We start from the raw sequence: 72,089 nt of genomic DNA, 5'->3' as shown, positions 1-72,089 counted from the left end.
TGCAAGTAATAAAAAGTTCTCCTAGTGTAGCCGTGGACGTAGGCACATACATTGTGTGTTGAACCACATTAAACTTTGTGTCTTTTCTCTCTTCCCTTTATTTCTTTCTCTTCTTTTATTGCTCTATACTAACACCAAACTCCTTGTGTCATTTGTATTGATTGTTGCATCTTAGTATTTATCTTTTCATGTGTACATCACGCATCATCATGTAGAAGTAAGAAGAGTGTGTCTAAAGTTAGAAACTTCTTTAGTGCATAAAACTCTTTGTTTTAATCGATTACAAGGATGATCGTAATTGATTACACAAGTGTTTGTAGCCTGTAGAGAGATTCTACTTTTGGTTTAATCAATTACCAATTAACCGTAATCAATTACATAGTTCAGTTGAGACAATGACTGGTTTTTCATGAGTCTCTGCTTTAATCGATTACTTCATTCTTAAAAGTGTTTCCAGAAGTGATCAGGACCACTTTAATCGATTACATCAAGAATCTAATCGATTAAATTGTTCTTGAAAGTTTTTGAGATGTTGTGAAGAACACTTTAATCAATTGAAATGATAATATAATCAATTACTTATAACTGTTTTCTCTATAAATAACCACCTTGTGTTCTCACTTTAATGAAGAAAAAAAAGAGAAGAATAATTTTTTGGAATAAGTGTGCGACTCATAACTTCTAGAATTCGATTTTCTGAAGCTCTCATTGTAAAAAGTAAGTTGTGAGTTTTTCTTGAGTTCAAGAAGACACTCATTCACTCAGGCAAGGGTTTTTGCATGTGATTGATCAGGTTGTGTCTCTCCTTGATTCAGTTTTTCATATGTTTTACAAGTTGTTAGTATATGTGATATGTCATTATTTTCTCATATTTCTTAACCCTTTTTGTCGCCATTTTAATTACTGATTAGCCTTAATTATCAAATTCATTATGCAATTTTATCGTTTGGGCCAACTTGACTAATTTTGTGTTTTCAATTTAATTTCAGGAGAATTATAAGCAATTGGGCTTGAATCTGGAATTGGGCTTGGACTTGAAGAGAGCAGACAATTTTATTTTATCAAATCTTATCTTATCCAGATTTTATTTCATCTAGATTTTATTTTATCCAGATTTTATTTTATCCAATCTTATCTTATCTTGTCCAGATTTTATTTTATTTCATTTATGGGCTTGGACATAAAATAGATTTGTAAGCTTTGGGGCTGAGGACCTATATAACAACACCAAGGTTTTAGTTTAGTGAGTTTTTTGAAAAGGAGTATAATTCTAGGATTTAGAATTCCAGTTTTTACTGTTCATGCGCACTGTTCACGTAAAATAAAATTCGTTTTCTGCAATTTCGTTTCTGCAATTTTGTTTATGCTTCAATCTACAATTTCATTTTCTACTGATTAATGGAAGGTTAAGTCTCCAGCGTTGTTTTCTCTTGAGGATCAAGCACAGCTCTCTTTGAGGTTTTTTTATTACTATTGAATTCTGATAAGTTTTTCCTCTTCACCAATTGCTCTGTATTTGTTGCTATTAATCCATGCATGCTTAGTGCTTGATTAATTGTCTCTGCGCTTAATTTACGTTCATGCTTAATGATCAGTTTCGTTCATCATTAATTGGTGTATGTGTTGCTTAATCACATAATGACAACCTTATATGAAATTTTGCTTAGTAATTTAATTTAGGGTTGGATTAAGTGGTTGAAATGGTTAGGGATAAATCCTCGTAACCTAGGATAAGAGACTTGCTTGTGAATCAAGGGGAAACAACATGTTTTAATTCTGTTATTTTCTAATTAAAATTTGCTTCTTGTTTAAATTACAAAAACAAACAACCCCCCCCCAATTTGTTACTGTTTTATTACTATCTGTTATGAATGTTTGGTTGACCATTGCTCGTTGGGAGACGACCTAGGATCACCTCCTAGATACTGCATTTTTAATGTTTATTTGATTTGGGTACAGTCTCGATCAAATTTGGCGCCGTTGTCGGGGAGCAGTGGTCCAAAGGTTCATAATGATGTTTAGTTGTTTTTAGTCTAGCTCTGTTGTTTAGTGTGTGAGTGTGTGTTGTTTTGTTTTGTGTAGTGTTCTATTTCGCATTTCAGTCGCGTCCCCTGTTTAGTGCTTCCCTGTTTCGGTTGCTCACAAAATTGCGACTGATTTTGTGTAATGCTGTGTAATGCTGATTTTTTTGTGTGTAATGCTGTGTAATGCTGATTTTTTTGTGTGTAATGCTGTGAACAGTATTTAGCGACTGAACTAGAGACTGATTTTGCAATTTAATTGACGATTTTTGTTTTGATAGTTAGAGTTTTTATTTTTGGCTGATTTTTTGTGTGGTAGTTTCTTTTGATCCATATTTTGTGTGAAAAACACCCGGAGCACTTGGTGTGGCTGAATTTGAGAGAGACAAAAAATTTGGGAACTTATTTTTAGAAAAACTTAAAACGACCATAACTTCCATTGCTATTTTAAACTTGAAAAATCAGTTGTTTACTAAGTTTTTTTTTTATTTTTTTAGCATTATTGTCTTATTTTTCTAAACTTTCCTTAGGCAGTTTTCATAGTTAGACTCTGAATTTTTGTCTGAATATTTTTGTGCTATCTTTTCATGATCTTAGGGTGTTGCTCACAAAATTTCAGCTCACTTGGATATCGTTTGAGTATAGCTGTAGTTTTAACCCCTTGTTAGGTGCTTGTTGAGAAACACGTTATTTGCTGCATATAGTGCATGACTAGGGGCAATCCAGGTGATTTACAACCCTTTGATCCTGAAATAGATAGAACCTTTCATAGATTAGTTAGGCATAGTGTGCATCCTAGTCATTCTGTGCATTTTGAGCATCCTGATCTTTTTGAGCATTTTGTTGCTGGTGATTCTGAATATTCTGATTTTGAGCATTCGACTGTTAATTTTCATACTGAGAACATGGCTCAACCTCCACCTCATGAGAGGACTCATAGAGAGATGGTTGCACCTGATTTCACTTATGAAAGCTTGTTCATTCAATATCCTGATGACGGTGTTCCATATGTTCTCAAGAATGGACTAATACATTTGCTATCCAAGTTTCATGGTCTTGCAGGTGAAGATCCTCATAAGCATCTTAAGGAGTTCCATATTGTTTGTTCCACCATGAAGCTCCCTGATGTCCAGGAAGATCATATCTTTCTAAAGGCTTTTCCTCATTCTCTGGAAGGAGTGGCAAAAGATTGGTTGTATTACCTTGCTCCCAGATCCATTTCCAGCTGGGATGACCTAAAAAGGGTGTTCTTGGAGAAATTCTTTCCTGCATCTAGGACCATTGGCATCAGAAAAGACATTCTAGGCATCAGGCAACTTAGTGGAAAGAGCTTGTATGAGTACTGGGAAAGATTCAAGAAATTATGTGCAAGTTGTCCTCACCACCAGATTTCTGAGCAACTCCTTCTTCAATATTTCTATGAGAGACTTAGCAACATGGAGAGGAGTATGATTGTTGCTGCCAGTGGTGGAGCTCTTAGTGATATGACCCCTGTTGAGGCTAGGAATTTGATTGAGAAGATGGCTTCCAACTCCCAACAATTCAGTGCAAGAAATGATGTTATTGTCCTTAGAGGAGTCCATGAGGTGGCCACAGATTCATCTTCATCTGCTGAAAATAAAAAGCTTGAGGGAAAACATGATGCCTTGGTCAACCTAGTAACTCAGCTTGCCATGAATCAGAAATCTGCATCTGCACCTGTTGTAAGAGTCTGTGGTCTATGTTCTTTTGCAGATCACCATATAGATCTATGTCCTTCTTTGCAGCAATCTGGAGTCAATGAGCAACCTGATGCTTATGCTGCAAACATTTATAATAGACCCCCTCAGTAGCAAAACCAACAAAATAATTATGATCTTTCAAGCAATAGATACAATCCAGGTTGGAGGAATCATCCAAATCTGAGATGGGCAAGTCCTCTACAGCAGCAACAACAGCAGCAGCAACAAAGACAGCAAGCAACTGAGGTTGCTCCTCAACCTTCCTTAGAAGAGTTAGTGAGGCAAATGACCATCCAGAATATGCAATTTCAGCACAAAAGCCTCTATTCAGAGTCTGACAAATCAGATGGGGCAAGTGGCTACTCAGTTGAACCAAACTCAGTCCCAAAATTCTAACAAATTGCCTTCGCAAACTGTGCAGAATCCGAAAAATGTGAGTGCCATCACCCTGAGGTCTGGCAAGCAAACTAAAGTGCCTCCACTAGTAGCAGCACCTGCACCTGAACCTGTTAAGCTTCATTCTACACCTGAAAAAGAGGATGAGATAGTTGCACAAAAGAGAAAGCTTCCTAACAAAAATTTTCATGCAGGTGGACCTTCTTCCAGTAGTTCTGACTTACAACAGCCTCCTATCCCTCTTCCATTCCCACCTAGAGCAATTCCAAACAAAAAGATGGAAGAAGCGGAAATGGAGATCTTGGAGACCTTCAGGAAAGTAGAGGTGAACATACCTCTGCTAGATGCCATCAAGCAGATTCTAAGATATGCCAAGTTTCTAAAGGAGATGTGCATCCACAAAAGGAAGCTCAAGGCCAATGAAAGGATTAGCATGGGCAAAAATATGTCAGCATTAATAGGTAAATTTGTTCCTTACATTCCTGAGAAATGTAAGGACCCAGGTACTTTTTGTATACCTTGCATTATTGGGAACAGTAAATTTGAGAATGCCATGCTAGATCTAGGAGCATTAGTTAGTGTCATGCCTCTGTCCATTTTCAATTTTTTATCTCTTAGACCTTTGCAATCTACTGATGTGGTGATTCATTTGGAAAATAGAAGTGTTGCTTACCCCACAAGTTTCATAGAGGATGTGTTGGTTCGGGTTGGTGAACTTTGTGGCGTCCCTAAATAATGACTGGTTTAATAGTAATGATTTAAATAACAAAAACCATGGGAAATTTTTTTCTTTTTCTTTTTCGGTTCTTTCACTTTTTCACAGTAATTAAGTTCAGAAGGAAAATCATCACTATAGAGTCCTGAATGGCCAGCTCACAACTCTATTCGGAGTCATTTCTTTCCGATCACTCATAACCTCTAAAATATTTTGCTCTTTCAAAAAGAAAGTATACCAGCCATCATTTTAGGTCATCACGTGTAAAATAATAAAATAAAATGTGGTCGATGAACTCTCTTTCAAATAAAGATTGTTAACCCTTTCTTTTCAAATAACAAGATTAAACATAATTACATTCATCATCTAAAGCTGTCCAAAATATGGGAGTTTTGCAAAATACATAGTGACATCCAGAGCAAAGGTATCAACTGTGGTGACTTCAGCCACATGTATACAATCATCAAAATTCCTATACAATAGGTCTACCCATCCAAAAATCAAAAAGAGTAAACCTAATAGTCTGTACTAGATACACCCACCCCCAAAAAGTATGTAAACCTAGTCTAAGGAGCCGTCTGCTATGATGAAGAGTCTCCACTAGTCGCTATCCCTCCAGGGCCGCTCTCCTCCGTAGAGTCTGCCTCAGATGCCGACATGACGTCCTCTGGAGAATCCACATCAGGGAGTGGGTCCTCATCACCCTTTGGAAAGTCAAGAGCATCCACAGCAGGCTCAGGAGGTAGCTCCTCTGGGTCCTCCTCAGGGTCTTCTTCAGATGATGACACCTCTATCACTTGGACTGGCTCCACTAGTCGATATAGAGTAGGTGTAGGTAATATCCACTCCACAGCTCGCTGAAGCGTGCGTGCGGGTTCCTCTGGATGTACCAGTGAAGTAGCCGTGAATCGAATCGTTCCACAGAATCGACACCTCGCATTGCCTTCGAGGGTCTCCCAAACTCCTTCTAGGCACTCCATCTCCACTCGGCCATGGATTAATTGCGCTACCATCGCGATCTACAAGAAATAAAAGAAAGGGGTAGACTCTTTCACGAGAAATCTAACTACGGGTAACAACACAATGCGTCCCATAACCACTACATGTAGTTAAAAAGGTATGTCTCAAGGCTTTTCTTCTCTAGTAATCGATTACCAGAGGCCAAACTCGAGTTACATAGCTTCAGAACTTGGAAACCTTCACTATACACTGTGTAATTGATTACACATGACTGGTAATCGATTACCAGTGGCCTGTTACTCTATGTAATCGATTACACAACACTGGTAATCGATTACCAGAGGCCACCTCAACCTCCCATTTCCATTTCTAAGCCTGGTAATCGATTACACCCCTTGGTAATCGATTACCAGAGGCCATCTCAGCTTCCTGTATCCATTTCTAAGCCTTGTAATCGATTACACACCCTTGGTAATCGATTACCAGAAGCCATCTTAACTTCTTGTCTTCATTTTTAAGCCTTGTAATCGATTACACACCCTTGGTAATCGATTACAAGAGGCCACATTCCGGATATCACTCAAGATCCATAGCTAGCCAGCCACCACACAAGCCTCCTTGCTTTGTGGTCTTTGTTCTTTTATTGGTTGACTGCCAAGAGCTCGCCTGTTTAGATACGTCACAGGTTCTCATTGACTGACTATGCCCGGGTTGGGTCGGGATTGATCAAGCTTGGTTTTGGGCAATAGCACCCCACCTGACGTCCCCAAGGTCTCCAGACCCCCGCGACATATCTCCAGGTACCACTCTGTGGTCAACAAATAAAAGTAGGAAGACTGACTCTTCCACACTTTCTCACTTCAAGCTCGTAGGATTATGGGGTACCCATCACATGTGGTACTAGGTGGCGATCGGGCAATGGTGCAAATCAACTCTCCACATCCACAAATCACACATGAACCCACCATCCCCAGTTGCCCACCTTCAACTGAACTCACGTACTCCCACGTAGCCCTTATCCTCGTTCCTCTCAACACCGGGTCCCCATCAATCCCTCCAGGCTTCCACAACATCCAAGCAATTCAATATCCAAACATCATGAACTATCCAAAACCAAGAAAACAGGGCAGAGGCATAAAACTCTGCCCAAAACGCATTCCAATACCACAACTTTCCTTACTCAAATACCCCAGTAACATTCTCTTTGTTCCAATTCGTTCACCGTTGGATCGACTCGAACATTTTACTGGAGGTCCCTAGTACATAGTTCTACATTTTGACCATTGGGATCTGCTAGAAAATGTACAGAACCCAATATGTACTACCCTTTCCACAACCAACAATACACAACATTTTCTGCACAAGCACAATTTTCTGCTGCACAAAATTTGACAGCTTTTTGCTGCACAAATTGGGCAGATTTCGAAATCCCTCTTACCCTCATCCAAATTTTCCCAAATTGGATCCTACAAGTCCTAAATCATGTATAAATCACATCTAAACCAAAGACAAGCTTCAGACCAAAGCAATTCAAAATCTAGGTATCTAAAACCCCTCAATTTAGTGGATTTTCAAGGTTTGAGAAGTGAAAATGAGAATGGGGTAATTTTGGAGCAAACTCTCATCTCAAACAAGTCTATAACATTAATCTAAACTTGCTCAAACTGGTTTTATGACTAAAACTCAACCGAATCAAAATTTGACCCCTCAACACCCAATTTACCCTAGAAATGGCTCTTGCTTTCACTTTGGTCACTCATTTTCCCCATTTGCTCAGCCCAAGCTTTCCCACAAGTCCTAAATGACACTTTAAACTAGGATTAACTCACTTTAGCCTCCAATTACCACTAAATCCAGATTTAGCTTTTCAAACCCTCAAAGCCTCACACTTTTCCACTCATATCACTACCATTCTCACTTTTTAACCCTAGGTTAACTCTACCCTTCATCTCTATCAGTTTTCTATCAGAAATTTCAGCACACCAACATCACAAAACATCATCATAAAACCCTAAAACAGAATGGGTAAGCTTGACTCACATCAAACATGACAAGTTTAGCATGCTTTCAACAAATTTCTTCACAAATAACTACCATAAGGCATAAACCTAGTAAAACTACCCATCATATCTCCCAAACACCCAATACCCACGAAATCATGTGAGAAAGAAGTCTACCCAAACCTGAAATTTGAAGTCCCACAACGTAGAGGTGCGCTTCACAACTTCGAAAATGGCTTCCTTTTGCAATTTGGAGCAGAAATGGTGAGCAAAGTTTGTAGCTTTGATGGAGGCTTCAATGGAGAGGAAGAAGAAGGGAAAAGCAACGTGAGAGTGAGGGAGAAAAGCTTCTGAATTTTTTTGGCTGAGTGAGTGAAGAGAGAACGTGGCTTTTTGTTTTAAAAGGCTTCCTCTCTCTCTCTTTTTTTTTTTAAAAAAAAGTATGCCACATGTCTCCTTTTGAGTGGAGCAAAAAGGGGCCCAATTTTTCTTTTGATGTGACTCATACTCAGCCACAAGAAGAGAAAAATTTGACCTTTTGAAATGCTAAATTTCTGCCTCGGTTTGCGTGCCATTTCTCTGGTTCCAATCCCTCGCGTTTCTCTGCACCCGTTGGGGCCCGTTTTCGAAAGTAAGCAATATATATATCAAAACGCTCAGAATGAAATCCCGAGCGTGGTACAGAGGTTGGTTTTGTTAAACTTTAAGTTGCACGTAAAACGATAATTTTTAGACTAATTAATTGAGAATTAATCTATAACTATGCAGTTATGGATTTCTCTTCGTTAATTAGCCTAACCCGCGTATCTTTCCCCCAATATACCTACTTCTACCAAGAGTATATATATATACACTGAATAATACTTATATATATAATCATTCAAAATGCATCGTTTACAAAATTCCGGGTAGAAATTTCCAGGATGTCACAAACTTATTTTTTCTGCTGATTTTTATGTTCTTAATATGGAAGAGGGATTTTCCCATGGTTCAGTTCCAATCATTTTAGGCATACCATTTATGAAAACAGCCCAAACAAAGATAGATGTTTATGTTGGCACATTGTCTATGGAATTTGGTGATATTGTTGTTCATTTTAACATTCCTGATGCCATGAAACATCCATCTGAGGATCATTCTATTTTTCATGCTAAGATAATTGATCAGATTGTTGATGATTATATGTTTGATTTTGATTCTGTTCTTCATGGAAGGAAACATCCATTTTTATCTAATCTGCATACTTGTCATTCCTTATGCATTGAATCAAAATCTGAGTTTGAATTTGATCCTGTGTCTGATTTTTATGCTGAGAGTGAATTTGACTTTGAGTATTGTGTTGTACCTCTTGATGTTAATTTTTTAGAGTCAGAATGCACTAACCATGTTGCAGGAAGCACATATACTTCTGACTTGCTTTATGAGGTACAGGCTGAGGAACCTTTTTCTTCTCCTACCTTGGTTCCTCCCACTATTCAGCCACCACCCACACTAGAGTTGAAGCCCTTACCAGCAACCCTCAAGTATGCTTACTTGGAGGACAAGGAAAAATTTCCAGTGATCATCTCTGCCTCCCTTGCTGCTAAGCAAGAGGAGAAGTTGTTGCTAGTTCTCAAGAAGCACAAGAAAGCCATTGGATGGACTTTAGCAGACATTCCTGGTATTAGCCCATCTACCTGCATGCATAGGATACTTTTAGAGGATGGAGCTAAGCCAATGAGGCAGCCACAGCGACGACTCAACCCCGTTATTCTAGATGTGGTGAAAAAGGAAGTGACCAAGCTCTTACAAGCTGGAATCATCTACCCCATTTCTGACAGCCAGTGGGTAAGTCCAGTCCAAGTGGTCCCTAAGAAGACAAGCTTCACAATGATTAAGAATGAAAGGAATGAGCTTATTCCCACAAGAGTGCAGAACAACTGGCGAGTCTACATTGATTATAGGAGGCTGAACCAGGTGACCAAAAAGGATCATTTTCCCCTGCCATTCATCGATCAAATGCTTGAGCGCTTGGCAGGTAAGTCTCATTACTTTTTTCTTGATGGTTTTTCTGGTTATTTACAAATTCATATTGCTCCTGAGGATCAAGAAAAGACCACATTCACCTGCCCCTTCGGCACTTTTGCGTATAGGAGGATGCCCTATGGCCTATGCAACGCCCCTGGTACTTTCCAGCGGTGTATGCTTAGCATTTTTAGTGACTTTTTAGAGAGTTGCATACAGGTGTTTATGGATGATTTTACTATATATGGATCCTCCTTTGATACATGTTTGGATAGTCTGGATAGAGTTCTTAGTAGATGCATTGAAACTAACCTTGTGCTAAAATTTGAAAAATGTCACTTCATGGTAGAACAATGTATAGTTTTAGGGCATATCATTTTCAGTAAGGGCACAGAGGTAGACCTTGCAAAAATAGATGTTATTTCACAATAGCCTTACCCCTCTTGCGTGCGAGGGGTTCGTTCTTTTCTTGGTCAAGTAGGGTTTTATAGGTGCTTTATCAAGGATATTAGCAAAGTGGCCCTTCCACTGTCCAATCTGCTGCAAAAAGAGGTGGAGTTTGATTTTGATAACCAATGCAAAGAGGCCTTTGATTTCCTCAAGCGTGCGGTGACTACCACCGCTATCATTCAGGCTCCTGATTGGACAGCCCCATTTCAGCTAATGTGCGATGCATCCAATTACGCATTAGGGGCTGTCCTTGCTCAAAAGATTGATAAGCTGCCCTGGGTGATCTACTACGCTTCCAGAACTTTGGATGTTGCCCAAGAAAATTATACTACCACAGAGAAGGAGCTATTTGTGATAGTTTTTGCTCTTGAGAAATTTCGTTCATATTTACTTGGTACTCGTGTTATTGTTTATACTGACCATGCAGCTCTGAAGTACCTGTTGAAGAAGGCTGAATCAAAGCCTAGATTGATCAGGTGGATGCTTTGGCTTCAAGAGTTTGATTTGGAGATTCGTCATCGGAGTGGTGCACAAAACCTCGTGGTTGAACACCTGAGTAGGATTGAGCGTGCATTTGAGGACTCACCCTTTCGGGATGATTTTTCGGATGACCATTTGTACATTCTGTATAGTATTTCTGATTCCTTCCCCACTCCTTGGTTTGCTAATATTGTGAATTATTTGGTTGCTTCTGTTTTTCCTCCCTTAGCATCTAAAGCTCAAAATGATAAAATTAAGAGCGATGCTAAGCATTATATTTGGGATGACCCCTATTTGTGGAAGTTGTGCAGTGACCAGGTATTAGGGGATGCATTCCAAACCATGAGATTGACCCAGTCCTGCAATTTTGTCCTTCTTCCGCACCAAGTGGCCATCTTGGCATACAGAGGATAGCTCGCAAGGTGCTTGATTGCGGTTTCTATTGGCCCACCATATTCAAGGATGCGTGGAGAATCTGTAGCACTTGTGAGCCTTGTCAAAAAGCAGGCAGCTCACTTTCATGGAGACAACAAATGCCTTAACAACCCATGTTGTTATGTGAGGTGTTTGATGTCTGGGGTATAGATTTTATGGGGCTTTTCCCTGTCTCTTTTGGTTTTGTTTATATTCTCCTTGCTGTTGATTATGTTTCAAAATGGGTGGAAGCCAAACCCACCAGAACTAACGATGCTAAGGTTGTTGTGGATATTGTTAGATCTAATCTATTTTGCAGGTTTGGAGTCCCTAGAGCCATCATTAGTGATCAAGGCATCCATTTCTATAACAGATCCATGTATGCCTTGCTCAAAAAGTATGGGGTTATGCACAAAATTTCCACACCTTACCACCCCCAAACTAATGGGTAGGCTAAGATTTTAAACAGGGAGATAAAAAGGATCTTGGAGAAGATTGTGCAGCCGAACAGAAAGGATTGGAGCACCAGGCTGGTTGATGCTCTTTGGGCGCATAAGACTTCCTACAAAGCACCCATAGGAATGTCTCCTTATCGGGTTGTCTATGGTAAGGCATGTCATCTTCTTGTAGAGATAGAGCACAAAGCCTACTGGGTTGTAAAGACCTGCAACTTCTCTATTGATCAGGCTGAAGAGGAAATGAAGTTGCAACTAAGTGAGCTAGATTAGATCCGTTTAGAAGCCTATGAGAATTCCAAATTCTACAAGGAGAAGACCAAGAAGTTCCATGACAGCTTGATAGCTAAGAAGGACTTCATGATTAGACAGAAAATTTTATTGTATAACTTTAGGCTCAGACTCGTGAGTGGTAAATTCAGGTCAAAGTGGATTGGTCCTTTTGTGGTGACTAATTTTTTCCTTATGGTATAGTTGAGATCAAAAGTAAATCCATAGATAAGAGCTTCAAGGTCAATGGACACTGGCTGAAACCATTCCTCACAAATCCCTCCTTAGTGGATGTATTGGTGGAGGAGACCTCCTTACTTCACCTTACTTCTCTTCCGCCATGACTTAGGGAGTTTTCTTTTTCTGTCTCCTTCTTTGCTTTTATTGCACTTGTCCAATTCTATTGATTGTTTTGATTGCTCTTGATCTTGTGATTGTGCTACATTGAGGACAATGTGTTGTTTAAGTGTGGGGGGGGGGGGGGGGGAAAATGTTCTTTAATTTTGTTGATTTTGTTGGGTTTTCTAGTTTATTTTTTTTAGGTTTTCTAGGTTAATTTTGTTATTTCGGATTTATGTTTTGTGTACAACATTGCATGTTTCTCTTTGAATTATAGGTTATGTACAAGTAATGGGTAATTGTTTTTGAAATAGGAGTTTCTTGGCATTTTGTGAATTGAAATCCTTGTTTTTCTCTACATGTTAAGTTAGTTTTGAAAGTTCGAATTGAAAGTGATAGATTTACCCTTGGTGAGAATTTGAGTCATCATCATTGATTTTATTCGGTGTGTTTTGCCCCATTGATTGCTTGCACAATAGCCTTGGCTTGACTCTTGTTGATACTTCTTGCTTCACATGCATGTTGGGAGATGATTTAGGCATTTTGTTCTTATAAGCCTCTAGCCAAATGAGCCTACCTTGAATTAATTCCTTTGATAGCCCCTTTGAGCCTATGTTCCCCTTTCTTTGTTTTGAAGCTCATTACAAGCCTTAAGTGAAAAACCATGATCTCACCTACCCTTAAGAAATTTTGGAGCTTTGGAATTGTTTTGGGAATAAGTGTGGGGGGTATGTTTCATTGGATGATATGTTTTTGTTGGCCATGCTTGATGATGTATTTTGGCCATGCTTGATGTATATACATATATTGCCTAATTGTTACTTTATTTTTCAAATGCTTTCAAATGCTACTGTTCATCTTAAAAAAAACGAAAAAAAAATGAAAAAAAAAATGAAAAAAAGAAAAGAAAAAAAACGAAAAAAAAAAACAGAAAAAGAATGAAGTTGAATAAATGAGGTCTTGGCTTGAAGACTTGGATTGGTTTGAGGACTTGGTTGATTTTGTTTTGGGTTTACTTTTTATGCTTAATTTTTAATTTTGGTTTTGGGGTTTACTACTTTTTCTTACTTCCTACTTATTCCCCATTGCTCCTCTATTCCTTTGGGTTTTAGCTACTTATCCCATACTTTCCTCTACCTTATCCTTGGCCCCATTACAACCTTAAAAGACCGTTATGCATGTGCTTGTGGTGTGGTTGTCAATTTTAGAATCTTGCCAAGTCTATGTGGTGTTTGTTTTCATGGGTGCTCTGAGAGTAAGCAATAGCCTAGACACTTGAGAGATAGAGTGCATATCTTATGAGGCTTTATCACTTTTCATTCTTGAGCTAATTGACTATCTTGCCATGTTTGAGATGCTTGGATGATTTTCATGACTGTCTTGATTCTTTAACTCTCTACATGTTGGATGTTGCCCATTCCTTTCATTCCTTGAGATTCATTAAGAAATATGTAATTGTTTTTGTGTTTGTTTGTTTCTCTTTAATGTCTCTGGATTTGTTCCTTGCTTTGCTTTTTGATTTTGCCCAAGAGTGCAAAAGGCTAAGTGTGGGGGGATTTGATGTGTCATTATTTTTTCCTATTTCTTAACCCTTTTTGTCACCATTTTAATTACTGATTAGCCTTAATTTTCAAATTAATTATGCAATTTTATCGTTGGGCCTACTTGACTAATTTTGTGTTTTTAATTTAATTTCAAGAGAATTATAAGCAATTGGACTTCAATCTGAAATTGGGCTTGGACTTGAAGAGAGTAGACGATTTTATTTTATCAAATCTTATCTTATCCATATTTTATTTCATCTAGATTTTATTTTATCCAGATTTTATTTTATCCAATCTTATCTTATCTTGTCCAAATTTTATTATCAACACCAAGGTTTTAGTTTAATGAGTTTTTCGAAAAGGAGAATAATTCTAGGATTTAAAATTGCAGTTTTTACTGTTCATGCACACTGTTCACGTAGAATAAAATTCGTTTTTTGCAATTTCGTTTCTGCTTCAATCTACAATTTCGTTTTCTACTGATTAATGGAAGGCTAAGCCTCCAGCGTTGTTATTACTATTGAATTCTGATCAGTTTTTCCTCTTCACCAATTGCTCTGTATTTGTTGCCATTAATCCATGCATGCTTTGTGCTTGATTAATTGTTGTTGCACTTAATTTATATTCATGCTTAATGATCAGTTTTGTTCATGATTAATTGGTGTATGTGTTGCTTAATCACATAATGACAACCTTATATTAAATTTCGCTTAGTAATTTAATTTAGGGTTGGAATAAGTGGTTGAACTGGTTAGGGATAAATCCTCGTAACCTAGGATAAGAGACTTGCTTGTGAATCAAGGGGAAACAACATGTTTTAATTCTGTTATTTTCTAATTAAAATTTGCTTCCTGTTTAAATTACAAAAACAAACAACCCCCCCCCCCCAATTCGTTACTATTTTATTACTATCTGTTATGAACATTTGGTTAACCATTGCTCATTGGGAGACGACCTAGGATCACTTCCTAGATACTGCATTCTTAATGTTTATTTGATTCGGGTACGGCCTCGATCAATATGCATGAATTTCTGAAGGCATGTTGAATAGGTTGTCTAGTTTGTGCTAAGGCTAGGTTTCTCTTAGGCTCTTATTCACAAAGGACCCTAGGGTTGCGTACTGTTCGCGGTCGGCAAGTGTCTATTCATTAAGGACCCTAGTTTGTACTAAGGCTAGGTTTCTTTCATAGCCCTCTTATTCACCTGTAGGAGAGTCTATACACGTAGACTACTAACAGATAGCGGTTATCCAGTTCAATAAGAGAAGACAAATATAAATTAAAGAAAAAATATTCACAGAAACAATCATAGAATAACAAATAAAGAATAGACACCTAAGAACGAGCATTGAACTCTCGGCTAACTTCCCAAATAAAAGGAAGTTCCATGGCAACAACGCCAAAAACTTGTTCGCGGCCGGCAAGTGTACCGGATCGCACAAGTAGTATAAAATTGTAAGAACCGAGTATCGAACTCTCGGGGAACTTGTGTTATCTGGCAAGCTATTTCGGTAAATAGGTGTCTGGTGTGAAAAGATGATTGTGGTTATGAACAGGTATGTAAATTATCTATGCAAAAAGAAAGAAAATCACACAAGAGAAATGTTGTGTAAAAACAAGTAGAAAACGTGTTGGTCTTCCTAATAGGTTCCTGATGCTAAAATGGATGTTCTCTATCTAACAATGCTCATGTATTCCTATGTTGTCTCCTGGACTGCTAGACCCCGATTCCTCATGATAGCCTAGCCTAATCCTGATCAAGCCTCGTCCGTAGATTCCTCTTGTAAGACTAAACTCAACCAGGACCGCATTAAAACACACATACACAACTAAGTTCTTGTACCCCGATTCCTCATGATAGTACAACAAATTAGCTCCATACTATCAAGGACTTTAGAATCAGACCAGTTTTCACTGTTGAATAACCCTAACAAAACATGCATCTACGTGATCAAGGTTAAGACATACTGGAATGAAAACCAGATAGCACAGAGAACACACAAAACATCATTACATACATAGAAATATATTTACATCAGGTACCTACAGTGTGACTATATGATGTGGCAATGGGGTGTAGTAAGCAAATGCTCACCTCCCCCTCTAAAATTTAATTGGATTGGGCTTCTACCAATTCAATTAAATTTATTTCCAACCACACACATCAAATATTCACTTAGTGCATGTGAAATTACAAAACTACCCCTAATACAAAAACTAGTCTAGGTGCCCTAAAATACAAGGGCTGAAAAATCCTATATTTCTAGGGTACCCTACCTGCATTATGGAGCCCTAAATACAAGACCCAAAATTAATGAAATCTTAATCTAATATTTACAAAGATAAGTTGGTTCATACTTAGGCCATGGGCCCGAAATCTAACCTAAGGCTTATGAGAACCCTAGGGCCTTCTCTTGCATCTTTGGCCCAATCTTCTTGGAGTCCTCTATCCAATGGCCTTGGGGGGTAGGATTGCATCATTCCCTCCCCCTTGAAAAGGATTTGACCTCAAATCCAAAGGTTCTTGAAACTCATTAATTCTTTCCTCAACACCTGTAAAAAGAATAAAAACATATGTATTAGTAATGTTGGGTATGTTAGAGTACGGTAAGGACTGAAAACCCATTTCCTGACCATCTTCCCATAAGAGAATATAGTTCCTCACCAACTCAATGAGTGGTGCTACAAGTACAGAAAAATATGGGACAAACCTTTTGTAAAAGTTTGTTAAGATATTGAAGCCCCAAATTTCCCTTATACTTGGTGGAGTAGGCCACTCAGGAAGGACCTTTATTCTCTTAGGGTCCATAGGAATCCCTTGATCACTATTTAAAAAGTTAAGGAAAGTAATGGAATAAAACATACCTTTTTCTTTATTTTCATGTTGATTATTCCTACAAAAAATTACGACAAACCTAAGGTGTCCCACATGAGCACCTTGGTTTGCATTGAAACAAATAATAAGAACAAAACTACCTAATGAGTCCTTATGTACACAAATCATGAAGATGTTGGGTGCATGAGTGATTTTACAAAAGAGTATTGCACCACTCAACACATTCATTATACCACCTATCATAGGGATTTGGTGCCTAATAATACCTATTTTAGGCACCAACAAAGCACAAGGATTCAAGCTCTAGCGAACCAAACCCTCATCCAACAACTCCTTTACTTGAGGAATAACCTTAAGCTCAAGAAGTATGGTGGTTGATGTGCCATTATTTTCTCCTATTTCTTAACCCTTTTTGCACCATTTTAAGTACTGATTAGTCATAATTGTCAAATTAATTAGGCAGTTTTATTATTTGGGCCCATTCAGCTAATTTGATGTTTTTAATCTAATTTCAGGAATTAATGAAGCATTGGGCTTGAATCCAAAATTGGGCTTGGGCTTGAAGAGGGCAGACTATTTTATTCCACAAAATTAGATCTTATCTTATCTTATCTAGATATTATTTAGATTTTATCTCATCTAGATCTTATTTCATCTAGATCTTATCTTATCTAGATTTTATTTTATTTTATTTATGGGCTTTGATTTAAAACAGATTTGTAAGCTTTGGGGCTGAAAAACTATATAACAGCACCAAGGTTCTAGTTTAGGCTTTCTCTCTCTCTCTCTCTCTCTCTCTCTCTCTCTCTCTCTGTAACATCCTAGAAATTTCTACCCGGAATTTTTGGAAACGATGTATTTTGAATGATTATATATATAAGTATTATTCAGTGTATATGCATATATGTTCTTGGTTAGAGTAGGAATAGCGGGGGCAAGATACGCGGGTTAGACTAATTAAGGAAGAGAAATCCATAACTGGGAGGTTATGGGTTAATTCTTAATAAATTAGTTTAAAAATCATCGTTATGCGTGCAACTTAAAATTTAACAAAACCAACCTCTGAACCATGCTCGGGGTTTTATTCTGAGCGTTTTGATATATATATTGCTTGCTTTCGAAAACTGGCCCCGGCGGACGTAGAGAAACGCGAGAAACTGGAATCAGAGAAACGACACGCAAACCGAGGCGGGATTTTAGCGTTTCAAAGGTCAGATTTTTCTCACTTTTGTGACTGAGTATGGGTCACAGTCAAAAAGAGAAAGTTGGCCCTTTTTGCTCCAATCAAATAGGGACATGTGGCAGAGCTTGAATAAAATAATAGAAAAAGAGGAAAACCTTTTATTTAAGACCAAAAAGCTTTTCTCTCTCCTCACTCAGCAAAACAGAAATTTCAGACAGCCCTCTCTCTCCCTCACGTTGCCATTCTCTTCTTCTTCATTCTCCATTGAAGCTCTACACAAAGCTTCAACCTTTGGTGCTCATTTCTGCCCCAAATCGTGAAAGGAGAGCATTTTCGGGGTCGTGAAGTGCGTGGCTACGAGTGGGACTTCAAAAATTCAGGTTTGGGTGGACTTCTTTCTCTCTTAAATTTCGTGGGTATGGGGTTTTGGGGAGATATGATGGGTAATCTTGCTAGGGTTCTGCTGTGTGATGATTATTTGTGAAGACATTTGTTGAAAGCTTGTTGAAATTGCCATGTTTGGATGAGTTAAACATACCCATTCTGTTTTAGGGTTTTTGTGATGATGTTTGTGATGTTTATATGCTGAAATTGCTGATGGAAGTCTGTTAGAGACGAGGGTAGAACTAACCTAAGGTTAGAAAGTGAGAATGTGATGTTATGAGTGGAAAAAGAGTGAGACTTTGAGAGTTGGAAGGCTAAGTCTGAATTATGTGGTAAATGGAGGTTAAAGTGAGTTAATACTAGCTTGAAATGTCATTTAGGACATGTGAGAAAGGTTAGGCTGAGCTAGAGAGAAAAAAAAATGACCAAAGTGAACAAAGAGCCATTTCTAGGGCAAGATTGGGTGTTGAAGAGTCAAATTTTGATTCGGTGAGATTTTAGGTGTAAATCCAGTTTGAACAAGTCTAAACAGATGTTATGGACTGGTGTGAGGTGAGAGTTTGCTTCAAATTTACCTCATTCTAAATTTCACTTTTCAAACCTAGAAAACCCATTGAATGGAGGGGTGTTGGACACCTAGATTCTGTGTTGCTGTGCTTTAAAGCTTGATTTTGGTTTAGACATGATTGATACATGATTTGGGACTTGTAGGATTTGATTTGAGCAAGATTGGATGAGGGGAAGTGTGATTTTCAAAATCTGCACTTATGCAGAATTTTGTTGTCAAAATAGGTGCAGCAGGATTTTAGCTTGGTGCAGAAAATGCTTGTGTGTGGTTGGCTGGGGAAAGAGTAGTATAGAATGAGTTCTGGATGTTTGCTAGTAGATCCCAACGGTCACAATGTAGGCTTATGCACTATAGCCTTCCAGTAAAAGTTTGGAGTCGATCCAACGGTTAACGAATTGGATCGAAGGTATTGTTACTGTGGTCTTTAAGTGAGAAAAGCTGTGATTTTGGTTGATGTGTTGAGCAGAGTTTTCTGCCTTTGCTCTGTTTTGCTTGGCTGTGATAGCTTGTGCTGTTTGAATGTTGTTTTGCTTGGATGTTGTGGAAGCTTGGGAGGATTGATGGGGACCCGGTGTTGAGAAAAACGAGGATATGGGCTACGTGGGAGTACGTGAGCTCAGTTGGAGGTGGGCAACAGGGGATGGTGGGTTTATGCGCGCATTGTGGATGTGGAAAAAAACTTGTTGTGCACCATCGCCCGACCGCCACCTAGTACCACATGTGATGGGAACCCCATAATCCTACAAGCTTGAGATGAGGAAGTGTTGAAGGGTAGAACTTCCTGCTTTTATTGTTGACCACAGAGTGGTACCTGGAGATATGTCGCGGGGGTCAGGAGACCTTGGGGACGTCAGGTGGGGTGCTATTGCCCAAAACCAAGCTTGACCAATCCCGACCCAACCCGGGCATAGTCGGTCAGTGAGAACCTGTGATGTACCTAAGCAGGCGAGCTCCTGGCAGTCAACAGATAAAAGGAACAAAGACCACAAAGCAAGGAGGCTTGTGGTGGCTGGCCAGCTGTGAACTTTGATTGATATGTGGGTTATGGCCTCTAGTAATCAATTACCAAGGGTGGGTAATCGATTACAAGGCTTAAAAATGAAGACAGGAGGCTTAGATGGTCTCTGGTAATCGATTACCAGGGGATGTAATCGATTACCAGGCTTGAAAACGAGGTCAGGAAGCTAAGGGAGCTTCTGGTAATCGATTACCAAGGGGTGTAATCGATTACCAGGCTTAAAAAGGGAACAGGGAGATGGTGGAAGCCTCTCGTAATCAATTACCAGCCTGTGTAATCGATTACACAGTGCATTATTGCATATTTCATGTCCTGAGGCCGTGTAATTCAAGTTTAGCCTCTGGTAATCGATTACCAAGGCTGTGTGATCGATTACCAGAGATGGAAAGCCTTAAAATACCCCTTTTACTTGCATGTAGTTACCAGAGATGGAAAGCCTTAAAATACCCCTTTTACTTGCATGTAGTGGTTATGAGACAAATGGTGTGCATTCTTGTAGATCGTGATGGCGGCGCAGCTAATCCGTGATCGAGTAGAGATGGAGTGCCTAGAGGGAGCTTGGGAGACCCTCGAAGGCAACACGAGGTGCCGATTTCGGGGCACCATTCGATTCATGGCTACTTCTTTGGTGCATCCAGATGAACCTGCACGGACGCTTCAGCGCACGGTGGAGTGGACAGCTCCTTGGATTAGTTTTGTGTATTTTTTAGGGTGGGTGTATCTAGGACTGACTGTTAGGTTTACTCTTTATTTTTGTATGGGTAGACTTGATGTGTAGGAATTTGATTATTGTATACTTGTGGCTGAAGCCACCTCTATGGACACCTTTGCTCTGGATGACACTATATATTTTGTAAAACTCCCATATTTTGGACAGCTTTAAATGATGAATGCATTTATGATTGATCTTGTTATTTGAAAAGAATGCATTAGCAACTTTATTTGTAAAAGAGTTTATCGACTTTATTATACCCTTTTATTTTCACGTGACGACCTAAAGTAATGGCTGGTATATTCTTCCTTTTGAAACAGCAAAATAATTTAGAGAATTATGAGCGGTAAGAAAGAAATGACTCCGAATAGAGTTGTGAACTGGCCAATCAGGACTTTATAGTGAGGATTTTCCTTCTAAACCTAGTTATCGTGAAAAGAGAAAGAAATGAAAAAGAAAAAGAAGAAAAAAAAAGTTTACCATGGTTTTTTTTATTTAAATTATACTATTAACGCAGTCCATTAAATTTAGGGCCGCACAATTGGTGGTATCAGAGCAAAAAGTTGGATTCTAGTGAACCTGCTATGGTCTTGCCGTGTGAATGCTGTGTATCTCTGAAACAAGGAAGTAGGTTTCGGGGAGTGACGTTAAGTCACACATTGTGTGTATTTGTGCCTTATTGTCTTGAGCATGGATGTGTGACTGATTCATAGGGTTGTTGTGTGTATGAGTATGTATCAAGAGAAGGATGTAGTTATAACTGTCATAGCCTATGTGGTACACTCTCTCTTTAGGATTTCTTGGGTGCTAATAGTTTCCCTACAGGATAGGTATGGCAGGACGTGGTAGGGATCAGAACCGTGATGTCCTTGACCGCATCACCGTTGTGCTGGAAACTCTAGTGCAGGAACGTGATGTGGAGCCGGCGGAGTATCGGGGACTCATGGCTTTCCGTAAGAACCACCCGCCAAAGTTCAGTGGAGACTATGATCCGGAAGGTGCTAGGTTGTGGTTAGCTGAGACGGAAAAGATTTTCGAGGCGATGGGTTGCCTTGAGGAGCATAAGGTTCTTTATGCGACATTTATGCTCCAAGGGGAGGCTGAGAATTGGTGGAAGTTCGTGAAGCCTTCGTTTGTTGCACCTGGAGGCGTGATTCCTTGGAATGCCTTCAAGGACAAATTCCTGGAGAATTACTTCCCGCGAGATCTCAGGAAGCGGAAGGCGAGGGAATTTCTGGATTTGAAGCAAGGAAACATGTCTGTTGGGGAGTACACGGCTAAGTTTAATGAGCTTCTGCAGTATTGGCCTCAATACCAAGATGCTCGGAATGAGGAAGATCCGTGTGCTCAGTTTGAGAATGGGCTTCGGTTGGAGATCCAACAGGCGGTTAGTTATATGCAGATTACGGATTTTAATCAGTTGGTGACAAAGTGCAGGATTTTTGAGGACAAGATGAAGGAGAGGCAAGCTAGAGGTGTTGGAGGACCTCAGAGAAACCATCCTTTTAGGGGGAATGGTAACAAGAGGATGAAGCCGTATGCTAGCAACAAGGGGAAGCAACCTATGGCTACCTCCAACATGAGCCAGTCAAGGGGGACTGGGGTACAATGCTTTCAGTGTGGAGGACCGAATATTAAGAGGAATTGCCCACAGCTCCAGCAGACACAGGAGAATCGTTGTTATGTGTGTGGCAAGGTGGGCCATTATGCTCGAGAATGTAGGGTGACCGGGAGGCCGACAGTGACGGCCAATTCCAACACCGTCAATCGTGGACCCACTAATTCCACAAGGAGCGGTAATGTTAGCAACAACAACACTAGTGGTGGAAGACCAAAAGTACCCTCTCGGGTATTTGCTATGAGTGGTTCAGAAGCAGCTGCCTCCGACGATTTGATACGGGGTAAGTGTTTGATTGCTGATAAACTACTAGATGTACTTTATGATTCAGGTGCCACGCATTCTTTCATATCTCATGCATGTGTAGAGAGGTTAGGGTTATGTGCGACGGAGTTACCATATGATATGGTGGTGTCTACTCCGACGAGCGAGCCTGTAACCACCTCTCGGGTGTGTTTGAAGTGTCCCATGATTGTTGAGGGTCGATCTTTTATGGTAGACTTGATTTGCCTACCTTTAGCTCACCTGGATGTGATCTTGGGGATGGATTGGTTATCTACTAACCATATCTTTCTAGACTGCAAGGAGAAGATGCTAGTGTTTGGTGAGGATGTAGTCCCAAGTGAATCTTTGAAAGGGGATGCGGCCAACGAAGGAACGAGGGATGTTCGAGCTTACATGGTGTTGTTCTCTATGTATGTGGAAGAGGACGCTGAAGTTAGTAGTATACCGGTGGTGTCAGAATTTCCGAAAGTTTTTCCTGATGACATATGTGAAATACCACCTGAGAGAGAAGTGGAATTCATTATTGACTTGGTGCCTGGGGCGAATCCAGTGTCGATTGCGCCTTATAAAATGTCTCCGGTAGAACTAGCAGAGGTGAAGGCACAAGTGCAGGATCTTTTGAGCAAACAATTTGTTCGTCCAAGCGCATCACCGTGGGGAGCACCGGTCTTGTTGGTTAAAAAGAAGGATGGAAGTATGAGGATGTGTGTAGACTACCGACAGTTAAACAAGGTCACTATTAAGAACAAATATCCTCTACCAAGGATAGATGATTTGATTGACCAATTGAGGGGAGCGACGGTATTTTCGAAGATAGATTTGCGATCGGGGTACCATCAAATTCGAGTTAAGAAGGAGGATATTCCAAAAACTGCGTTTCGGACTCGGTATGGGCACTACGAGTATTTAGTCATGCCATTTGGAGTGACTAATGCTCCGGCTATTTTCATGGATTATATGAATCGTATATTCCATGATTACTTGGATCAGTTCGTGGTTGTGTTCATTGATGATATCCTAGTGTATTCGAGGAATAAGGAGGAGCATGAGAAGCACTTGAGGATTGTGTTGCATATCCTAAGGGATAGGAAGTTGTTCGCCAAATTGTCGAAATGTGACTTTTGGTTGGAGAAAGTGCAGTTCTTAGGGCACGTGATTTCCAAGGACGGGGTTGCGGTGGATCCGAACAAGGTGGAGTCGGTTATGGAGTGGCAACAACCGACAACTCCAACGGAGGTTCGAAGCTTCTTGGGGTTGGCTGGCTATTATAGAAAATTTATTGAGGGATTTTCTAAATTGGCATTACCCCTAACTAAGTTGACTCGTAAGAATGAGAAGTTTGTCTGGGATGAGAAGTGTGATCAAAGTTTCCAAGAGTTGAAGAGGCGATTGACGACAGCTCCAGTGTTAATTTTGCCCGACCCTAAGAGGACATTTGAAGTGTATTGCGATGCAAGCGGGCAAGGCTTGGGATGTGTGTTGATGCAAGAGGGAAGAGTAGTGGCTTATGCTTCGCGTCAATTACGTCCTCATGAAGTTAACTATCCGACTCATGACTTGGAACTAGCAGCGGTGGTCTTTGCCTTAAAGATTTGGAGGCATTATTTGTACGGTACTCGTTTTGAAGTTTTCAGTGATCACAAGAGTCTCAAATACTTGTTCGATCAAAAGGAACTCAATATGAGACAACGAAGATGGATGGAGTTCCTCAAGGATTATGATTTTGGACTTTCCTACCATCCAGGAAAGGCTAATGTAGTAGCCGATGCGCTAAGCCGAAAATCTTTACATGTTGCGACTATGATGAGCTTGTAGCAGAGATTGATTGAGGAGTTTCGAGACTTGAATCTAGCAATCGAGATGCGACCCAAGAGCTTATTTGTGGGAGCGTTGCAGATCACCAATGAATTCGTAGATCACATACGCAAGGCTCAAGAGGATGACCCGTTTTTGCAAGGCAAGGTAATGGATGTAATGGGGGATAAGGATGTAGAGTTTGAGAAGGACACAACCGGGTTAATTAGGTTCAAGGGGAGGATATGTGTGCCATCTTTAGATGATTTGAAAGTTAAGATCTTGGAAGAAGCTCATAAAAGTCGTCTTAGTTTCCATCCTGGAATGACTAAAATGTACCAAGATTTGAAGAGAAGTTTTTGGTGGCATGGCATGAAGAAAGATGTAGCTGAATACGTAGCAAGATGTTTGACATGCCAAAAGGCTAAGGTTGAGCACCAGCGACCATCGGGAGAATTGAAGCCATTGGAGATTCCGGAATGGAAATGGGAGAGCATATCTATGGATTTTGTATCTAGTTTGCCCAAAACTAGTCGTGGACATGATGCCGTGTGGGTCATAGTAGATCGACTCACCAAATCTGCTCATTTTATTCCGGTGAATATGAAGTATAGAATGGAGAAGCTAGTGGAGTTGTACATCAAGGAAGTAATAAGGTTGCATGGAATTCCTTCTAGTATTGTATCTGACAGGGATCCGAGGTTCACTTCACGATTTTGGACGAGTCTACATGAAGCCTTGGGGACAAAGCTGAAGCTTAGTTCAGCTTATCATCCTCAAACAGATGGTCAGACTGAACGAACCATTCAGACTCTAGAGGATCTACTTCGGGCGTGTATTATAGAGCAACAAGGTAGCTGGATGGATTGTTTGCCATTGATTGAGTTTACTTACAACAATAGCTACCAAGCCAGTATTGGTATGGCTCCTTTTGAAGCTTTATATGGACGAAAGTGCAAAACTCCTATTTGTTGGTACGATGATGGAGAAGCAGTACTTCTTGGACCTGAAATGCTACAACAGATTAACGAACAAGTGAAGTTGATTCGAGAGAAGATAAAAGCATCTCAGGATAGGCAGAAGAGCTATTATGATAGAAGGAGGAAACCACTAGATTTTCAGGAAGGAGAACATGTGTTTTTGAAGGTTTCTCCCATAACCGGAGTCGGAAGAGCTCTCAAGGCTAGGAAGTTGACACCCAAGTATCTAGGTCCGTATCAGATTTTGAAGAAGATTGGGCCTGTAGCTTATCATATCGCCTTACCTCCGAGTTTATCGAATTTGCATCCTATGTTTCATGTCTCTCAACTGAGACGGTACAACCCAGATCCATCACATATGCTTGCAGTGGACGAGGAACAGGTGAAGGACAACCTCACCTATAAAGCACAACCTCAGAAGATCACGGACCGAAGAATGAAGTCGTTGAGAGGAAAGGAGATCGCGTTGGTGAAGGTGCAGTGGGGAACCGATGAGGGTGATTCTACATGGGAGTTGGAGGATAGGATGAGAGAATTGTACCCAAGTTTGTTCATCGAGTAGTTAATTTCGGGGACGAAATTCCTAAAAGGGTGGGAGTATTGTAACATCCTAGAAATTTCTACCCGGAATTTTTGGAAACGATGTATTTTGAATGATTATATATATAAGTATTATTCAGTGTATATGCATATATGTTCTTGGTTAGAGTAGGAATAGCGGGGGCAAGATACGCGGGTTAGACTAATTAAGGAAGAGAAATCCATAACTGGGAGGTTATGGGTTAATTCTTAATTAATTAGTTTAAAAATCATCGTTTTGCGTGCAACTTAAAATTTAACGAAACCAACCTCTGAACCACGCTCGGGGTTTTATTCTGAGCGTTTTGATATATATATTGCTTGCTTTCGAAAACTGGCACCGGCGGACGCAGAGAAACGCGAGAAACTGGAATCAGAGAAATGACACGCAAACCGAGGCAGGATTTTAGCGTTTCAAAGGTCAGATTTTTCTCACTTTTGTGATTGAGTATGGGTCACAGTCAAAAAGAGAAAGTGGGCCCTTTTTGCTCCAATCAAATAGGGACATGTGGCAGAGCTTGAATAAAATAATAGAAAAAGAGGAAAACCTTTTATTTAAGACCAAAAAGCTTTTCTCTCTCCTCACTCAGCAAAACAGAAATTTCAGACAGCCCTCTCTCTCCCTCACGTTGCCATTCTCTTCTTCTTCATTCTCCATTGAAGCTCTACACAAAGCTTCAACCTTTGGTGCTCATTTCTGCCCCAAATCGTGAAAGGAGAGCATTTTCGGGGTCGTGAAGTGCGTGGCTACGAGTGGGACTTCAAAAATTCAGGTTTGGGTGGACTTCTTTCTCTCTTAAATTTCGTGGGTATGGGGTTTTGGGGAGATATGATGGGTAATCTTGCTAGGGTTCTGCTGTGTGATGATTATTTGTGAAGACATTTGTTGAAAGCTTGTTGAAATTGCCATGTTTGGATGAGTTAAACATACCCATTCTGTTTTAGGGTTTTTGTGATGATGTTTGTGATGTTTATATGCTGAAATTGCTGATGGAGTCTGTTAGAGATGAAGGGTAGAACTAACCTAAGGTTAGAAAGTGAGAATGTGATGTTATGAGTGGAAAAAGAGTGAGACTTTGAGAGTTGGAAGGCTAAGTCTGAATTCTGTGGTAAATGGAGGTTAAAGTGAGTTAATACTAGCTTGAAATGTCATTTAGGACATGTGAGAAAGGTTAGGCTGAGCTAGAGAGAAAAAAAATGACCAAAGTGAACAAAGAGCCATTTCTAGGGCAAGATTGGGTGTTGAAGAGTCAAATTTTGATTCGGTGAGATTTTAGGTGTAAATCCAGTTTGAACAAGTCTAAACAGATGTTATGGACTGGTGTGAGGTGAGAGTTTGCTTCAAATTTACCTCATTCTAAATTTCACTTTTCAAACCTAGAAAACCCATTGAATGGAGGGGTGTTGGACACCTAGATTCTGTGTTGCTGTGCTTTAAAGCTTGATTTTGGTTTAGACATGATTGATACATGATTTGGGACTTGTAGGATTTGATTTGAGCAAGATTGGATGAGGGGAAGTGTGATTTTCAAAATCTGCACTTATGCAGAATTTTGCTGTCAAAATAGGTGCAGCAGGATTTTAGCTTGGTGCAGAAAATGCTTGTGTGTGGTTGGCTGGGGAAAGAGTAGTATAGAATGAGTTCTGGATGTTTGCTAGTAGATCCCAACGGTCACAATGTAGGCTTGTGCACTATAGACTTCCAGTAAAACTTTGGAGTCGATCCAACGGTTAACGAATTGGATCGAAGGAATTGTTACTGTGGTCTTTAAGTGAGAAAAGCTGTGATTTTGGTTGATGTGTTGAGCAGAGTTTTCTGCCTTTGCTCTGTTTTGCTTGGCTGTGATAGCTTGTGCTGTTTGAATGTTGTTTTGCTTGGATGTTGTGGAAGCTTGGGAGGATTGATGGGGACCCGGTGTTGAGAAAAACGAGGATATGGGCTACGTGGGAGTACGTGAGCTCAGTTGGAGGTGGGCAACAGGGGATGGTGGGTTTATGCGCGCATTGTGGATGTGGAAAAAAACTTGTTGTGCACCATCGCCCGACCGCCACCTAGTACCACATGTGATGGGAACCCCATAATCCTACAAGCTTGAGATGAGGAAGTGTTGAAGGGTAGAACTTCCTGCTTTTATTGTTGACCACAGAGTGGTACCTGGAGATATGTCGCGGGGGTCAGGAGACCTTGGGGACGTCAGGTGGGGTGCTATTGCCCAAAACCAAGCTTGACCAATCCCGACCCAACCCGGGCATAGTCGGTCAGTGAGAACCTGTGATGTACCTAAGCAGGCGAGCTCCTGGCAGTCAACAGATAAAAGGAACAAAGACCACAAAGCAAGGAGGCTTGTGGTGGCTGGCCAGCTGTGAACTTTGATTGATATGTGGGTTATGGCCTCTAGTAATCAATTACCAAGGGTGGGTAATCGATTACAAGGCTTAAAAATGAAGACAGGAGGCTTAGATGGTCTCTGGTAATCGATTACCAGGGGATGTAATCGATTACCAGGCTTGAAAATGAGGTCAGGATCGATTACCAGGGGATGTAATCGATTACCAGGCTTGAAAATGAGGTCAGGAAGCTAAGGGAGCTTCTGGTAATCGATTACCAAGGGGTGTAATCGATTACCAGGCTTAAAAAGGGAACTGGGAGATGGTGGAAGCCTCTGGTAATCGATTACCAGCCTGTGTAATCGATTACACAGTGCATTATTGCATATTTCATGTCCTGAGGCCGTGTAATTCAAGTTTAGCCTCTGGTAATCGATTACCAAGGCTGTGTGGTCGATTACCAGAGATGGAAAGCCTTAAAATACCCCTTTTACTTGCATGTAGTGGTTATTAGACAAATGGTGTGCAGTGCAGTTAGATTCTTGTGAAAGAGTCTACCCCTTTCTTTTCTTTCTTGTAGATCGTGATGGCGGCGCAGCTAATCCGTGATCGAGTAGAGATGGAGTGCCTAGAGGGAGCTTGGGAGACCCTCGAAGGCAACACGAGGTGCCGATTTCGGGGCACCATTCGATTCATGGCTACTTCTTTGGTGCATCCAGATGAACCTGCACGGACGCTTCAGCGCACGGTGGAGTGGACAGCTCCTTGGATTAGTTTTGTGTATTTTTTAGGGTGGGTGTATCTAGGACTGACTGTTAGGTTTACTCTTTATTTTTGTATGGGTAGACTTGATGTGTAGGAATTTGATTATTGTATACTTGTGGCTGAGCCACCTCTATGGACACTTTGCTCTGGATGACACTATATATTTTGTAAAACTCCCATATTTTGGACAGCTTTAAATGATGAATGCATTTATGATTGATCTTGTTATTTGAAAAGAATGCATTAGCAACTTTATTTGTAAAAGATTTTATCGACTGTATTATACCCTTTTATTTTCACGTGACGACCTAAAGTAATGGCTGGTATATTCTTCCTTTTGAAACAACAAAATAATTTAGAGAATTATGAGCGGTAAGAAAGAAATGACTCCGAATAGAGTTGTGAACTGGCCATTCAGGACTTTATAGTGAGGATTTTCCTTCTAAACCTAGTTATCGTGAAAAGAGAAAGAAATGAAAAAGAAAAAGAAGAAAAAAAAAGTTTACCATGATTTTTGTTATTTAAATTATTACTATTAAACCAGTCATTAATTTAGGGACGCCACACTCTCTCTCTTCTTTCTCTTCTGTTTTCGTTTTTAGTTTTAGGCCTCTCTCTTCTCTTTTCTCCTTTTTTCGTTTTTGGCAATTCCAGTTCTGACATTTAGTTTTATCTATAAAATTTCATTCTTCAATCTATAATTTCGTTCTCTATTGATTAATGGAAGGCTAAGTCCCCAGCGTTGTTTTCTCTTGAGGATCAAGCACAGTTCTCTTTGAGGTTCTATTATTACTGTTAAATTATGTTCAGTTTTTCCTCTTTACTAATTACTCTGAATTTGTTGCTATTAATTCATGCATGCTTAGTGCTTGATTAATTGTCTCTGCACTTAATTTACGTTCATGCTTAATGATCGTTTATGAGTAATTGGTGTATGTGTTGCTTAATCACATAATGAATGCCTTATGTTAAATTTCGCTTAGTAATTTAATTTAGGGTTGGATTAAGTGGTTAAACTGATAAAGGATAAATTCTCACAACCTAGGGTAAGAGAGACTTGCTTGTGAATCAAGGGGAAGCAACGTATTTTAATTCTAATATTTTCTAATTCAATTTTACTCGCTGTTTAATTTACAAAAGCAAACAACCCCCCCCCCCAATTTGTTACTATTTCCTACTATATGTTATGAACATTTGGTTTATCATTGCTCGTTGGGAAACGACCTAGGATTACTTCATAGTTACTACATTTTAATGTTTATTTGATTCGGGTACGGCCTCGATCAAATTTGGCGTCGTTGTCGGGGTGCAGTGTCCAAAGGTTCATAATAGCTAGTGTCGTGTTAGTGTTTAATTCTTTCGTGCTGTGTTAGTATTGTTTAGTACTTTGTTATTTTGTTTATTGTGTGTTCTGTTTTAGTTTTTCTGTTCAGCGCATCCCCTGTTTCAATTTTGGTGTTTTGCTGTAAATAGTGTTTTGCGACGGATTTAGCGACCACTTTTGCTGAATAGAACACTTGCTGGAAAACAGGGTAGTAGTGGAAATCCCTTAGCAACGGATTTTAGAGACCAACCTTGCTGAATTAATTATGATTTTTTGTTTTGGTAGCTATAGTTGTTATTTTTGGCTGAATTTTTTTGTGGTCACTTCTTTTGATCCGTATTTTGTGGGAAAAATAGTTGGAGCCCTTAGTTTGGTTATATTTGAAAGTTCCAAAAAAGTAGCAAATTTGATTTTTGTCAAAACTTCAAACGGCCATAACTTTTGCTCCGGTTAGCATAATCGCAATTATTAGATATGTACTTGGGGTAGAAAAAAATTTCCCATGCCGTGGTAGCCGGCCATAGGCCGGCTGAGGTCTCCTTCTTCCAAAAATTGTGATTCTGTCAAAAGTTTTTTATTTTCCAAGTATTATTCTCTTATTTTTCTTAACTTGTCATTTTTAGTTTCTATAGTCAGACTTTGAATTTCTATTTGAAATTTTTTGTGCTATCTTCTCATCATTTTATAAGGTTGCTCACAAAATTTCAAGTCATTTGGATATCATTTGATGGTAGCTGTAGTTCAAACCTACACTATTACTTGCATAATAAGGCAACTAATTGTGCATGCTGAATATAGTGTATGACTAGAGGCAATCCATCTGACTTACAACCTTTTGATCCTGAGATAGATAGGGCATTTCATAGATTAGTTAGACATCATTTAGTACCTTTTGAGCATCCTGAGCATTCTGTTATTGGAGATTTCGAGCATTCTGATTTTGAACATTCTGAGAACATGGCACAACCTCCACCCCATGAGAGGACTCTAAGGGAAATGGCTGCACCTGATTTCACTTACGAAAGCTTGTGCATCCCATACCCTGATGAGGATGTCCCATATATTCTTAAAACTGGACTGATCCATTTGCTTCCAAAGTTTCATGGCCTTGTAGGTGAAGACCCACACAAGCATATGAAAGAATTCCATATTGTCTGTTCCACCATGAAACCACCAGATGTACAGGATGATCACATATTTCTAAAGGCCTTTCCTCATTCTTTAGAGGGAGTGGCAAAGGACTGGCTATATTACCTTGCTCCAAGGTCCATCACGAGCTGGGATGACCTCAAGAGAGTATTCTTAGAAAAAAATTTCCCTGCTTCTAGGACCACGACCATCAGAAAGGATATTTCAGGTATTAGACAACTTAGTGGAGAGAACCTATATGAATACTGGGAGAGATTTAAAAAATTATGTGCCAGTTGCCTTCACCACCAGATTTCAGAGCAGCTTCTTCTCCAATATTTTTATGAAGGACTCAATAACATGGAGAGAAGTATGATAGATACTGCCAGTGGTGGAGCCCTTGGAGACATGACCCCTGTTGAATCCAGAAATTTAATTGAGAAGATGGCTTCCAACTCCCAGCAATTCAGTGCCAGAAATGATGCTATTGTCATTAGAGGAGTGCATGAAGTAGCCACGAATTCATCTTCATCAGGTGAGACTAAGAAGCTTGAAGGTAAACTAGATGCCTTGGTTAACCTGGTAACCCAACTGGCCATGAATCAAAAATCTGCACCTGTTGCTAGACTCTGTGGTTTATGCTCCTCTGTCGACCACCACACAGACCTTTGCCCTTCTGTGCAACAATCTGAAGCAATTGAACAGCCTGAAGCTTATGCTGCAAACATCTACAACAGACCTCCTCAACCTCAGCAGCAAAATCAGCCACAACAAAATAATTATGACCTCTCCAGCAACAGGTACAATCCCGGGTGGAGGAATCATCCCAACCTTAGATGGTCGAATCCTTCACAACAGCAGCAACAACAACAACAACAACAACTCCAGAAACAGCAAACAGTTGAGGCTCATCTGCAACCTTCCCTTGAAGAACTTGTGAGGCAAATGACTATGCAAAACATGCAGTTTCAACAAAAGACCAAAGCCTCCATTCAGAGCTTAACTAATCAGATGGGACAATTGGCTACACAGTTAAATCAACAATAGTCCCAGAATTCTGGCAGATTACCTTCTCAATCTGTCCAGAATCCCAAAAATGTGAGTGCCATTACATTGAGATTGGGAAAGCAGTGTCAAGAACCTCAACCAGCAAATGAACCTTCCCAACCTCACTCTACTCCAGAAAAAGATGATGCCAAAAAAGAAAATGTAAAGAGTAAGTTACCTAACAATTTCTATGCAGGTGACTCTAAAGAGAAGCAGCATATCCCTCTTCCATTCCCTCCAAGAGCAATTTCTAACAAAAAAATGGAAGAGGCAGAGAAGGAGATCTTGGAAACATTTAGAAAAGTAGAGGTAAACATACTTCTGCTGGATGCAATAAAGCAAATTCCAAGATATGCTAAATTCTTGAAGGAGTTGTGCACTAATAAGCGGAAGCTTAAAGGAAGTGAAAGAATTAGTATGGGCAGAAATGTCTCCGCATTGATTGGTAAATCTGCTCCCCAAATCCCTGAAAAATGTAAAGATCCAGGTACATTCAACATACCTTGTATTATAGGGAACATTAAGTTTGACAATGCCATGCTAGATTTAGGAGCTTCTGTTAGTGTTATGCCTCTATTTATTTTTAATTCTCTATCTCTTGGCCCCTTGCAGTCAACTGATGTGGTAATTCATTTAGCTACTAGAAGTGTTGCCTATCCTGCTGGTTTCATAGAGGATGTCCTAGTTAAAGTTGGTGAACTGATTTTCCCTGTTGATTTTTATATTTTGAATATGGAGGAGGGATTTTCTAAAGGACCAGTTCCCATCATTCTAGGCAGACCTTTTATGAAAACTGCTAGAACTAAGATAGATGTATATGCAGGCACACTATCTATGGAGTTTGGTGATATAACTTTTCATTTTAATATTCTTGATGCTATGAAACACCTATCTGAAGATCTTTCTGTATTTCATGTTTAATTAATTGACCATATTGTTGATGAATACATGACTGATCTACATTCTAATCTGCATGCCTGTCACTCTGCATGCCTGCCACTCCTCATACTTCTTTTCCACCATGACTTAGAGAGTTTTTCTTTTCCTATCTCCTTCTTTACTTTTATTACATTTGTCCGATTCTATTTGATGGTTTAATTGCTTTTAATCTTTTAATTGTGCTACATTGAGGAAAATGTGTTGTTTAAGTAGGGGGGAGTGTTCTTTGGTTTTGGTTTTGCTAGTTTTGTTAGTTTTGTTTGTGTTAAATTTGTTAGTTTTGTTGGGTTTCTAGTTTAATATTTTAGGTCAATTCTATTTGCATGTACAACTTTGCATATTTTTCTTTGAATTATAGGATATGTTCAAGAAATGGGTAATTGTTCTGAAAATAAAAGTCTCTTGACATTTTGTGATTTGAAATCCTTGTTTTTCCTCTACATGTCATGATAGTTTTGAAAGCTCAATTTGAAAGTGATAAGTTTACCTTTGTGAGAATTTGAGCCATCCATCATCATAATCTTTTGGTGTGTTTTGCCCCATTGATTGCTTGCACAATAGCCTTGGCTTGATTCTTGTTGATGCTTCCTAATTCACATGCATATTTGGAAATGATTTAGGCAATTTTGTTCTTATAAGCTTCTAGCCAAATGGACTTACCTTGAATTAATTCCTTTGATAGCCCCTTTGAGCCTATGTTCCCCTTTCTTTGTTTTGAAGCTCATTACAAGCCTTAAGTGGAAAACCATAATATCACCTTACCCTTAATGAATTTTGGAGCTTTGGAATTGTTTTGGGAATAAGTGTGGGGGGTATGTTTCATTGGAAGATATAATTTTTTGCCATGCTTAATATTTTATTTTGGCCATGCTTGATGTATATATATATTGCCTAGTTCTTGCTTTAATCTTCAAATTTGTATTGTTTAAAAAAAATGAAAAAACAAATTTCAATTGCTGCAAATTCCGCAAATTCCTATTGTTAAAAAAAAAGAAAAAAAAAGAGAGAAGTGAAGTTGAATAAATGAGGTCTTGTTATGAGGACTTTATTTGTGAGCCTTGGTTGATTTTGTTGATATTAGAGGGTTTGGGTTTACTACTTGTGCTTAATTTCCACTTATTCCCCATTGCTCCTCTATTCCTTTGGGATTTAGCTACTTATTCCATATTTTTTTCCCTACCTTGTCCTTGGCCCCATTACAACCTTTAAAGACCTTTTGATCCTCATGTGCATGTGTTTGTCAAGTTGTTTGTCAATTTTGGAATTTTGCCAACTCTATGTGGTGTTTGTTTTCATGGGTGCTTCGAGAGTAAACAATAGCCTAGACACTTGAGAGATAGAGTGTATATCTTGTCAGGCTTAATCATTTTTCATTATTGAGCTGATTAACTATTTTGCCATGATTGGGTTGCTTGGATGATTTTCACGAATGTCTTGACTCTTTGGATCTCTTCATGTTAGATGTTACCCATTCCTTTCATTCCTTGATGTTCATTGAGAAATATGTAAGTATTTTTGTTTGTCTCTCTTTGATATCCTTGGATTTTGTTCTTTATTTCATTTTGCCCAGGAGTGCAAAAGGCTAAGTATGGGGGGTTTTGATGTGCCATTATTTTCTCCTATTTCTTAACCCATTTTGCACCATTTTAAGTACTGATTAGTCTTAATTGTCAAATTAATTAGGCAGTTTTATTATTTGGGCCCATTAAGCTAATTTGATGTTTTTAATCTAATTTCAGGAATTAATGAAGCATTGGGCTTGAATCCAGAATTGGGCTTGGGCTTAAAGAGGGCAGACTATTTTATTCTACAAAATTAGATCTTATCTTATTTTATCTTATCTAGATATTATTTAGATTTGATCTCATCTAGATATTATTTCATCTAGATCTTATCTTATCTTATCTTATCTAGATTTTATTTTATTTTATTTATGTGCTTGGATTTAAAACAGATTTGTAAGCTTTGGGGCTAAAAAACTATATAACAACACCAAGGTTCTAGTTTAGGTTCTCTCTCTCTCTTCTTTCTCTTCTATTTTCGTTTTTAGTTTTAGGCGTCTCTCTTCTCTTTTCTCCTTTTTTTCGTTTTTGGCAATTCCAGTTCTGACTTTTAGTTTTATCAATAAAATTTTGTTCTTCAATCTATAATTTCGTTATCTATTGATTAATGGAAGGCTAAGTCCCCAGCGTTGTTTTCTCTTGAGGATCAAGCACGGTTCTCTTTGAGGTTCTATTATTATTGTTAAATTATGTTCAGTTTTTCCTCTTCACTAATTACTCTGAATTTGTTACTATTAATTCATGCATGCTTAGTGCTTGATTAATTGTCTCTGCACTTAATTTACGTTCATGCTTAATGATTGTTTATGAGTAAATGTGTATGTGTTGCTTAATCACATAATGAATGCCTTATGTTAAATTTCGCTTACTAAATTAATTTAGGGTTGGATTAAGTGGTTAAACTGATAAAGGATAAATTCTCGCAACCTAGGATAAGAGACTTGCTTGTGAATCAAGGGGAAACAACGTATTTTAATTCTGATATTTTCTAATTCAACTTTACTCGCTGTTTAATTTACAAAAGCAAACAACCCCCCCCCCCCCAATTTGTTACTATTTCCTACTATCTGTTATGAACATTTGGTTTATCATTGCTCATTGGGAAACGACCTAGGATCACTTCCTAGTTACTACATTTTAATGTTTATTTGATTCGGGTACGGCCTCGATCAGCGGTGCTAAGGGATGTTTCCCTTGATAGGAGAAGGTAGAAAGATTGTTTAAGAAGGAGTGCTATTTTATTATCACCTTTTGTTGCAAAATGATTTTCCTTCTTAACAATCTTCTTGGAGGAATCTTTTTCCTCCTTTTCCTTACCTTTGGCCTTTGAAGACAAGGCCTTACTATCCTTCTTTTTCTTTTGTTTTTGTAGTTTTTCTTCCTCATCCCTCTTATCTTTCATAGTTAGTTGATCTTTGGCCACCTGTGAAGGTGTTTGAGGATGCAACACAAATTTAGTGCCAAGATGGGTGAGGGTAATTTCATTAGTTAGGCCATTGTAAATGATCTTCCTATCAAATTGCCATGGCCTTCCTAAATGAATATGCCCTGCCTCCATGGGAACTATATCACAATTAACTTCATCCTTATATGTCCCAATGGAGAAAGTTACCTTCACTTGTTGGTTAACTATCATTCCCCTTGCTCATTGAGCCATTGAAGTTTATAAGGTTTTGGGTGGGGAATGATAGTGAGGTTCAACTTGGAAACTAATCTTATGCTACAACAATTGCAACAAGACCCACTATCCACAATGAGAGAACAAGTTTTATCTAAAATTTTGCATATTGTATGAAAGATGTTCTCTCTTTGGGATTGGGATATGTCATACCCTAATTTCGTCCGGGGATTATTATTTGATGATATACAACCTTTGATTGGCCGCTTCAAGATACTTGGTACCCTTTGTTGCACAATATGTGAAGTCCCGAGGCGTGCCGAAAATCAAAAGGAAGCAGGCTTACGCGATCCGTAAAAATTCCGTAATGTGACGGAAATCGAAAGGAGGTGTTTTTCGCAATCCGTGAGTTTTCGTAACTTCTTCGAAAGCTAAAAAACAAGAGTAAATATATAATCCGTAAGGATTCGTAACTTTGCGGAAGGAAAATAAGTATCGTTACAAAATTCGTAAAGTTTCATAACGTTGCGGAAAAAGAATTACCAAAAAAGGTAAAGGGGGTGCATTTAGTAAAAAGGGTGGTACAAATAGCAATCAGGTCCACTTGGGCCTTCCAGATTCTTCCTCCAGAAGGCTGTTGCTTCTGGAGGAAGCAACCTTGCTCTCCTGGGCGAGCTGGATGGCAAGCTCCTCCCCTATTTTGCTATAAATAGGGGGAGGAGTGAAGGGAGAAGGGGTTCAACCTTCTTGCCACTTCTTATTCTCTCGAAATTGCTGGGGAAAATTGTTTCCATGAAGAAAATCCAAGCCGAGGCGCTTCCGTAACGTTTCCGTGAGTAATTACGCGAAGATTCTCGACCGTTCTTCAACATTCATCATTTGTTCTTCATTTTCTTCAGTCTTCAACGGGTAAGTACCTCAAACCGAGCTTTTCAATTCATTCTATGTACCCGTGGTGGTCCACATTTTGTTTCATGTATTTTTATTCTTGTTTTCATTCACTTTCTATACCCCCTTTTGACGTGCTTCAGTCATTTATTTAATTCGTTTCTCGCCTAATCTACAAATAAAATAAATTTCCACCAATCATTTGAATTGTATCATCCGTTAATTTCTGTTAAAATGAATTCCGATCGTTCGGTCGTGCCGTAACCACGTTGGAAATCAAGAAAGAGGTAAAATAATAATATAATAATCAAAAAATACCTTTTAGTAAAATAAAGCGAAAAATCAATCGGACGTTTTCTCTTTGGGATTTCTCATTCTTAATTGAATTGACTAATAACTAAAGTGAAAGTAAGGCTAAAATCAACTCGCCTAGTCAAGCTCGTCCACAAAAAAAAGTCACTAAAAAGGGTTTGAAAGTTTATCATTTCATTTTTTCCTTATCAAGTAAATGGATCATTTTTAAGGTCCAACGCCTTAAAATGATCACCTTTCAAGTAAAAGAATCGCTTGATTCACGCTTAAAGAAAGAACTACGTAGGTCTGATTTCCTCTTCGATGGAGGGTACGTAGGAGCAAGAGCCCCGCTTTTGTCGACCTCAAAAAATAAAAAGAAATAAAAGTTAAGGCAATACAATTTCCACAATTCTAAAAAATAGGCTGTTGTCCTTCGAGACAAACGTAAGAGGTGCTAATACCTTCCTCAAGCGTAAATATAACTCTCGAACTTAGAATTTTTATTTTGACCGGTTTCCTTCGGTTTTCCCGACGTTTTCCACAAATAAACGTTGGTGGCGACTCCGCACATCTTTCCTCCTTTGGAAAGCGCACCCGTGAGCCTCACCTTCGCTCGCCCGCAAAGGGCACGTTGCGACAGTTGGCGACTCCACTGGGGATATTTTTGTGAGTTAGGCCTATTTTAAGGAATTGTGGATTTGTGAAGCTTTGTGTGTGCATTTATTTGAACTGTGTAAAATGTAAATAACTGTTGTCTATTTTGCATTCTTTACACTGCATTCTAAGCACCCACGGGTTTGAGTAAAAAAAGGGGGGCCCTATACCCGGGTTCATGGGAATCTAAGGAGTAGAGGTGAATCTATAATCATGCTAGGTCTCCGACTTGCTTGATAATAGTGAAACCTCGTCTAGAGCTTTCTCTCTTTATAATGTGTTGTCGCTGGTATTCCATACCGCCACAATATTATTATCTTGAGTGATGATACCTCTAGAAAACAGTCGTGTGAGTTATGAATTGTTGGGGAGTAGTTATTAGAGACCCCTAGATATTGTCCTATAGGTTCCCAAATAGGGGCAAAGAGAAAACACGCTCTGTGCCATTCGTTCTCATGCATTTTTCGGTAAATAGCACTAGTTTATAGTTTTGCTAGTGATGTTTGGTTTCTTTAGAGGAATACGTAACCTTTTTAATACTACGTTGAGGCGCCATCATGCCCAAAACGTAGCATTAAAATTGGATCTCTGCAGTCTCGTATGTGTGAATTACCCCTTTGTGTTGTTTTCATTCCGTTTCATGCATACGCATTGCATCATTCATGTCGGAGTCTTGATCCACCCCTTTTTTAGGTAAATGATGGGGACAAATCAAAACGGCAAAAGGTTTTATCAAGTCAAGGTTAAAAGTCTAGATGTCACCAGCCTCAAGGAATTGGGACGATTGATGGGACCTCTCCAAAGGCAAGCCTTCCGCAAAGTGTACGGAAACATTCTAGATTTGACCGCAGCGAAGGTATTTACGGAAGCTATCGTATCCCTCGCCCAATACTACGACCAGCCGTTGAGGTGTTTCACGTTTGGGGACTTCCAAATGGTACTGACTATTGAAGAGTTTGAGGAAGTATTAGGATGCCCTCTTGGAGGGAGAAAACTGTATCTTTTCTCAGGGTTTCTTCCCTCCTTGAGCAAGATTGCCACTGTGGTTGGGGATTCGGCAAAAGAGCTGGATCGCATGAAGCAAACTCACAACGGCGTAGTAGGCCTGCCACGGAAATACTTGGAAGGCAAGGCAAGGGATATGGCAAGCCAAGAGAAGTGGGGCCCGTTTGCGGATATACTAGCTTTGTTGATTTTTGGGGTTGTCCTGTTTCCGAACGTGGACGGTTTGGTGGACTTAGCTTCCATTGATGCTTTCCTCGCATATCACCACAGCAAGGAGAGTCTAGTGGTGGCTATCTTGGCAAATTTGTTTGACACTTTTGATCGGAGGTGTGAGAAAAATAGTGCACGGATTGTCTGTTGTTTACCCGCTCTCTGTGTATGGTTGGTTTCACACCTATTCCAACAAGACACAAGATACCCGTGTCCGCTTCAAAGTTATCGCTCATGCGCCGAAAAAGGAAGAGTCGATTGGGACCAACATTTAGCTGGGATAGGAGGCAACGCAATCAATTGGTTTCCTCGTTGGAAGGAAGGCAAGGAAGGAGTTCTTTTCTCGTGTGGGGACTACCCTAATGTTCCATTGATAGGGACTAGGGGTTGTATTAATTATAATCCCGCACTCGCCATAAGACAGCTAGGGTACCCCATGAGGGGAGCGCCAATAGAAGAAAGTCTCTCGCCTTTCCTTGTGAGGGATCTAGGCGCGCAAGGTCTCAAGGTGATACAAAGAGTCCACAAGGCGTGGAGAAGTCCGTTGAGGAAAGACAAGGAGCTTAGAGTCATCCGAAATGGCGTCATCGGTGGTGTCGCAACCTACCCTTCGGCGGGAGGGCGACGCGTGACTCGCGGGATGCGTGTTCCACGAAAGGAATACGCGCGGAGTCGCCACCAACGTTTATTTGAGGAAAACGTCGGAAAAACCGGAAAAGACGCGATCTACGAACTTTTAAGTGAAAGGTTCGGGAGTTGTATTTACGCACGGGGAAGGTATTAGCACCCCACACGTCCGCCCCAAGGGACGGCAGCCTTTAATCGAATGTGCAAACATGACTTTGATTTTTTATGTTCCCTTTTTATGTCTCTATATCCTTTATACCCTTTTTATATTTTCTCTTTTTGTGTGGTCGACAAGGGTGTTTCCCTTTGCTCCTACGTATTCCTCAATTTGCGATGAGGAAATCAGACCTACGTAGTTCTTTCTTATCAAGTGATTCTTTTTTACTTTAAGAGGTGATCATTTTAAGGCGTTGGACCTTAAAAATGATCCATTTTACTTAGTGAGAAAATGAAATGACAAACTTCAAAAGCCTATTTTTATGGACGAGCTTGACTAGGCGAATTGATTTTAGCCTTTAGTTTCACTTTAGTTATTAATCAATTCGATTAAGAATGAGAAATCCCAAAGAGAAAACGTCCGATTGATTTTCCGCTTTATTTTACTAAAAGATGTCTTTTTGATTATTATATTATTTTTTACCTCTTTTTGATTTCCAACGTGGTTACGGCACGACCGAACGGTCGGAATTTATTTTAACCGAAGTTAATGGATAATACAATTCAAACGTTCGGTGGAAATTTATTTTATTTTTAAGTTAAGCGAGAAATGACTTAAGTAAAATGGCTTAAGCACGTCAACAGGGGGTATAAAAAGTAAACAAAACGAGAATAAAAATGCACGAAACACAATGTGGACCACTACGGGTACATAGAATGAATCGAAAAGCTTGGTTCGAGGTACTTACCCGTTGAAGATCGAAGAACGATGAAGAATGAATGAAGAACGTCAAAGAACGGTTGAAACCTTTGCGAAATTCTTCACGGAAAACGTTACGGAAACATTTCGGAAGCGCCTCGGCTTAGATTTTCTTCACGGAAACGATTTTTCCAAGCAAATTCGAAAGAGAGAGAAGTGCCAAAGGGGCTGAACCCTTTTCTTCTTCACTTCCTCCCCTATTTATAGCAAAATAGGGGAGGTGGTTGCCACCCAGCTCGCCCAGGCGAGCTCAGCTCGCCCAGGCGAGCCAGGTTGCTTCCTCCAGAAGCAACAGCCTTCTGGAGGAATATTCTAGAGGGCCCAAGTGGGCTTGGGTGCTATTTGCACCCCCATTTTTACTAAGTACACCCCCTCTGCTGTTTTTTTTGGTGATTCTTTTTTCGTAAAGTTACGGAAACTTACGAATTTCGTAACGATACTTGTTTTCTTTCCGTAATGTTACGGAACCTTGCGGATTACATAATCATCCCCCTTTTGACTTACGGAATGTTACGGAACCTCACTTGATTATGCAACGATGCTTCCATTTGATTTCCGGTGTGTCACGGAAACTTACGGATCATGCATCAATATTTTTTTGGTTTTTCGGCATGTCCTGGAATTTCATAAATTGCCTAATGATGGGTGCCAAGCACCTCACGAGGACCAAAGAATGGTCGCATGTCATCAAGCAAAGGTCCCCGGACGAAATTAGGGTATGACAGTTGCCCCTCTTTACTTGTCTTTTATTGGAGATAAAAGGAAAGTAAAGATAAGACACTAATTTCGTTCCTCTCGATTTGACGAGAGTCACGGGTGACCATAAAATCTCCACATGCAAATGATTTGTTGTTCCCAAAATTTCACAAATTGCCTAATGATGGGTGCCAAGCACCTCACAAGGACCAAAGAATGGTCGCATGTCATCAAGCAAAGGTCCCCGGACGAAAATCAGTGTATGACACTAATTTCGCTCCTCTCGGTTGACGAGAGTCGCGGGTGACCATGACTTGTCGTTCCTAGAATTTCACAAATTGCCTAATGATGGATGCCAAGCACCTCACAAGGACCAAAGAATGGTCGTATGTCATCAAGCAAAGGTCCCCGGACGAAAATCAGTGTATGACACTAATTTCGCTCCTCTCGGTTGACGAGAGTCGCGGGTGACCATGAAATTTCCGCATGTAAATGACTTGTTGTTCCCGGAGGAACAAAAGGTGCAAAAGACTATGTCAGCCTCTGCATGCTATCAAGCGTTCTGTCTTACAGATAGCAAAAGAATGTTTATACGGATAGCCACTCGGGTATTTCCGCGTATCATCGGGCCCGCCGCCTCTGGATGATACAAGGGTGCAGAATGACCAAATTTGGTCTCTGCTTGTCATCGGGCCCGCCGCCTCTGGATGACAAAAGGGTGCGGATAACCGTAAGGTATCTCCGCGTATCATCGGGCCCGCCGCCTCTGGATGATACAAGGGTGCAGAATGACCAAATTTGGTCTCTACTTGTCATCGGGCCCGCCGCCTCTGGATGACAAAAGGGTGCGGATAACCGTAAGGTATCTCCACGTATCATCGGGCCCACCGCCTCTGGATGATACAAGGGTGCAGAATGACCAAACTTGGTCTCTGCTTGTCATCGGGCCCGCCGCCTCTGGATGACAAAAGGGTGCGGATAACCGTAAGGTATCTCCGCATATCATCGGGCCCGCCGCCTCTGGATGATACAAGGGTGCAGAATGACCAAATTTGGTCTCTACTTGTCATCGGGCCCGCCGCCTCTGGATGACAAAAGGGTGCGGATAACCGTAAGGTATCTCCGCGTATCATCGGGCCCACCGCCTCTGGATGATACAAGGGTGCAGAATGACCAAACTTGGTCTCTCCTTGTCATCGGGCCCGCCGCCTCTGGATGACAAAAGGGTGCGGATAACCGTAAGGTATCTCCGCGTATCATCAGGCCCGCCGCCTCTGGATGATACAAGGGTGCAGAATGACCAAACTTGGTCTCTGCTTGTCATCGGGCCCGCCGCCTCTGGATGACAAAAGGGTGCGGATAACCGTAAGGTATCTCCGCGTATCATCGGGCCCGCCGCCTCTGGATGATACAAGGGTGCAGAATGACCAAACTTGGTCTCTGCTTGTCATCGGGCCCGCCGCCTCTGGATGACAAAAGGGTGCGGATAACCGTAAGGTATCTCCGCGTATCATCGGGCCCGCCGCCTCTGGATGATACAAGGGTGCAGAATGACCAAACTTGGTCTCTGCTTGTCATCGGGCCCGCCGCCTCTGGATGACAAAAGGGTGCGGATAACCGTAAGGTATCTCCGCGTATCATCGGGCCCGCCGCCTTTGGATGATACAAGGGTGCACGTCACATGACCTCAGGGTCAGTATGACAAAGATTATGGTGCGGCTGACAAAAGCAAGGCTCTTGCTCCTACGTATCCTCCAATGAGGAACTCAGACCTACGTAGTTCTGGATAACTTGTGAAACTTGAAAAGTCTCCATCGGAAAATGCTGACATCTCCGGAAAGGACGCAGATGACCATATTGGTCTCTGCTCGTCAATCACACTTGGGGTCACTGAATGACGAGGTGCGGATAACCGTAAGGTGTCTCCGCGGGCTACCAGCTCTTAAGTCATGGCAACAAAAGGCGGTATGGTCGACAAAAGCGAGGCTCTTGCTCCTACGTATCCTCCAATGAGTAACTCAGACCTACGTAGTTCTGGATAACTTGTGAGACTTGAAAAAAATCTCGGTGTTTTCTTCGCAAAAATGCAAACATGCTTTAGTAAAGAGATAAATATTCCAACTGATTAGAGCAGCATATGCCTTTTTGAGTGACAAACAATGCGTCTACCAGGGAAGGAGAGTCTGCTGATGGGATCCCCCATAACCATGAATGAGATTTTGGATGTTAGCATTTCGTTTCTAAATGACCATTTAGAGGAAACACCGGGTTCGACAAAAATAGAAGAAATCAACTCAAAGTGTATCAATCTCGCACAGGTAAGTGTTTCATCCTAATTCCGAACCATAGATATGTCATGACTTGACTTTGCAAATTATTTCCTATCAAATCAAAAATTACATGCGTGATCATGGATCAAATAGGACTTCCCTTGGGAATGGGTTCTTTTGGTGGTTTCTTCTTTCGGCTTTTGTGTGTTTTTGGCTTTTGATTTTTCTGGCTTTTTTCTTTTTCTGTTTTTTTTTTAGTGCGGGGCGAGGAAAAAAAAAGTCGCTAGCGCACGGGATTTTGGTTGGTAATCAAAGGGAGAAGACTATTTTAGGTCATGGTTCCCTTTCCTTCTTTTTTCGTTCATTTGGTGACAATTCTATATTGTTCAGATATCGTCCGGTCCAAAGACCTCTCTGCACATTTCTTCTGTTTTCTTTCGATCCTTGATCAGGAGCTTTCTTTCCTTCTTTTCTCTTTTTCTTTCTCCCATTCTTTGATTGGGAACTTTCTTTCTTTTCTTTTTTTTGCTTTCTCCCACTCTTTGATTGGGAATTTCCTTTCTTTTCTTTTTTATGGTGAGTCAGGATTTTGGCTCAAGGTTTGTAGAATGGCTAGACACGGTACATGTCAGGGTTTGGTTTGGTTCAAGGACACAAAGGGATGCCCCACATTATTTCCATGACACAAATGCAAAAATGATGATTTGGAAATTTTATGCAAAGCTGGTCATGCATGCACCTATGCGGACACTCAAGTGTCAAATTTTTATGGTCATGTGATGCTAGGGCTCAGGATTCATTTTCCTCTATTTTAAATCAACCCAATGTTTCCAAAATATGTTCTTTTATCAATTTGTGCATTCATCCGGGTCCATTTCGGGCGCCCGGGGAAATTTCACAGCATTCACCCTTCAGGTGTAGACACGTTTTTTTTCTTCAAAAATCGGTTATGATCAATGAATTTTTCCTCAAAGAAAAGTTGGAAGTCATCTCTTTTCAAAAGCATGTTGGTTTTTAGCTAGACAACTTATTTTCTCTTTTTCTACCTTTTTTCCTTACTTGCTTTCTTCTTCTCCTTTTTGTTCTTTTTCCACTTCATTCATTTCATCTTCTTCCTTTCTATTTTTATTTTATCATGATTTTTTCGTTTATTTTACACATATATTTTTTTGGACGATGTTCCTAAACGAAGAACTCTACACGGTTCCAGAATTCCAAACATCATCAACACTAACGCAATAATCTAAACAAAAATGTATGCGTTGTACAAATGATAATCGAAACAACAAAAACAAACATTAGTCTCTCAAGTCAAAACAATAACATAGAATAAAAAATGACAAAAGAAATATGAAAGAAAACATGAATCTGGGGATCTCCCAGTCACGTATCTCCACTCCCTCCCCAGAAATCCAGCAAATTGGCCATCTCCTCATCCTCGTGGGCCTCTTCTCCATCGCCGGGAGCTCCTGGGGGTGCCTCTCCTGCTTGGGCCTCGGGCCAATCTCCGGGCCATGCAACCTCTGCCCTGAACTGGTCTGGAGTAGGGCATGAAAAAGAAGCGAAGCCCTGGCTCTGCATGCTAAGGCTCATCTGGTACAGACAATCATGGGTCCGTACATGTGCTCGGTGGTTGGCCGCCTGCTGGCGAACCAAATGCCGTAAATACTGCTCCATGTCAAATGCCCCAGCCTGGCCAGCCTGATGAGGTGGTGGAGGCACGCCTGCGGCCTGTGGAGCATCACCCTGAGCCTGTCTCTGGGTACAGTACTTCTCAATAAAAGCCCGGGTGATGGGCGGCCGAATTACCTTGGTAGGTGCAATGGGGACTCCGAAAGACTGGCAGAGTCCTGTGATCAGTGCGGGGAATCCCAGGGCCCTGTTGGACTTATCTGGGTCCAAAGGGTGCCTAGTGGGCGCCATACCTGCAAAAATATATATGGCATCAGTGATCAACTAAGCCACATGGATGCTCATCCGTGTCAGGATGGCGTACACCAGCTGACACTTCGGCATGGGAAGGTCGGAATTATGATCGGTGGGCAGGATGTTGCTGAGGAGCAACGTCATCCATATCTGGGTCAGGGTGGTCATGTTGGTGCGCATGATTCGCACTCGCCTCCCTGCAGCAGTCCGGGCAAAATCCTGCCCCGGTATACATAGCAGCTGGGCGATGGCCTCCTCATCGAACCCATCAGACCGGTTCCTCCTCTGGCCATACTCACATTCCTGGCCCTCTTCCAACACCAACGGATATCCTAGGAGTTGGCTGATAGTGTCGGCATCAAACGGGATCCACTGACCCCTTACCCAGGATCTCATGTCACGCACACCCTCCTCTGTTGGCCAAGCATTGGCATAAAACTCAAGGACTATTTCTGGATCAAACTTGGCCATAGGAGTAACCAGTGGTGCCCATCGCCGGCGCCCTATTTCCTCCTGGAAATCAGTATACTCGTCGTCCCTGAGCTGGACGCGTCGCTCCCGGAGAAACGACCATCCCTTGATGGCCTCGAAGCGCTGCTGGTGTACAGCACTCCTAAAGCGGTGACTATCATACTCCGGAGCGGAACTAGTTCCTTCGGCTGCCTTGTCCTTCCTGGACCTCTTTGAGGCAAGCTTCCTCGGGGCCATTTCTTGTTGGTGATGAACAAAAGCGCAAAACGGAATCAAAAAATGCGAAAAAGGATGACCCTAGGGCTGCAAACTCGTCAATCCCGTGGGTATGGCTTTTGAAAGGGGGGAAAAGAAGTTTTTGAATGCAAAAACGTCCCCTCTTTCGTCATTCTTATAATTTGGTGCAGGGGTGGCTCGCCCAGGCGAGCCCAGCTCGCCCAGGCGAGCTAACCTGCACTTTTTTTTTTTTTTTTTTTTAAAAAAAAACAAACAAATAGTAAAAGAAAGCTGCAAAATACAAAGGATACGGGGCTGCCTTGCAGCGACATTCTCTGCTTGTTTCGCACAGAGAAAGGCAACGATCGGTCGGTCGTGACCCCATCCCCACTTGCGTTCGTCCTTAAGTACCTACAAATAATAAACAACCAGGTATGACCAATCTTGACCGCGTCATTACCCTACCTTGATTGGTTTCTGCCGTTCATGTTTTGTCTCTACTCCGGAAGGTAGCCCAAGGTGATCCTGCCCCTGTTTTACCACAACAATATACATGCGTATGCGTATGCGTATGCATGAATGTTTTCAAACGCAGAAAATTTAGGGAAAGTTGGTTCAGGTTCAATTCTAATTAAGCGCTTGGGGGATCCCATGAACTGAGCGGAAGGGCTCAGGTGATCACAGATTAACGCAAGGTGTGAAACTAACGTGAGGACTAAAAGCCTCGAATCCACGTTCATTTCTTTGAAAGATTGTAACGAGAGATACAACAGACAGGAAATCCCTAGGGGAAATCCAGAAAACGCATAAAGATAAAGAACATGCAGCGACATCCTTAATTGCCCCAGCTTCTAAGCATAATATTGTTTGACGACATCAGAGTTCACGGGTGAAGGTAGCTCTTCGCCATCCATGTTGGTAAGCACCAGGGCTCCTCCGGAAAAAGCCCTCTTCACAACAAAAGGCCCTTCGTAGTTCGGGGCCCATTTCCCTCGATGGTCCTTGACAGCATGGGACATTTTCTTTAGCACAAGGTCTCCCTCATGGAACTTGCGTAAGCGTACTTTCTTGTCGAATGCACTCTTCATTCTTTGCTGGTATAAGCGCCCATGACTCATGGCCGTTAAGCGCTTACCCTCAATGAGGTTGAGCTGATCGTAGCGTGTTTGAGCCCACTCTGATTCCTTTAATCCGGATTCTGCCAAGATCCTTAATGACGGGACTTCTACCTCAAACGGTAACACAGCCTCCATCCCATATACCAATGAGAACGGCGTTGCCCCAGTCGACGTTCGCACTGAAGTCCGGTAACCGTGTAACGCGAATGGGAGCATCTCGTGCCAATCCTTGTATGACATGGTCATCTTTTGGATAATCTTTTTGATATTTTTATTGGCCGCTTCCACGGCTCCATTCATCTTTGGCCGGTAGGGCGTGGAATTGTGATGCTGGATTTTAAACTCCTCGCACATTTCCCCCATCATCTTGTTATTCAGGTTGGTGCCGTTGTCCGTGATAATCTTCCTTGGCAAACCATATCGGCAGATGATCTCTTTCTTAATGAACCTGACCACCACATTCCTCGTGACATTGGTATATGAAGCCGCCTCGACCCACTTGGTGAAATAATCTATCGCTACGAGGATGAAGCGATGACCATTCGAGGCCTTGGGCTCGATGGCCCCGATGACATCTATTCCCCACATGGAGAAAGGCCAAGGGGCGGACATGACATTCAGAGGATGTGGTGGGGCATTGACATTATCTGCGAATGCTTGACATTTGTGGCACTTCCTCACATGGACACAACAATCACTTTCCATGGTAAGCCAGTAATAACCTGCTCTTAGGATCTTCCTGGCCATAGCATGTCCGTTGGCGTGCGTTCCAAACGAGCCCTCATGGACTTCTTCGATCATGTGATTTGCCTCCTTGGCATCCACACACCGCAGGAGTATCATGTCGTGATTTCTTTTATACAGTATGCTTCCGCTCATGAAGAAACCGGCTGCCAACCTCCTCAATGTCCTTTTATCGTTGTCGGCAATCTCTGGCGGGTATTCTTTGCTTACGACATATCGCTTGATGTCGAAATACCAAGGCTTTCCGTCCCGTTCCTCTTCCACTTGGCAACAATGTGCGGGTTTTCCACGACACCAAAATTCAATGTAGGGTAGATCCCCGTGCGGTGTTAGCTGGAACATAGACGCCAACGTAGCAAGTGCATCCTGTCGCAACCTACCCTTCGGCGGGAGGGCGACGCGAGACTCGCGGGATGCGTGTTCCATGAAAGGAATACGCGCGGAGTCGCCACCAACGTTTATTCGAGGAAAACGTCAGAAAAACCGGAAAAGACGCGATCTACGAACTTTTAAGTTGAAAGGTTCGGGAGTTGTATTTACGCACGGGGAAGGTATTAGCACCCCACACGTCCGTCCCAAGGGACGACAGCCTTTAATCGAATGTGCAAACATGACTTTGATTTTTTATGTTCCCTTTTTATGTTCTTATATCCTTTATACCCTTTTTATATTTTTCCTTTTTTGTGGTCGACAAGGGTGTTTCCCTTTGCTCCTACGTATTCCTCAATTTGGGATGAGAAAATCAGACCTACGTAGTTCTTTCGGAACAAAGCATTTGGTTAAGTTGTTTTTGTCTTTTTGCAAAATATGTTTTTGTTGAACAAAAGGTCATTTAAGGTGTTGGACCATTAAACGGTCTTTTGATTTTGAAAGGAGAGAAACGTTAAGGCGTTGGACCATTAACGATCTCTTGTTTTTGAAAGGAGAGAAACGTTAAGGCATTGGACCATTAACGATCTCTTGGGGTGGTCGACAAAAGCGGGGCTTTTGCTCCTACGTATCCTCAATGAGGAACTCAGACCTACGTAGTTCTTGCAAAAGCGGTAAAGTTACATGTTGATTTTATGCTTTTGAACGGTCCATGTTAACCGATAAAAGCAAAGAGGACCGTTTAAGGCGTTGGACCTTAAAACGGTTTTTAGTGATTTTCGGACAAAACTTGATTTGTGAGTCTATTTTAGTCTTAGTTTCACTTTGGTTATTAATCAATTCATTCAAGGAAACTTTCAAAGAAAAACATCCGATTGATTTTTTTTGTTTTATTTTATTCAAAGATATTTTGATTATTTTATTATTATTTTTCAAGATATTTTGATTATTTTATTATTATTTTACTTTTTTTGGTTTAACCGAGGTTATAGCGTGAACGATCGGTTAGATTTCATTTTAAAAGTGATTAAATGAGATTACAACACAAATGATTGGTTGAAATTCATTTTATCATTTATTAGGATGAGAAAACGGCTTAAATAAACGGTAAAAGCGCGTTAAAGACGGAAGAAAAGAAATCGAAAATAAAGATGAAAGCTTAAAAAAACAAGAAATGAATTGAAAGTCTCGGATTCGAAAACTTACCCGTTGAAGAACGAAGAACGGATGAAGAATGATGAAGAACGGACGAAAAACCTTCACGGATTTGCTTACGGAAACATCTCGGAAGCGTTACGGAAGCACCTCGGCTTGGATTTTCTTCACGGAAACAATTTTTTTCACCGAAAACAGCTGAAATACATAGCCAGGGGGCTGCGGGATCCTTAGAACAGCCCCCTTCAGCCTATTTATAGGAAAAAGGGGGAGGAGGTTGCCGCCCAACTCGCCCAGGCGACCTTAGCTCGCCCAGGCGAACTGGGTTGCTTCCTCCAGAAGCAACCCAGCTTCAAAAAACGTTCTGGAAGGCCCAATTCAAAATTTCGAAATTGCTATTTGCACCCCCCCAATTTTGATAAGTTCACCCCCCTCTTTCGTAATTTACAGAAAAGTTACGGAAGTCTTACGGAAGCATATAGGACTTGATTTTCTTCTTTTTTTCTCTTCCGTCTCACCCGTATTAAGTTAATTATGCTTATTTAGAGTTATGGGAATTTTACGGAAGCATTACGGGTGTCCCGGAAGCCCCGGAATCCCATTTTTCAACAAAACGGGGGGTGTGGTGGCCATCTAGCTCGCCCAGGCGAGCTCAGCTCGCCCAGGTGAGCTAGGTTACTTCAACCTTAAGCAAGAAATTGCCCAGAAACCTCTAGAAGGGCCCAGATTCGAAAATTACTGTTTGCACCCCCCATTTTACTAAATACACCCCCCTTTCGCTTTTTTTGGTGATTCTTTTTTCGTAAAGTTACGGAAACTTACGAATTTCGTAACGATACTTGTTTTCTTTCCGTAATGTTACGGAACCTTGCGGATTACATAATCATCCCCTTTTTGACTTACGGAATGTTACGGAACCTCACTTAATTATGCAACGATGCTTCCATTTGATTTCCGGTGTGTCACGGAAACTTACGGATTGTGCATCAATATTTTTTTGGTTTTTCGGCATGTCCTGGAATTTCACAAATTGCCTAATGATGGATGCCAAGCACCTCACAAGGACCAAAGAAAGGTCGCATGTCATCAAGCAAAGGTCCCCGGACGAAATTAGGGTATGACAGTTACCCCTCTTTACTTGTCTTTTATTGGAGATAAAAGGAAAGTAAAGATAAGACACTAATTTCGTTCCTCTCGATTTGACGAGAGTCACGGGTGACCATAAAATCCCCACATGCAAATGACTTGTTGTTCCCAGAATTTCACAAATTGCCTAATGATGGATGCCAAGCACCTCACAAGGACCAAAGAATGGTCGCATGTCATCAAGCAAAGGTCCCCGGACGAAAATCAGTGTATGACACTAATTTCGCTCCTCTCGGTTGACGAGAGTCGCGGGTGACCATGACTTGTCGTTCCTAGAATTTCATAAATTGCCTAATGATGGATGCCAAGCACCTCACAAGGACCAAAGAATGGTCGCATGTCATCAAGCAAAGGTCCCCGGACGAAAATCAGTGTATGACACTAATTTCGCTCCTCTCGGTTGACGAGAGTCGCGGGTGACCATGACTTGTCGTTCCTAGAATTTCACAAATTGCCTAATGATGGATGCCAAGCACCTCACAAGGACCAAAGAATGGTCGCATGTCATCAAGCAAAGGTCCCCGGACGAAAATCAGTGTATGACACTAATTTCGCTCCTCTCGGTTGACGAGAGTCGCGGGTGACCATGAAATTTCCGCATGTAAATGACTTGTTGTTCCCGGAGGAACAAAAGGTGCAGAAGACTGTGTCAGCCTCTGCATGCTATCAAGCGTTCTGTCTTACAGATAGCAAAAGAATGTTTATACGGATAACCACTCGGGTATTTCCGCGTATCATCGGGCCCGCCGCCTCTGGATGATACAAGGGTGCAGAATGACCAAACTTGGTCTCTGCTTGTCATCGGGCCCGCCGCCTCTGGATGACAAAAGGGTGCGAATAACCGTAAGGTATCTCCGCGTATCATCGGGCCCGCCGCCTCTGGATGATACAAGGGTGCAGAATGACCAAACTTGGTCTCTGCTTGTCATCGGGCCCGCCGCCTCTGGATGACAAAAGGGTGCGAATAACCGTAAGGTATCTCCGCGTATCATCGGGCCCGCCGCCTCTGGATGATACAAGGGTGCAGAATGACCAAACTTGGTCTCTGCTTGTCATCGGGCCCGCCGCCTCTGGATGACAAAAGGGTGCGGATAACCGTAAGGTATCTCTGCGTATCATCGGGCCCGCCGCCTCTGGATGATACAAGGGTGCAGAATGACCAAACTTGGTCTCTGCTTGTCATCGGGCCCGCCGCCTCTGGATGACAAAAGGGTGCGGATAACCGTAAGGTATCTCCGCGTATCATCGGGCTCGCCGCCTCTGGATGATACAAGGGTGCAGAATGACCAAACTTGGTCTCTGCTTGTCATCGGGCCCGCCGCCTCTGGATGACAAAAGGGTGCGGATAACCGTAAGGTATCTCCGCGTATCATTGGGCCCGCCGCCTTTGGATGATACAACGGTGCAGAATGACCAAACTTGGTCTCTGCTTGTCATCGGGCCCGCCGCCTCTGGATGACAAAAGGGTGCGGATAACCGTAAGGTATCTCCGCGTATCATCGGGCCCGCCGCCTCTGGGTGATACAAGGGTGCATGTCACATGACCTCAGGGTCAGTATGACAAAGATTATGGGGCGGCCGACAAAAGCAAGGCTCTTGCTCCTACGTATCCTCCAATGAGGAATTCAGACCTACGTAGTTCTTGATAACTTGTGAGACTTGAAAAGTCTCCATCGGAAAATGCTGACATCTCCGGAAAGGGCGCAGATGACCATATTGGTCTCTGCTCGTGAATCACACTTGGGGTCACTGAATGACGAGGTGCGGATAACCGTAAGGTGTCTCCGCGGGCTACCAGCTCTTGAGTCATGGCAACAAAAGGCGGTGTGGTCGACAAAAGCGAGGCTCTTGCTCCTACGTATCCTCCAATGAGGAACTCAGACCTACGTAGTTCTGGATAACTTGTGAGACTTGAAAAAGTCTCGGTGTTTTCTTCGCTAAAATGCAAACATGCTTTAGTAAAGAGATAAATATTCCAACTGATTAGAGCAGCATACGCTTTTTTTGAGTGGAAAACAATGCGTTTACCGGGGAAGGAGAGTCTGCTGATGAAATCCCCAATAACCATAAATGAGATTTTGGATGTTAGCATTTCGTTTCTAAATGAACATTTAGAGGAAACACTGGGTTCGACAAAATAGAAGAAAATCACTCAAAGTGTATCAATCTCGCACAGGTAAGTGTTTCATCCTAATTCCGGACCATAGATATGTCATGACTTGACTTTGCAAATTATTTCCTATCAAATCAAAAATTACATGCGTGATCATGGATCAATAGGGCTTCCCTTGGGAATGGGTTCTTTTGGTGGTTTTTTTTTTTTTTCCGGCTTTTGTGTGTTTTTGGCTTTTGATTTTTTGTTGGCTTTTCCTTTTCTGTTTTTGTTTAGTGTGGGGCGAAAAAGTCGCTAGCGCACTGATTTTGGTTGGCAATTAAAGGGAGAAGACCATTTTAGGTCACGGTTTCCTTTCCTTCTTTTTGTTCATTTGGTGACAATTCTGTATTGTTCAGATATTGTCCGGTCCAAAGACCTCTCTGCACATTTCTTCTGTTTTTTCCTTCGATCCCCGATCAGGAGCTTTACTTTCTCCCATTCTTTGATTGGGAATTTCCTTTCTTTTCTTTTTGCTTTCTCCCACTCTTTGATTGGGGAATTTTCCTTCTTTTCTCTTCTTTTCTTTTTTTTTTTTTGCTTTCATTGGAAATTTTCCTTCTCTTTTTCTTTGATTGGAAATTTCCCTTCTATTCTTTTTTGCTTCCGAGGGTAAAGATTGACATTCTCACCCTGGGTCAAGGTTTATGGTGAGTCGGGATTTTGGCTCAAGGCTTGTAGAATGGCTAGACATGATACATGTCAGGGCTTGGTTTGGTTCAAGGATAAAAGGGATGCCCCACATTATTTCCATGACACAAATGCAAAAATGATGATTTGGAAATTTTATGCAAAACTGGTCATGCATGCACCTATGCGGACACTCAAGTGTCAAATTTTTATGGTCATGTGATGCTAGGGCTCAGGATTCATTTCCTCTATTTTAGTCAACCCAACGTTTCCAAAATATGTTCTTTTATCAATTTGTGCATTCATCCGAGTCCATTTTGGGCGTCTGGGAAAATCCTCACAGCATTCACCCTTCAGGTGTATACACATTTTTTCAAAAACTAGTTATGATCAGTGAATTTTTCCAAAGAAAAGTTGGAAGTCATCTCTTTTCAAAAGCATGTTGGTTTTTCAGCTTGACAACTTATTTTTTTTTTTTTTTTTTTTATCATTATCATTTGTTTATTTCTTTTTCTTGTTTGTTTTTTTTTTCTTCTTTTTTTTTTATGAGGTATTTTGCTACCTAAACATGTGCATATTTTTGTGAGGTATTTTTGCTATATACATGCATATCCAAGGTATCTTGCCACCTAAACATACATATATATGTTTTGTGAGGTATTTTTTGCTACATACACGCACATCTAAGGTATCTCTCTACCTAAACATACAAATATATATTTTGTGAAGTATTTTTTGTTTACATACACGCACATCTAAGGTATCTCTCTACCTAAACATACATATATATATTTTGTGAAGTATTTTTTTGTTTACATACATGCATATCTAAGGTATTTTCACTACCTAAACATACATATATATATTTTGTGAGGTATGACTACCTTCCGAGCTTGCGCTTGTTTTATTTAAATCCCCAGGATCATGAGCAACTAGGTGCGTCCTACTATAAAAAGTGATCAAATAACAAGCATAGATTCAAAAGGTACTAGGTTGCCTCCTAGTAGCGCTTCTTTAACGTCTTGAGCTGGACGCGTTATGACTTGTCAGTCACTGACCTAGTACTTTGCTTACCTTTGGCTTTGGACTTGGTAGCCTGCTGGTCGGCCATGTGTCGTAGGCAACGCTCTAACCTTTTTGCGGATGAGCTGAGGTGAACTCTAGAGGTGGTGGCGGTGTGTCTATTGCCCGCTACCGGCCATCCCAATGCTGCTGTGGTGTTTCGCCCTGCGCCTGCCTAGGGACGCAGTACTTCTTGATGAAAGCTCGATCAGTAGGGGGCCTGATGCCCTTGCTGGAGGTTACAGGTACTCTGTAGAACTGACAGAGACCCGTAATTAGAGCTTGACAACTCCAAGACCCTGTTGGACTTCTTCGGGTCCACTGGGTGTCTTGCAGGCGCGATCCCTGCAAACAGTAGATGGCATTAGAAATTAGTTGGAAATAATGCATACCTACCCATGTCGGGACGACACAGACCAACTGATACTTTTGCAGGGGGAGATTGGCATTGCGGTCGCTGGGCAGAATATTGCTAACTAGCAATGTCATCTATATCTGTGTAAGAGTGGTCATGTTGGTGCGCATGATCCGCACTCGTCTCTTTGCAGCGGCACGGGTGAAATCTTGCCCCGGTATGCACAGTAGCTGTGTGATAGCCTCCCTCTCTGGTTGTGCTCGCACAGTTGGCCCTCCTCCAATATCAGGGGGTGGCCCAGGAACCGTTAAAAGGAAACTACTGGTCCCTTAACCGGGAGTGCAAGTCTCGGTTAAGCATTTAAGGACAGAGGACCTTAAATTATCTTAAGGTGTGGATATGGAGCCCACTGAAAGTGAGGACGCGTAGTCCTCTAAAGGCGAGGGCGTGTAGCCCTCTGAAGTTCAGGACGTGTCGCCTTTCAAAGGCGAGGGAGTGTAGTCCTATGATGGCAAGGACGTGCAATCCTCTGAAGGTGAGGGCATGCCCCCCTTTGAAAATGGGGAACATGTAGTCCTCTGATGGCGAGGACGAGTAGTCCTCTAAAGGTGAGGACGTGTAGTCCTCTGAAGGTGAGGGCATGTAGCCCTACAAAGGTGAAGGCACATGACCCTTTGACGGCGAGGACGTGTAGTCCTCTGAAGGTGAAGGTAACTAGTACCCAAGGTGAAGGTGTGTAGCCCTCTCAAGGCGAGGACTTATAGTCCTCTGGAGGTGAGGGCGTGCAGCCCTCTGGTGGTGAGGACGTGTAATCCTCTCAAGGCGAGGACGTGTAGTCCTCTGACGGTGAGGGTAACTAGTACCCAAGGTGAGGGCGTGTAGCCCTCTCAAGGCGAGGACATGTAGTCCTCTGGAGGTGAGGGCATGCCCCCCTTTGAAAATGGGGAACATGTAGTCCTCTGATGGCGAGGACGTGTAGTCCTCTAAAGGTGAGGACGTGTAGTCCTCTGAAGGTGAGGGCATGTAGCCCTACAAAGGTGAAGGCACATGACCCTTTGACGGCGAGGACGTGTAGTCCTCTGAAGGTGAAGGTAACTAGTACCCAAGGTGAGGGTGTGTAGCCCTCTCAAGGCGAGGACTTATAGTCCTCTGGAGGTGAGGGCGTGCAGCCCTCTGGTGGTGAGGACGTGTAATCCTCTCAAGGCGAGGACGTGTAGTCCTCTGACGGTGAGGGTAACTAGTACCCAAGGTGAGGGCGTGTAGCCCTCTCAAGGCGAGGACATGTAGTCCTCTGGAGGTGAGGGCATGCCCCCCTTTGAAAATGGGGAACATGTAGTCCTCTGATGGCGAGGACGTGTAGTCCTCTAAAGGTGAGGACGTGTAGTCCTCTGAAGGTGAGGGCATGTAGCCCTACAAAGGTGAAGGCACATGACCCTTTGACGGCGAGGACGTGTAGTCCTCTGAAGGTGAAGGTAACTAGTACCCAAGGTGAGGGTGTGTAGCCCTCTCAAGGCGAGGACTTATAGTCCTCTGGAGGTGAGGGCGTGCAGCCCTCTGGTGGTGAGGACGTGTAATCCTCTCAAGGCGAGGACGTGTAGTCCTCTGACGGTGAGGGTAACTAGTACCCAAGGTGAGGGCGTGTAGCCCTCTCAAGGCGAGGACATGTAGTCCTCTGGAGGTGAGGGCATGCAGCCCTCTGATGGTGAGGACGTGTAGTCCTCTCAAGGCGAGGACGTGTAGTCCTCTCAAGGCGAGGACGTGTAGTCCTCTCAACGGTGAGGGTAACTAGTACCCAAGGTAAGGGCGTGTAGCCCTCTCAAGGCGAGGACATGTAGTCCTCTGAAGGTGAGGGCGTGCAGCCCTCTGTTGGCGAGGACGTGTAGTCCTCTAAAAGTGATAGGTACAAGTACCCAAGGGTCCACCCTTATGAGAAAGCAAGAGATCGACTCATCGAGAGGGCCGGTCATCCCAAATCCACAAGATTAGATGTAGGAAATCTATGCAGTTAACATGATTTTTAGGGATGCAGATGCATGCAACCTTTGTCGTGAAATTTGGTAAATGCGGACTTCATTTGAAACAATGCAATGTAATGGAAAGTTGTACAATGTTCATGACATTCTTTCCCTATTTTGTGATTTTGATTTTGATTTAATTTTTTTTGGAAAACACAGATTGACTGTCCTTTTGAAAGAGGTGATAATTCATGCAACCTCATCCTATCTTTTTTGCAAACCTCTCCGGGAACTCCCTCAGAGTGTGTGTTCTGTTTGATTTAGTCACTTGACCATTTTGGAGTGATGGCAATAGAGTCGTTTGATGTTTAATCAATCCATTGAAATCCTAGGGTTTGTCCCCCTTTTTTGTTAAAAACATCGATGGGTAAGAACTTTTGATCGGCCCCTATGTTCACTTGAGGCTCATGCACGGTGCCCCTCATTGCCCCAGTGTAAGGCTTTGAGGTACCAATCGTTGTCTTTCGTCATGACCTTGTAGCTGGGAACCTATTGAGTGAGAACTTCTAATCTGCCCCTAGGTTCGTTTGAGGTTTATGCATGGGGCCTTTCATTGCCCCAGTGTAGGGCTTAGAGGTACCAATTGTTGTCTTGTTTTCACGACCTCGTAGTGAGGAAGAAAGAAAGAAGCAGTTGATTCTTGCAAAAAGAATTTTCCAAGGACGAGAAATAATTGAAGGATCTTTCAGTTGATGGATTAAGTCAAATGACTCCTATGTAGAAGCAAGATGTTTTGATGTCTTGATGATGCTAAAGGATCAAATGCTTCTAAGTTTTATTCAAGACAAGAATCCAAGAAAGTCAAGATATATTATCAAGTTTGATCTCTTAGAATCTTTAGGAAGAAGTTTCCAAATTGAAACAAACAAAGGTTTGACCAAAGAATTCTATCATTTCAAATTGAGATTTGCTCTCTGGTAATCGATTACCATTAGTTGAAAATGTTTTAATTCAAATTTTTAAAACCTGTAATCGATTACATAAGTCTTGTAATTGATTACCAGAGGGGATTTTCAGAAAATAATTTCCAAGAGACATATCTATTCAAATGTTTTATGAATGGCCATTCAAATGTTTTAAAGAGAGTTTTCATTGCCCAAACAGTTTTATCCTCTCGAAAGATCAAGAGTTTTTCTGAACTGAAATGTCTTATCCTCTCAAAAAGATTCTTTGGTCAACCACTTGCATATTCAATAAGGAATTTTTGATTGATCTTCATTTTACAATCTACCTCTTTTACGAGAGACCTCTTCTTCTCTTCTTCTTATTTCTGAAAAGGGATTAAGAGACCGTGGGTCTCTTGTTGTAGAGGATTCCTGAACACAAGGGAAAGGTTATCCCTGTGTGCATTGTTAATCCGAAAAGAGAGATTGATAGCTCAATTGGGGAATAGTCATTCAACCCCCCTTTTTCTTAAGGTAACTGAGGCCATTTGTCCAACATCCTATTCTTGATAACTCACTTCTCTCTAAAAAGACAAAATGAGGTCACATGAACGTCTATATTTTTACTTGAAAACACAGTCAATCAAATGCATTTTTATTTTTTTATTTTGAAACTTATTTTTTATTTTGAAACTTATTTGTTTTGAACTTTGCTCGTTGTTTTACGGCACCCCCATCAACGTGCAAGATGAGTAATCTCTGATTGAACGGTCTTGGAAGTCAACACTCAGGAGCGCAGGTTGCTTGAGCAAACAGACCAATGGCTTACACCCACATTCCGGTGAAAGTTGAATAAGCAAACATGCGTTTGTGAGAGGATGAGGGACAAAGATATCAACTTTATCCATTTCATTTAACATTGTAGCTGTGGTTTACAATAATGGCATAAACTTGGAAACCCTGATGAGTCATTAGGGACACCTAACAACAGCTTTCAAAATTGCCCCATGTGTGGCATCTCTTGTCAATGTTAGGATTCAACAAGCGATTCTCCTCAAATTTCAGCCAGCCCGTATCAATTAGACCTTGCACCTTACGCTTCAGAGCCCTACAATGCTCAATGGAACGCCCCGGGGCTTCTCCGTGACAAGCACACGTTGCGTTCGAGTCGTATTCTCAGAGAAATGGAGGTTGATGAACCTTGGCTAGGGTTATGGCTACCATTGAATTATCAAGTAGATATGGGATCAAGTTTAGCATATGACAACGTAATTTGGGGTGAACCCTACAGGCTTTTTGCTGCAAAATTCCTTTTTGTTGGTGTTTTTTTGGTTTGTGCTAAAGGTGGTCTTCGTCATTGGAAGTGCGGTAGACAGGCTTTGTGGTTGATTTAGGGATGGCCTTTGTGGATAACTGGGTGGTGGGTAAGGAGGAGGTTTGTTATTGACTGAGTAATGACATTGTTGGGTTTGGTGGGAAACTTGGCCGTATAGGAATGGCAGTCACAGCATGGGTTTCTCCCTCTTTCTCACCCTCTTCATTTGCCCCAGTTTTCTCAGTCGTCCTAGTAGGATGATCAAATTTGCCTCTTTTCGGACCCACATCGATCCTTTCACTGGCGAAGACCAAATCCGCAAAGCTTTGAGGGTGCGTAGCCCACCATCTTTTCATAGTAGAGTATCGATAATGTGTTTACCATCACGATCATCGTCTCCCTTTCCATCATTGGGGGTACCACCTGGGCCGCCAGATCCCTCCACCTTTTGGGCGTGTTCTTTGAAAGATCCGTCCCCCTTTTTGCAAATGTTCTGTAGTTGCATCCTATCCGGAACCATATCAAAATTGTACTGATACTGCCTAACAAAGGCAACCATTAGGTCCTTCCAAGAATGGACTCGGGAAGATTCCAAGTTAGTGTACCAGGTAACAGCTACCCCAGTAAGACTTTCTTGGAAGGAATGTATTAGCAATTCCTCATCTTTTGCGTATTCCCCCATCTTCTGACAATACATCTTTAGATGGTTCTTGGGACAAGTAGTCCCCTTGTACTTGTCAAGGTCCAGCACCTTGAACTTGGGAGGGGTGATGATATTGGGTTCTAGGAACAACTCTTTTAGGTTAGCAAAGGCATAATCTTCACCTCCTTCAATGGCCCTGAGCCTTTCCTCTAGATGATCCAACTTTCCCATTTCTGCCATAGCATGAGGGTTTTTAACCGTTGTGGAACGTGAGGGTTGTGGTTGTGGATGATATTGAGGGCCCTCCAAAGTGTTTTGCAGGGGTATACCACCAACTGCTTGCCCTTCAGCAGCATATCCGAGGCAAGGCTCGAAGTTGGCTAGATCGTGGTGGGGAATTTCATGGGTCTCTTCCACAGTTTAAGAGACATGTGCATGATCAGTTTGGGGTTGCTGGCTTTCAATGGGTATAGGAGTGGAGTTATTGACATTCTTATTGGGAGTGTACGCCACATTGGGTGGCGTATAGTTGAGAGGCAAGCCATATGACGGGAAGGCGTGCTCGTTTTGAATTTGCACATCATGGGGGCCGCCCGTACTTCCTAAATCTTTGCCTACCATATTTGAGGTTGGATGATTCATTTGCTTGAGGCCGGATGGGGACGTCGGGTTCACCTTAGCAACAACGCTGGTAGCGGCAATTGCAACCGCATTGGCTTCCATTATCTTCTTCACGCTCATCATGGCCTCCATCATTGTGGCCATTTTCTCTTTAATGGCCTCCATGTCGGCCTTCATCTTCTCTTGTATCTCCTCTACTTCACCCATTACTCTAGCTCTAGCACGAGTTCGGTAAGGGCGTCGTAAAGCGTGTCCCTTTCTTTTTTATAACAATGATTAAGTTCATTTTATTTTATTTTTCAAGGAAAGAATGCAACGAGCAATGCAACCAATGAAAAGCATGGATGCATGCGAATGATGTACAATTGAAGTATTGCGAATTTTTACGCAAGATATGGGGTTGAATCAATTTAGATTTTCAACATGGTCCATGACATCTTTGTCAAGGTGAAACTGGAAGTAACAAGGACATCAATAATCCTAAATATGTTTGGCAGTAGATGAAGCAGTGATGTGACTTGATTCATCTTTTGCCCAATTTTGCAAGACGGTTACTTCCATATTTCAACTTGACTTGATGAACCTTTTTGTAAAAGCATGAGCTTGGTTCAACCCTATAATCCAAGGAATGGCAATTCTGATCGCCAATACTTCAACAACATCTCATAGGGATGAATGACTCGGGCATACTTTAAGCTTATGCACGGAAAATGTAATTATGAAATTGAGATGCCCGAAGAAACACCATTTCCTAGTTAACCATGCATTCGGTACCATGTTCAATTATTTTGTTTTTAAGTGAAACGGGTTTATGATCCCAACATGGTTGGCTCGTGGTGCCTAACACATGAAACTAAGAATGTAGTGTGAAGTTTCACGCTTCCCCCTTTTTTGTTTTTGTTTTGTAGAGGAAAACGCAAGGATGAGCAAACATGAAAACAAATGGTATGCAATTTTGCAGATCAAAAAGTTTGTTGAACGCATATGCATGATGATGCCATGACTCATGCAAAATGTGAGGCTGGAATATGATAACGGACAAATGCAGGATATGTCCATTATGATGTTATGAAGAGATGCTTATGCGATGCATGATATGAATGCATTTTACGGACACGAGAGCCCGGAAAATTATCTCTTCTTACTTGTGCATTTAGGGGCGCAGTGCCCCATGTGTACAATTAAGAAGGTGATATGGACCTTCCGGCTTCCCGTGACAAAGGACGAGACCAACATACAATGCATGCTAGAGATAAAATGTGGGAGTGACTTGATTCGCACTGATTTTTGGAGTAAAAACGTGGGATAAACTCATTTTATTCAAAAAGTTATAACTAGTCAAGATCTGAGCGACAATACAAACTTCCTAGCGGTTTCTAATCATATGGTCCATTAAGTCTATCATATGTTGACAATAGCTGAGAAGTCCGTGGATCTTCTTGGGGGCGGAGTAGGTGTCCGCCATTGCTTTGGCCTTGGCTAGCAATCGGGGAAGTTCTTGACTCCTGTTCAAAGTAAGAGCAAATCGGTCCGTCCACATTGTTGCCTCTTGGTGCCATGAATCAATTACCCTCTCCCTTGCTTCGCTTTCTGCTGATATCTTGGCGTACTCATCCTCTAGCCTTTGCTCGTGAGTCGCCGCTAGATTTAGCTTCTCTTTGCACTCATCGATGACGGCCCACATATTCCCTTCAGTCTCGCTTAACTGTTGGGACAAATTTCTTTTCGACCTAAGGTAAGGCTTTAGCTCGTCCTTCAAGATCATGCCTTTGACCCGTGATGATTCCTTTCACCTCTTCGGAGCTTGAGCTTACTATTGCTGCCCTATAAAGCCCCTCAAAACTTTGCTGGCACGTGTTCTTCCTTTTGGGCCTTCTTGGTTTCTCGTTCCAAGGCATCAGCGGTGGCCATATTGACGTCCCTTAGTTCATCATACTCTTTTCAGACTTTGATGGCTATGGACTTGAACTTCTCTTCGACTACTCGGGCTCTTTCAAGCTCTGCCTTTAGGGCTTGTACCTCATCACTTTCTTCCGAAGCTTTAACCTCATCGTCCCTCACAGTCTTTAGATTTGGGAGCCAATCCAATCCTTGTGTTCGGACTCTCAGCCACTTATGATAGCCGCCGATGATCCCATTACTGCTTCCCCTAAGCTCTCTGTCCTTTCTTCACGCCGCATCCCATGCCTTGCGAACTCCTTGGAGTATACTCGCGTTGTGGTCACTAAAACCCCGTGCGATGAAAGGCATGATGCTTTCGTCTAATGGCGCTCCTCTCATGGGGTAGCCAAGCTGTCTTATGGCGAGAACGGGATTATAATTAATACAACCCCTTGTTCCCATCAAGGGAACATTTGGACATCCTTCGCATGAAGATAGAATCTTGATTCTTCCTTCCTTCTAGCGAGGGAACCAATTAACAGACGCCCCCCATGCTAGCCAAGAGTTGGTCCCAATTCGCCTTTCCTTTTTCGACGCACGAGCGGTAACCTTGTAGCGGATAGACGGGCCTACCTTCTTGGAGAAAAAGGTGTGAAACCAGCCCCACATAGAGAGCTGGAGTACAGCAAACAATCCTTGCATTGCTTTCTTCACATCTTCGGTCGAAGGTGTCATATAGGTCGGCTAGCATAGCGACAACCGGACTTTCCTTGTGGTTATGATAGGCGAGAAAAACGTCGATCGCTGCCAGGTCCACCAACCCATCCACATTTGGAAAGAGGACTCCCTCGAAAATCAACAGTGTGAGAATATCTATGAATGGGGATCCACTCGCCTTTATCTGCCAAGATTCTTGCTTTTACCTCCAAATATTTTCTCGGTATTCCGACCACCCCATTTTCGACTTGCCTTTGGCGGTCTAATTCCTGCGCCGAGATTTGGACTTTTTTAGAAATTCTGGCCAATGAGGATAGAACCCTGAGAAGAGGTATGGTTTCCTTCCCCCTAGAGGACATCCTAGGATCTCTTCAAATTCTTCCACCATTGGTGATAGCTGGAAGTCCCCAAAGATGAAGCACCTCAACGGCTGATCATAATACTGGGCGAGGGAGGCAATTGGTTCCATGGAGACTTCTACCCTAGCTAGGTCCCAAATGCTTACCATAGGCTTTGCGGAAGGCTTGCCGTTGAAGTTGACCCATTAATTGCCCCAACTTTCGTAAACTGGTGACCTCTAAGCTCTTGATTTTGACTTGATAAAACCTCTTTTTAAGCGAAGGCTTTTGACTTGATCCCATGTTTTACTAAAGTGAAATAAAATCTAGTGCGAATCAAAACTCCGACATCTATCATGGGTGGAATGGATGAATGCATGAAGGAATGCATATGACACGGATGCAATTTATGAATACGGGAGCTCGGGAAATTGTCTCCTTCTTAGATACAACGTCTTGGGGTAGCAAAGTGCCCAACGTATGTATTTAAGAAGGTGACACGGACCCTCCGTTGGTTTGCCCAAGAGAGGGGATTAAGACGGAACCCGCACATGATGCACATGCGAAAGGTACAATACGGGGATGTACATAGTATGATAATATTCACTGAACATAAGCAAACGGGTATATGATACTTATGCATGGCAGTGTGAAAAATGGCACACAGCGTGTTTGCTCCGTGCCCCTATTTAAGGGACCTATAAGGGAGAGAACTAACTAGGCTTTTAGCAATAATCCCCAAGGTAGTTATATCTCTCTTGATGGTTTCTAGAGGTATCATCCCCTTCGAAGAACATATTGCAGCAGTAGGGACTACTAGCAACAATAAGTTTTCAAAGAGAAAAGCTCTAGATGAGGGTTCACTGTAATCAAGCAAGTCGGAGACCTAGCATGATCACAGATTCACCTCCACTCCTTATGTTCCCATGAACCCGGGTATAGGGCCCTTTTTCACTCACAATGTGTGCAAATAGTGTTAGTGTTTGTGTGCATCAAATAAATATTTACCTCATGCATACATTCTAAAACACACTAAAAGCAACAAAAAGTTTATATACACAAGAACATAAGACAAATAAAGGGAAACCAACAAAGGAGAAAGTCATGATAAAACATTGCACAAGATTAAATGGCCTAACTCTCTAAAAAACAGTCCCCAGTGGAGTCGCCAACTGTCGCAACCTACCCTTCGGCGGGAGGGCGACGCGAGACTCGCGGGATGCGTGTTCCATGAAAGGAATACGCGCGGAGTCGCCACCAACGTTTATTTGAGGAAAACGTCGGAAAAACCGGAAAAGACGCGATCTACGAACTTTTAAGTTGAAAGGTTCGGGAGTTGTATTTACGCACGGGGAAGGTATTAGCACCCCACACGTCCGTCCCAAGGGACGACAACCTTTAATCGAATGTGCAAACATGACTTTGATTTTTTATGTTCCCTTTTTATGTTCTTATATCCTTTATACCCTTTTTATATTTTTCCTTTTTTGTGGTCGACAAGGGTGTTTCCCTTTGCTCCTACGTATTCCTCAATTTGGGATGAGAAAATCAGACCTACGTAGTTCTTTCGGAACAAAGCATTTGGTTAAGTTGTTTTTGTCTTTTTGCAAAATATGTTTTTGTTGAACAAAAGGTCATTTAAGGTGTTGGACCATTAAACGGTCTTTTGATTTTGAAAGGAGAGAAACGTTAAGGCGTTGGACCATTAACGATCTCTTGTTTTTGAAAGGAGAGAAACGTTAAGGCATTGGACCATTAACGATCTCTTGGGGTGGTCGACAAAAGCGGGGCTTTTGCTCCTACGTATCCTCAATGAGGAACTCAGACCTACGTAGTTCTTGCAAAAGCGGTAAAGTTACATGTTGATTTTATGCTTTTGAACGGTCCATGTTAACCGATAAAAGCAAAGAGGACCGTTTAAGGCGTTGGACCTTAAAACGGTTTTTAGTGATTTTCGGACAAAACTTGATTTGTGAGTCTATTTTAGTCTTAGTTTCACTTTGGTTATTAATCAATTCATTCAAGGAAACTTCCAAAGAAAAACGTCCGATTGATTTTTTTGTTTTATTTTATTCAAAGATATTTTGATTATTTTATTATTATTTTTCAAGATATTTTGATTATTTTATTATTATTTTACTTTTTTTGGTTTAACCGAGGTTATAGCGTGAACGATCGGTTAGATTTCATTTTAAAAGTGATTAAATGAGATTACAACACAAATGATCGGTTGAAATTCATTTTATCATTTATTAGGATGAGAAAACGGCTTAAATAAACGGTAAAAGCGCGTTAAAGACGGAAGAAAAGAAATCGAAAATAAAGATGAAAGCTTAAAAAAACAAGAAATGAATTGAAAGTCTCGGATTCGAAAACTTACCCGTTGAAGAACGAAGAACGGATGAAGAACGATGAAGAACGGACGAAAAACCTTCACGGATTTGCTTACGGAAACATCTCGGAAGCGTTACGGAAGCACCTCGGCTTGGATTTTCTTCACGGAAACAATTTTTTTCACCCAAAACAGCTGAAATACATAGCCAGGGGGCTGCGGGATCCTTAGAACAGCCCCCTTCAGTCTATTTATAGGAAAAAGGGGGAGGAGGTTGCCGCCCAGCTCGCCCAGGCGACCTTAGCTCGCCCAGGCGACCTTAGCTCGCCCAGGCGAGCTGGGTTCCTTCCTCCAGAAGCAACCCAGCTTCAAAAAATGTTCTGGAAGGCCCAATTCAAAATTTCGAAATTGCTATTTGCACCCCCCAATTTTGATAAGTTCACCCCCCCTCTTTCGTAATTTATGGAAAAGTTACGGAAGCCTTACGGAAGCATATAGGACTTGATTTTCTTCTTTTTTTCTCTTCCGTCTCACCCGTATTAAGTTAATTATGCTTATTTAGAGTTATGGGAATTTTACGGAAGCATTACGGGTGTCCCGGAAGCCCCGGAATCCCATTTTTCAACAAAACGGGGGGTGTGGTGGCCATCTAGCTCGCCCAGGCGAGCTCAGCTCGCCCAGGCGAGCTAGGTTACTTCAACCTTAAGCAAGAAATTGCCCAGAAACCTCTAGAAGGGCCCAGATTCGAAAATTACTGTTTGCACCCCCCATTTTACTAAATACACCCCCCTTTCGCTTTTTTTGGTGATTCTTTTTTCGTAAAGTTACGGAAACTTACGAATTTCGTAACGATACTTGTTTTCTTTCCGTAATGTTACGGAACCTTGCGGATTACATAATCATCCCCTTTTTGACTTACGGAATGTTACGGAACCTCACTTAATTATGCAACGATGCTTCCATTTGATTTCCGGTGTGTCACGGAAACTTACGGATTGTGCATCAATATTTTTTTGGTTTTTCGGCATGTCCTGGAATTTCACAAATTGCCTAATGATGGATGCCAAGCACCTCACAAGGACCAAAGAAAGGTCGCATGTCATCAAGCAAAGGTCCCCGGACGAAATTAGGGTATGACACATCCGCCATTTGATTTTCCTCGCGGGGAACATGATGGAAGGAGATCTCATCGAAAGTCTTAGCCAATTCCTTGATATAGGCTTTGTAGGGTATCAGCTTGGGATCTCTAGTTTCCCATTCCCCTCTCAGCTGATGGATTACCAACGCTGAGTCGTCGTACACCTTGAGTAGTTTGACATTGGAGTCAATTGCTGCCTGGACGGCTAGGGCACATGCTTCATATTCGGCCATGTTGTTGGTGCAGTCGAATCCTAGCCTGGCTGTGAAAGGTACACATTGATTGTCCGGCGAGACCAACACTGCCCCAACGCCATGTCCTAGAATGTTTGACGCTCCGTCAAACCATACAGTCCATTTGTCCCGATCTTCGTCCAACTTTCCCTCGAACAAGGCCATGATGTCCTCATCCGGGAACTCCGGATGCATGGGCTGGTAGTCGTTAAGAGGCTGTTGAGCCAAATAATCTGCCAAAGCGCTTCCTTTTATCGCCTTTTGGGTGACGTAGACTATATCAAACTCAGATAGCAAGACTTGCCACCGGGCGATTCGTCCTGTGAGGGCTGGCTTTTCAAAGATGTACTTAACCGGGTCCATTTTGGATATCAACCAGGTAGTATGGCTCAGCATGTATTACCTTAGGCGATGAGATGCCCATACTAAAGCACAACACGTTCTTTCGAGCAAGGAGTAATTCATCTCACAGGTCGTGAACTTCTTACTTAGGTAGTAAACAGCGCGCTCTTTCTTCCCGGATTCGTCATGTTGCCCCAGCATACACCCCATTGACTCGTCCAAGATTGTCATGTACAAAATGAGAGGCCTTCCAGGTACTGGTGGCATAAGCACGGGAGGATTCATTAGGCACTTTTTGATCCTTCCAAAAGCCTCTTGGCAATCCTCATTCCACCGATCAGTTTGGTTTTTGCGCAAGAGTTTAAACAACGGCTCACAAATGGCGGTGAGCTGCGATATGAATCTGGCAATATAATTCAAGCGCCCCAGGAAACCTCGGACTTGCCTCTCTGTACGGGGTTCTGGCATCTCAAGGATAGCCTTCACTTTTTCGGGGTCTACCTCTATCCCTTTCTGGCTTACAATGAAACCAAGCAATTTCCCTGATTTGACCCCGAAGGTACACTTAGCGGGGTTCAACCTTAATTGATATTTCTTAAGCCTTTCGAACAATTTCCGCAGGTTGACAAGGTGTTCTTCCTCGGATTTAGATTTAGCAATTATGTCGTCCACATAGACCTCGATCTCTTGATGCATCATATCATGGAACAAAGCTACCATGGCCCGTTGATAAGTTGCCCCGGCATTCTTGAGTCCAAAGGACATCACCTTGTAACAGAACGTTCCCCACAGGGTGACGAAAGTAGTCTTTTCCATATCCTCGGGTGCCATCTTTATCTGATTGTAACCAGAGAAACCGTCCATGAAGGAAAATAAAGCGAAATTGGCCGTGTTATCCACGAGGATATCGATGTGTGGTAAGGGAAAATTGTCCTTAGGACTGGCCCGATTCAGGTCCCGATAATCTACACACATTCGTACTTTCCCATCTTTTTTAGGAACTGGTACGATGTTGGCAACCCATTCTGGATACCGAGCGACGGCCAGAAATCCAGCGTCAAATTGCTTCTTCACTTCTTCTTTTATCTTCAAGGATGTTTCGGGCTTCATCCTTCTCAGTTTTTGTTTTACCGGGGAACACTCGGGATTTAGAGGTAATCGGTGCTGTACAATGTCAGAACTCAAACCGGGCATATCTTGGTATGACCAAGCAAAGATGTCTTGGTAGTCTTTTAGCAGGATTATTAATTCTTCACGGATAGGTGCGGTAATACCTGTACCTATCTTTACTTCCCTCTTTCCACTGCCAATTCCTAAGTCTACTAGTTCCGTTTCTTCTTGATGAGGCCCCGTTCCTTGGTCCTCATGGGCGACCATTCTTTCTAGTTCTGGGGGAAGTCCCACATCCTCATCTCCTTCATCTTCCGTTTGATTCATTTCTCGCTTGAAGTCGATGGGCGGGTCCCAGGTATTAGTACCTTCGGGGGACTCGTCATCGGATCTGCCGTTTCAGAAAAAGAAGTAAACATGCAAATGAATGAGAATGGGTAGAGACCAGGAACAAATGAAGAAAGATCCTTGTATTATAAATTCAAAAACAAAAGACACAAAGCCTTAACAAAAGGAAAAACTCTAAAGCCTAGGCCCAACTATAGAGCTTTTAAAACCGTAAAGGTTTACATTATGCTCGTTGCGTAAATGCCGGAGCGTTCCTCCACTCGCCAATTTCCCAGCTGGAAATTAGGAGAGCATGGTCGTACCAAATCCAAGGTACTCGGAACATCATCTTCGCATATCGCGAACACTTGACCTTTGTCTCCCAGACCCGCGCTTATAAAGCTTCTACTTATGTGGCAGGGCGGGCTTCCTTCGCTTTCTTGTCTCCAACGCGAGCTCTGACCGCTGTCCTTCCTTCCCGCGATGCTTCTTTTCATGTCCGCCTGAGTGGGCTTATAGCCCAAACCATACTTCCCACGATTTCCTTGGGTCTTTATCAGGCTAGTTATGCCGCCGTTGTCTTTGCCTAAACCCATCCCGGGTTCATAACCGTTCCCCAACATAACTCGGGCCATCATTACCGCTGCATCAGACAGACAAGGTTGCCCAAAGAGGGAGTCCACGGAGGAAATGATGACCACCTCAAAAGACTGGAAAGCGGTTTCTAACGATTCTTCTGCGGCTTCCACATAAGGCATGGAAGATGGGCAGCTTACCAAGATATCTTCCTCGCCTGACACGATGACCAAGTGCCCCTCCACTACGAATTTCAGCTTTTGGTGGAGTGTAGAAGGCACAACTCCCACTGAGTGGATCCACGGGCGCCCCAACAGGCAGCTGTAGGGGGGGTTAATATCCATTATTTGGAAGGTGACTTGACAGGTGTGAGGGCCTATTTGTACTGGGAGATCGATCTCCCCCCTAACTTCCCGGCGAGTGCCGTCGAAGGCCCGAACCACCATTGAACTTGGTTTTAAGTGGGAAGCATTGAATGGTAACTTCTCCAAAGTGCTCTTAGGCATCACGTTTAAACTGGAACCATTATCGATGAGCACCTTGGCTACGATATGGTCCATACACTTGACTGATACGTGTAAAGCCTTATTATGCCCTCTCCCCTCGGCGGGGATTTCTTCTTCGGCGAAAGCAAGATAGTTGTTGGCAGTGATATTGTTGACCAGCCCTCCGAAACCTTCTACCGAGATATCTTGGGCCACGTGAGCCTCGTTCAGCACTTTTACTAGCAGAGCCCGATGAGGCTCGGAGCTCATAAGTAACTCCAACAGCGAGACCCTAGCCGGGGTTTTGTTGAGCTGTTCGATAACCTTGAATTCGCTCTGCTGAATTATCTGAAGGAACTCACTGGCTTCCTCTAGTGACACCTCCTTTCTACCATCCTTTTTCTCCGGGGGCCCCTTTGCCGGAATATCTTTATTCGAAGCGTGGGGTGCTTCGCCATCTTGTTCCTCCACCACTTTTCCTTTTCCCTTGACGTCGGCGGGTTGGACTGGTAGGTCCGGAGGTGCGAACACACGACCACTACGGGTCACACCGCTCAGTCCCGTGATATTTGTTACTTTAGCGGACAGCGAGCTGACGTCAGTGACTTCTTCTTCCTTCTTCCCCGGAGGTGTATATCTCCACGGGACCGCGTGGCTATTTTGGTACGGGAAAGGAACAGGTTTGGCTATCAAAGGGTGTCCGGGCTTTTGCGAAGCTGCGCTTTTAGTGAAGTATATCACCAAGGGTTTGGGCTTCACAACACCGCTCCCCTCCGTAGATTGCATGCATATATGCTGCTCTTCTTTTCCTTCAATGCCGACTTCCAGTCGACCTTGATCTATCATCCGCTGTAATAATTCCTCTACTTCCAAACACGTCTCCATGTCATGCATCTCGCCGGAGTGTAGCAGACAGGAATCCTCCTTACACCCACTATGGGGAATCACACCTCCTTTTTGTAGGGCCTCAAAGATAAACCTCCTAGGGGTTGCCACATCCCTTAAAGGTTTAGACCTGTGCGGCCTATCGGACTCAACTGCATTAACTGCTCCCCCTCCATGATTGGCGAGCGGGTTGGTTCTCACATTGGGCCGATCCTCTTGGAAAGTCAGCCATCCAGCATCCATTAAATGTTGGACCTTGTATTTAAGGGCCAAGCATTTTTCGACGGAATGCCCCGGGACACCCCCATGGTACTTGCAAGTTGCGTTAGGGTCATACCACTTCGGGAAAGGGGGTTCGAGGACCCTTCCGGGAGTTACCACGACCAAATGATTGGCGATGAGGGATGGTAGAAGATCTTCGTACGTCATCGGGAGCGGGGTGAATTCCGGCAATGGCCTCGGAGGGAAATTCCTTGTTGTGTTGGAATTACCGGCCAGCCGAGTCGTGCTCGGAGTTGGAACTTGGGGAGCTTCCCTCTGAGTGGGTGCCTTAGGCTGCACGGGTGTTGAACTAGAGGCGTTCCCAGCAATAGCCGAGAAACTTGGGTGATGTTGCGCGTACTGATGGGTACCATGAGGTGTTTGCTGGGGTTTGACCCACGCGGGTGTTGAAGAGACGGCATGGGCATCTCCTTCCTTCCTTTTTGCCCCTGTTGCCCCGATTCTTTTGGCATTCGCGCTTGTGGAGGAAACGTAATCAAACTTTCCTCTTTTCAATCCAACCTCGATCCTTTCCCCGGCAAACACCAGATCCGCAAAGCTGGACGGCATGTAACCCACTAGCTTCTCATAGTAGAATACTGGCAGAGTGTCTACCATCATGGTGATCATCTCTCTCTCAACCATG

At 42.1% G+C, this 72,089-nt stretch overlaps 1 non-coding gene across 1 annotated transcript; it reads right to left on the bottom strand.

Annotated features, from left to right (window-relative positions):
- Positions 1-31,477: 31,477 nt before the first annotated feature.
- LOC112999867 (small nucleolar RNA R71) lies at positions 31,478-31,584 on the bottom strand. The gene has a single exon (XR_003265085.1). It is a non-coding gene; the product is annotated as a small nucleolar RNA R71 (small nucleolar RNA).
- Between the last annotated feature and the right edge of the window lie 40,505 nt (positions 31,585-72,089).

The sequence above is a fragment of the Glycine max genome, chromosome 16, assembly GCF_000004515.6.
Source record: "Glycine max cultivar Williams 82 chromosome 16, Glycine_max_v4.0, whole genome shotgun sequence".
Classification (NCBI taxonomy): domain Eukaryota; kingdom Viridiplantae; phylum Streptophyta; class Magnoliopsida; order Fabales; family Fabaceae; genus Glycine; species Glycine max.
The sequence above is the reverse complement of the archived record's forward strand: the minus strand, read 5'-3'. Positions and strand labels throughout refer to the sequence as shown.